This window comes from Erinaceus europaeus, chromosome 15 (assembly GCF_950295315.1).
Source record: "Erinaceus europaeus chromosome 15, mEriEur2.1, whole genome shotgun sequence".
In the NCBI taxonomy this organism is placed as follows: domain Eukaryota; kingdom Metazoa; phylum Chordata; class Mammalia; order Eulipotyphla; family Erinaceidae; genus Erinaceus; species Erinaceus europaeus.
In genome coordinates, this window is record NC_080176.1 from 72589211 (window position 1) to 72661299 (window position 72089).

General features: G+C 44.5%; 1 protein-coding gene across 1 annotated transcript; it reads left to right on the plus strand.

Annotated features, from left to right (window-relative positions):
• Positions 1 to 716: 716 nt before the first annotated feature.
• ONECUT2 (one cut homeobox 2) lies at positions 717 to 44460 on the plus strand. The gene is made up of 2 exons (XM_007532239.3): positions 717 to 1963; positions 41463 to 44460. The coding sequence occupies exons 1-2, from the start codon at positions 736 to 738 to the stop codon at positions 41747 to 41749; spliced, it is 1515 nt and encodes a 504-aa protein (XP_007532301.3). The 5' UTR covers positions 717 to 735; the 3' UTR covers positions 41750 to 44460.
• The last annotated feature ends 27629 nt before the right edge of the window (positions 44461 to 72089 follow it).

The window sequence follows — 72089 nt, forward strand, 5'->3', positions numbered from 1 at the left end:
CCGGGATGCACCCAGCGCGGCATCCTTCACATAATTTCTCTCCCACGCTTGCATGCTCTCCTCTCTCTATCTCTATAATCTCTCTCTCTCTCTCTCTCCTCTTTCTTCCCCTCTCCCACTGCCCCCCTCCACACTCCTCCCCTCTCCTTGACGTTTGATTCCAGCGGCAGAGAAGGAAAAAAGGCACAGAGCCGTCAGCCAAACCTGAAACGCGAGGCCTCGCCCCCTACGTAGTTATTGGCTGCTGCACGCAGTGTACCCGGCCCCAGGGGCGGAGGCGGCCTCTGATTGGCTGTTGGAGACGCCCGTCGAGTTCTGCCCCGCCCCGGGCCCGGGAGGGTAGGTTGGCTGCCCCGGCGAGCGGCAGAGCCCTTCTGGACAGCTCCCGCTCACCCAAACAGAAGACGTCGGCGCCGGAGCGGGCTCGGACATGGCGAGGCAGCGCGCTGGCCCGAGCGGCGGGGCCCGGTGATCCCTCCCTCCCTCCCCGCCCCTCCCCTCTCCCGCACGCACGCCCGGTGCGCCCCCTCCCCGCCCCCACCCCGGGCGCGCCCGCCCGCCCGCCGGAGCCCCGGGCGCACACCCGCACGCACGCCGCCCGCTCCCCCGCCGCTCACTCCCGCACTCCCGCACTCCCGCGCCCGCGGCCCGGCTCCGCCACGCGCGCCTCGTCCGCCAGCCGGCCGCCTCCGCCGCCCCCACCGCCCCCGCCGCCCCCGGGCCCCGATGGACTGAATGAAGGCTGCCTACACCGCCTATCGATGCCTCACCAAAGACCTAGAAGGCTGCGCCATGAACCCCGAGCTGACAATGGAAAGTCTGGGCACTTTGCACGGGCCGGCCGGCGGCGGCAGCGGCGGGGGCGGTGGCGGGGGCGGCGGGGGCGGCGGCGGGGGCCCAGGCCATGAGCAGGAGCTGCTGGCCAGCCCGAGCCCCCACCACGCGGGCCGCGGCGCCGCTGGTTCGCTGCGGGGCCCGCCGCCGCCCTCGGCGCACCAGGAGCTGGGCACGGCGGCGGCGGCGGCGGCGGCGGCCGCGTCGCGCTCGGCCATGGTCACCAGCATGGCCTCGATCCTGGACGGCGGCGACTACCGGCCCGAGCTCTCCATCCCGCTGCACCACGCCATGAGCATGTCCTGCGACTCGTCCCCGCCCGGCATGGGCATGAGCAACACCTACACCACGCTGACGCCGTTGCAGCCGCTGCCACCCATCTCCACAGTGTCCGACAAGTTCCACCACCCGCACCCGCACCACCACCCGCACCACCACCACCACCACCACCACCAGCGCCTGTCGGGCAACGTCAGCGGCAGCTTCACCCTCATGCGCGACGAGCGCGGGCTGCCGGCCATGAACAACCTCTACAGCCCCTACAAGGAGATGTCGGGCATGAGCCAGAGCCTGTCCCCGCTGGCCGCCACGCCGCTGGGCAATGGGCTGGGCGGCCTCCACAACGCGCAGCAGAGCCTGCCCAACTACGGGCCTCCGGGCCACGACAAGATGCTCAGCCCCAACTTCGAGGCGCACCACACTGCCATGCTGGGCCGCGGCGAGCAGCACCTGTCCCGGGGCCTGGGCACTCCGCCCGCGGCTATGATGTCCCACCTCAACGGCCTGCACCACCCGAGCCACGCTCAGTCCCATGGGCCCGTGCTGGCGCCCAGCCGCGAACGGCCGCCCTCGTCCTCGTCGGGCTCGCAGGTGGCCACGTCGGGCCAACTGGAGGAGATCAACACCAAGGAGGTGGCCCAGCGCATCACGGCCGAGCTCAAGCGCTACAGCATCCCGCAGGCCATCTTCGCGCAGAGGGTGCTGTGCCGCTCTCAGGGGACGCTCTCCGACCTGCTCCGGAACCCCAAACCGTGGAGTAAACTCAAATCTGGCAGGGAGACCTTCCGCAGAATGTGGAAGTGGCTGCAGGAGCCCGAGTTCCAGCGCATGTCCGCCTTACGCCTGGCAGGTAAGCCCGAAGGTCGACGGGAGTCAGGCTGCTGGGGAGTCGGGGGGGTGGGGGGGAGGCTCAGCTCGGGGCGCAGCCCCCTCCATCCCGCCTCTCTCTTGCGCTCCTCTTATAAGCTTCCTATTTCTTCTCGATTTTGCTGCTTCTTCCATTTCCTCATTCTCTTGCCTGCTCCTTTCTGTTTCTCTAATCCTTTCTCCTTAAACTTCTTTCTCCCTCCTTGTCTCCGAGTTCTCGCGATTGACACACACCCGCATTTCATTCTCTCTTCTCTCAGTGTGCTAACTTTGCCCTCTCTCTCCGACCTTCCCCAGCTGTAGAGAGCTGGGTAGGGGTGTTCTGGGAGTCCCTCTTTTACAGGGGCGCCCTTGTGTAAAAACTCCGGTGCATTTCATCTCTTGTTTAGACAATACATGTCAATTTCCCAGGCTGGGAAACACCTCTGGATAGAAACACTTGGGTGGAGAAGGACTTTGCTTTTGAAGAGGGGAACAAACATATCCCTTGGCTCCCTTTCCCTCCCACCCACCATGGGCAAACTTCTTCGGGTCTCTCTGGCCGGAGCCAGAGCCTCACCGGCCCGGGCAACTGATGGCACCGAACCCATCTTTGGCCTTGACGTTGGCGCCTGGGACCAAAGAGCGAGTCTGGGTCAGCCCGAGTCACCGCCCACAGAGAGGGGAGGGCAAGGCGCCAAGACGAAGGTGGGGAGCATCACCTTCACTTTCGGGGGAGGACGGAGACATAGAGTGGAGAGCGTCTAGCCTTGATCGCCGCTGCCCCGGCCGGGCTCGCAGCTTCTGCCGAGGTCCTGCGGGACACTGGGAGCAGCTCGGCGCTCGCGGCAGGAGGCGCCGGGAAATTAAAGATGCGGGCTCGTTAATACACGTCCCAGCCCCGGGCTGCAGGCTCCGCCTTTGCAATAAGCGGACGCGGCCGCGGGAGGGGACGGGGCGACGCGGGTTACATTGTTCTGGAGCCGGCCTGCCTCTTTGTGCCTCCTCTAGCGGTCGAGCCGCGAGGTACAGCCCTCTATTGTTCTAGGAGCGCAGAAGCCTCCAGTGTGGGCGGCGGGAGCACCAGAGAAAGGCACAGCAGTGGCTGCGAGGGGCGCGCAGTGGCGCGGTTCTGTGCTCTCGGCCCCGGCGTCCCGCTGCCCACTGCCCGCTGCCCGCCGCCCGCCGCCCCCCAGGACCGCGCCACGCGCCCAGGGCTCCGGAGTGACCGGGCGCCTGGCTGGAAGGACACACAGCCACCCCCCAGCTGCACGCCGGGGGTGGGCAGCTCGGTCCGCCTGCTGGGGGAACAATTGGCGCAGCAGTGATTGGCACAGGTGCCAACTACAGAGGGACGCGCTTGGGGCTGGGGCAGCAGCACGCAGCGCGCTTCCGGAGCCACCAAGGAGCGCAGGCTTCCGCGCCCGGAATCCCCGGGGCTTTCCCTGTGCGCCCAGCCGGGCTTGGGGTACACTGTGTCCAGGACTTGCAACAGGCTACAGGTTCACCCAGGCTTGGGAAGGGGGTGTTTCCTTCCTACCCGCCAGCACCAAAGCAGGCAGTGGAGGACTCTGATCTTAGTCAGGGTCAGTCAAGCTGTGTTGGTCTGAAAAGGTTAAAATAAGTAGCTCCCTTCCCCGCCACCCCCAGTTCAAAGTGCTCCCCGAGTTGGGTGAATTCCAAATACTTTTACCCGGATTTAGAAATCTGCCCCCGCTTCTCCTGTCACTAACTGACTTTCTCTCCTACAATTGTCTCTAGTTTGTTCTTGGTCCCTACCAAAGGCTAAATAGTCAGTAAAAAGTGAGGGAGGAAACATAAAAGCTTATTGGCCAGTCTGAACATTGTTGGTGCTCCCTTTGTGATATGCCTCCCCAGACATCCCCCGTTCCCTTTGGGCTGAGCCCTGGCACTGGGCAGGGGTGACCCTAAAGAATCTGACAACCAATCTTGGAGGATGGGGGGCGGTTAGTTGGAATTAAAGGCAGAATGACAGCAGTTGTGTTCCATCCCATCTCAGAGCGCTGCCGCCCCCTCAGGCTTGTGGGGCAAAAGACAGAGCTTCAGTCTCTGAGCCCTGAGAGTGATGTGGCCAGTGGTGTTGCCTGTTCAGTGTGGGACAGCTTTTGACAGCCCGGAGCAAGAGAGTAAGGTAGCCCCCTGGGTCCAGGACATCCTTCCCCAACCCCAGTCTCATCACCCACAAGAGGAGAGTCCCAGGCTATACATACCCCTCTGGTGCTGGTCTTGGGTGTGGGGTCAAAGGAGAACCACCTTAGGCACTTGGGGGGCGGGGTGTGAACCTCTTCATCCAGTGGGGAATTCCTTCCCAGGACCCAGCTCTGCTCAAGCATTCAAATGTGTGTCTGTTTTATTACCCTAGGTTGAAAAGGGACAAGAGCTTTAGCCTTTTTATCTGGCCATTTTATCAGCAACTACAAGTGTGTTGAGTGGTTATTATTACATAGGAGGCTTTTCAGTTTGGGGTCAGTAGATCAGTCTCTTCAGACACGGGCACAGAAGCCGAGGCTGGTAAGTAGGTATTATGTGCTCGGGAGCATGAGGAGATGGGAGCAAATGGAGAAGAAAAGCGGAGGCCTTCTCCGACAGGGGTATCGATCGGAACCCAGCCACTGAGGACCCACAGGGCTTGGCTCCAGGGGTTAAACAAGTCCAGCAGGCTGCACAGCAGTGGTCCAGTGAGACTCACAGCCCAGCACCAGAAAGAGATGGCATTGCTATTATTATTGTTATTATTATTATTATTACTATTATTAGCCATCCAGGCCCAAGCAGATGGAGTCCCTAAACCTCACCCACTGATGAAGTACTCCCCCTTCCTGTGGCCACAGTCCCGGTTGACATTTCAAAGGAGACAGGAGAAGGCATGTGGGAAGTTCAGGTTGCCAAGGGAATTAGGACTTCAAGCTCAGGGCTTCCTAAGGGGAAAGGGTAGCAAGTATTTGTAGAGTCCATGACAGGCCTCTGATGGACTCCAGCCCTCCTCCATCCTCTTCCCTCTCCCCCACCCCCAACATACACACACAGAGTTTATATTAAGTGGGCTAAGAGATCTAAGAACACTCGAAGGTTCTAGAACATTCTCTGACTTTGCCAAGAGTAGACATTAACAAGAAGCCGCAAGAACCCAGGCAACAGCCTGGACCAGAGCCCTGAAGAGGAAAACTGAGGGTTCCAGGGCGGCAGTGGTGTCTGCCAGCAGGGCCCCCACAGGACAGCCTGCCCAGGGTGCTGACTCCCTCACCCAGGCTCCTGGGACACCCGCCTGGCCCAGAGCCTTACCCCAGGCAGGACTGGCGCAGAGCTTCTTGAAGCAGCTAGTCCCCAAGCTGTCAATCCACAGCCAACTCTGTTCAGGCAGAGCTGAGTGCCCTTAGCCCAGGTGTCCCCTGGGTCACTGATGCCTGCAGCTCAGCAAGGGAATGTGGCCAGGCCTGTGCTCTGGGCACCTAGCGTCTCCAGTGCAGTTCTTAGAGGAAGCTGGCCTCTTGGGAACCACGGTGGGATGCGGGCAAGGGTCACCCCCCCCAACACACACACACACACACACACACACACACACACACACACACACACACACACACATATCTCCACCCCAGCCTCTTCTTGACTGCTATAGTCTCTCCCTGCAGTCTAGCTCAGGGAGCAGAGCCAGAGTGGCCAAACCCCTACCCACTTCAGCACAGAAAGCAGGATGTTTCACCTGCTGCCTGCCTGGTGGCATTAATAATTGAAAAGCTTGCTCCTGTCCTTGCTGGGTCGAGTCCCCTGGTGTCCATGCCTTCGTAGCACGCATTATGGTGGGAGGCTCTGGCGAAGCTGAGTGAGCCGGCATGTGGACATGCGCCAGGAGGGGCCCAGCTGCTGCGGCAGGCACCCAGGATGCGAGGCTGCACATTTATTTTTATTCCGGCCTTTCCAACTGTGTGGTTATGTCACTTGCTCAAACAAATGTGTATATGGAGGGAGATCGATGCTGATAATGTTTAGAAGATTAAAAGAGCATTAATGCTGGCAACAATAATGTAAACGTGTGGACCCAGATTTCATTGATCTGGAACCTGATCCGCGCGTTTCCAGTAAGCCCGATGGCGCGGTGCGCTCTTCCCAGCAGAGCGCTCGCCAGCGCCCAGACTCCCAGTGCCCCTGACTCCCAGCTTCCGCCCGCTCCCAGCGCCCGCTGCCCGGCTCCCTGCCGCTGCCCCAGCTCCGCTGCTCCTGGTCCTCGGACCCGCAGCCACTCCTCCCCTTTTGCTTTTTCCTCCGGAGCGACCACAGGCCGCTTTCTGTGGCCACCGCAGGGGGCGGGGTGTCCTGTGCCACCAGTTTTGATTCAGAGGAGCAACTTCTTCCCTCCAAAACTGACTAAAGAATTCAAACTCCAGTAGAACTTTGGGGGTATGGAGGGAGCCTGACTTTTTTGGAAAGTTTGAAAAGCTCATTGGGCTGCTAGTGTGGCTCACCCCCATTTTTCATTATTTATTGGATAGAAACAACCAGGAATCAAGAGAGTAGGAGGGGACAGAGAGACACCTGCAACCCTGCTTCACCACTTGTGAAGCTTTCCCCCCTGCAGATGGGGACCAGGGGCTTGAACCTGTGTCCTTGTGCACTGTAATGTGCACACTTCATCAGGAGCAACACCAGCTGGCCCTTCCTTTTTTAAAGTTGTTTTTTTTATTCAAACCCCCATTCTTACTTGTTCTTTCTGAAAGAGAAACTCACATTCAGTGTTTCCATCGTGCAGCCTATCAGCAAAGTGGCATTAATTTGAGACACTCAAGTCCACCCTGTGACAAAGGCCTGGGCTTTAGCCTGGAGCAGCCTGGAAAGACTGTTGATCCCACCCCTAACTGGGATAGGGTCACAAGAGAACCCCAACAGAGGAGCCCCTCCACTTCCTCTTCCCACTAACATCTGGAGAGAATTCTGCCCCAGAGCCCAGGTAGATAGGTGTTCTCTCTGAAAACCTGCTTTGACTGAAAGGATTTCTGAGCTCTTCCCACTCACCAGGAGAGCAAACACTGTCCCCAGCTGACTGCCCCTTCCCTGAGCTGGTGGTTTGTTTCAGAAGGGCCACTAGGGTGAATGAAGGAGATGGGATCATGGGGGGGGGCAGCTTTGAAAATTTATTACTACTGCTACAGCTGCTTCTGCTGCTACTACTATTATTAATCTTACAGTGGAAGAAATCAAAGCTGTTCTTTCAATAGAATGACTAAATCTGGAAGGAAAGGAGTTTCGTCTTTTCTTCTCCACAAGTTAAAGGAGTAAAAGGAAGAAGGAAAGGGAAGGGAGAGAAGGGAGAAAATTTGTTGTTTTGCTCTGATGTGTGGCAGAGCAGTATTTCTTTTCCCAGTGGCATTCCTTGAAGAAGGGGGCTTGGGTAAGGGTCCTTGTGTCCTAGTCCCTTCCTAACTATAGGGAGGGAATAGGTCAGGTGAACAGATCCCTAGGGAGGATCTAGAAGTTCACTGGGACCCTCTCCCCAGGATCCAGATGAGGGTGATTCTAGGACAAGTGAAACGGATCCTCCCTAGTCTTATCCTGCATCCCAGGACTGGTAAATGGTGAGGGTGGAGTGATGGGGAAACTGAGTCTCCCTGGAGCCAGGTTTGCCCAGACAGAATAGGTGGGGGGGGGACCCCATTACCTTCCCAAGCACTTAGCTAAAATCCCAAGGGAAGATAAGCCCTCTTTTCCTCCCATCTTCAGGACTTCATTTTCTGGTACCCTCTTGGAATCTTGGCCTTCAGAAGCAGCTGGTAGCTGGGCTTGGCAGAAGCTGCCTTTAGGAAAAGTGGTATCCTGTAGGGGGATCCTTAGAGACATGAAAGCCTTAAAGCAGAAGCGGAGAGATTTCATTTCTGGGTTCTTGCCAAAAGAGGGGAAATGAGGAATGAATAAAAAGAAATAACTGTGTGGATAAAAGTGCAGGGGGAGTGACTACTGAGGCACCTTGGGCCTGTCTGGGCTGTGCTTACCCCTGATCCTCTGGGAACCCTTTGTTTTCCTTGGCCTGGAGGGACCTTGCTACTTGCTGGAAGCTGGTATTCACCATGGAGAGAGGCCACAATGCAGAAGCCCAGTGGGTCTTGCATGCTGTCCTGTGCAGAGCTTGTTAGCAAGCTGCCCCCATAAATGACTTCAGTACCCCTTGGAAGGACCTTTGAGTTTCCAGGTCACCACACGAAGACCACACCAGGTCTCACACCAGAAAAATGCACTTAGAGTTTGTAGGGCCAGGTGAGGAGTAAGAAAGGAAATGGGTTGGGTCGAGCAGCCCTTCTGATGCCTGACAAGGTGCAGATAGGCAAAGCAGGGAGGTGGGCTGTGGGCAGGATAGGCTCAGATATTCTCATTTTGGAAGCAGGATTCCTAGATGCTGTGGACATCTGTTATGAAAAACTGCCACACAAATTGTCCCAGAGGGAAGGGAGGTTCTGCATTCCACTTCGGCGCCTCGCTCGCCATTTGAAGATCCATTACTCTTCTGCAGAAAGCAGACTTTGTTTGGGTTGGAAGCACACCTCCAATGTAATTTAATCAGCATTGGACTTTGGCTCATGTAATCAAATATACATATACTTTCTCCTGCTGGAAGAAAAATAATTTCTCTGTAACTGGTATTGACTTGAAGTCATGTAATCTCTGGAAAGCATCAAATTTTTAAAGGGAAAGGTAGAATGGAGAGGAAAAGAACCTGCAGTTTGAGTGGTTTGTCTTGTCATTGCTAAGAGAGCCAGTTACCACCTAAGGGGGCATTCTGGAGCTCAGATACTGCTTCAGCTCTAAGTGTAGGTCACTTTACTTCAGCTTGCTCTGTGTGATCAGCCTCCCAAGACTATATTGATACAGACAGGCTTGACTAGTTCACCAGACCTCTGGAATTTGGACTTTATATTTACACTGAATTGAGACATCCTTGAGGGGGTCCTGTTTGGTATTCTGTTTCCTGTCCTCTTTGATGAGGTCACAGGTTGCAGCCAACAGTGGGCCTCTAGTACAGAGCAAACCCCTTTTTTAAGGGTGGTTGGTGGCCAGTGCGGACATATATCCCATTGCACTCCCAGGGCCTCAAACCCAAACCTATTAGAGGATGCCCTAGCCCCTCTACCCCCCTACCCCCAGAGCAAGCTTGGACTCCCCACCCCCAGCCTGAGTCTCTGGGCTTTACCCAAGTCTGTTAGGGAATCTGTTGTAAACACAGATCCATTGATTTGCATTTGTCAGAGAGTAAAGTTAAACCAGTGAGAAGAGAAGCCCTTACCCTTTTATGCAGGGCCAGGGAAACCTTTCATATTGATCCTATTGATCCAACCTTTCCCTTTAAGGAAACCACATAGTTAAAGACCCTCGTTCAATAGATTTACCCTTCACGTTTGTGATATTCCTTTAAGTGTTCTCATCTAGGATAGCTGGGCATTAAGCCCACACTCTAAACCAAACAAAAATGAGAAGGGGTGTGTGTGTAGAGGAGGAATTGTGGGAGACAGAATTGTGGGAAGTAAAATTGAATCAAACTGAAAGGTGTAATGAGTTGGTTGGGGGTGGTTTTGGTTTGTTTGTTTCATCTGAGATGACATGCAAGGGCAGGACAAAACAAATGCATTTAGCTGCTCTTTCTCCCACAAAAGAGCATCTGTTCATATGCACAGGATAGTAAGACCTCAGGAACATCATTTCCTACTGTAAAATGATTTCAATCGGTCCACTAACTTGGCTCCTTTAATCGGGTTCACTTAAAAAGCAGTGAGTAGAATTATTAACAGAAATGCAGTGTTCTGAATGCTATGTATGAACACAGATAGTGGAGTCACTTCAGCGGAGGGAGAGAGAGAGAGCACTTGGAGCTGTGTGATCTGGTAGAAGGGGATCAAAACTAAACCAAGAGCATAATACAGTCAAATGCTTCTCTGTGTTCCTCATGTTTGCAGATAGGAAAATGAAAGTTCCTTTTGTTCCCAGAACGGCTGCCATGAATCCTTTCATTTCTTCCTTGACCCACTTTTTTTGTCCTATAAATAACATTTGTGTGTTTTGTTTTTTTTACGTAGTACACAGGTTATTTCTCATTGGCTCTCTCTTGAGTTGTGCTCATTCATGTTTGTTCTATGCGATTGAAAAATATTAATGATTCTGTAGGTGAACTAATGTGTTTATCTGCTAAGTGAGTTCAAAGGGCAGAGTTCAGCTATGGTTCAGGTTAATTGAACAGGAAGCTGGGAGCTCTCCAGGCTGTGTTGAACCGAGGGGCCAGTTCCTTGAAGGATCACACTCAGCAAACACACAATTTTACTGTCCTCATCCTGGATTCTGATGTAAGAGGCTTAGATCAAGTTGGATTGCCTGTTTAAAACCTCCAAGCAAAGCATAGCTACAGCAGCAAAACCCGTAAGGTCACCTCCCCCCACCCCCTACCCCTCACCCCCAGGGAAGAAGAGTTTTCTCATTGGCTAATTGCTTTATTAGTAGCACTGACCTGCAGAGCAGCTGCACAGGCCAGGATGGAGGCTTAGGCCTCAGAATAATGTGCTCCATTAGAACAGAGCAAGGCAATTTTTGTTTACTCAATTGGAGCTCCCTGCAAAATGCCATTAACCCTGGCCCAACCGCACATGTGCTGCAGATGCCAAAGGTCACACCAGTCAGGCTGTGGATGCAGCTAACTTTGCCCTGGCAGGAGGGAGGGAGCATCCTACTGGCATCACCCTTCCCCAGCTTGGCCCAGCCCTGTAGACCCCTCTAGGGGGTTGACCAAAGCCAGCAGTTGCACAACTTGTTTACATTTTCCAATTGCTGAATCATGTTATTGATGATTAAACAGTTTTGTTCTGAGCACCATCAATCACACTATTTAAAAAAAAAAATCCTCCCACTGACCCTCTCTTTTCTATTTATGTTCTCCTCATCACTGTGTATTACAGGAAATTGAATTGTGCAAACGGTGCTTTTTAGCAGGAATATAGTCTGGATAAGTGCTTGGATCAAGAGAAAGACAGACCTTCAAACATGACTGGGAGTTGTTCTGCAGGAGAAAGGATTGAGTCGGAGCCAGCCGCACCTTGAGCCAGAGTGCCACCTGCCGGGAGTCTTCTAACTGCAATAAACCTTGAAGCTCCTGAGAGGTCCAAAGCCCCTTCCTTGCTTCCTTCACATTGTTCCTAACAACTGTCTCCCCACAGCCCACCCCCTAAACCATTACCCATATTTTCCTAGACATTTTTCAGAGGCATTTCCCTCAGTCCTCTTGGACTCTCACCTCCCCCTCTAATTATTAAGGAGAAACCAGTGATTGTGCTGTGATGAGTGAGATGCCTTGCCCACTCTGTCCACTGAGGTAATAGTCTCCTGTTCTGGTGGCAAAGCTCTTGGAAAATAAGAGATTGAGAAAGAAGAAATAACTCTAGGAGCAAGAGGAGTGGGCAATGTGTGCAAAAAAAAAAAAAGCCTCTGTTGGTGACACCAGGAGGGTTACCCCCAACTTTAGGGTGCTCTGCAAAGAAGATAGGAAAGCAGGGCAATTTCCTGTTTTTTCAGAAAGGGCATCGGAAAGAGATACACCAAATTAGTGAGTCAGGCCGGCTCGAGGAAATCTCCTGGGAAGAGAAAAAGGGATCCGTTGGTTGGTTTCCGCAGTTGCGAAGATGTGAATCAAGAAGCTCCAGGCTGATGCTGAGCCAAACTGTGGGGCTGACTGCAGCTCTGTGGGTGGCAGCTGTTTGCAGGCTCACCTCACATCCATCCATTCAAGCTCGGAGTCCCTGGCAGCAGAGCGCCTGAGGTGCTGTGCCCGCCCCGGAGCTAGGCAGGGTTTCAGCACCATGAACAGCGCCCCGGGCGCCAGTGCCTCCGCCAGTGCCCTCCGCCCGCCCGCCGCCAGTGCAGTTCCCCTCAGTCCCAGAGAAGGGAGGTGAGTGCTGAATCCTCAGTCCACATAAGTACCTCGCTGGCCTCTATCTTCTGCTCCAGAGATCTCAGCGACTCACAGCAGAGCAGGGACTCAGATTGTCCTCTCCTACCTCTGGCTGCTGCCTAAGATCAGCAGTAATAAAGGGAGAGAGGTCTACAGTGCTTGAGGACAAATGGTGTTGAGCAATCCCTCCTAAAAGGAAAGAAACCCTTTAGCACTGGGCTGGGTGGACAGAAGAGTTTCTAGACTGTTTCCACCCAATGCTCCCACCTTCTGTGGGCTTTGATCACCTTTCTCAATATGATATTCCAGATTTAGGTTTTCTTTTTAAGACTTTACACTCCAATTCCCCCCCACACACACACAAAGGTATACACAAAGGGATGTCACCACCACCATATTTCTGATTTTCATGATATTTGACCAATATAGCAACTGTAATAAATATCAAAACCATGTTTGATATCTTGAGAGTCAGGCCTGATGGACCCTCTTTAAGAGGAAACTGTCTGGCACTTCATCAGGACAAGGGTCACACAATGGAGTCATATGGCCCTGGCCTGGGGGAGAGCTGACACTGGGCGCTGACCCCTGACTCTGGCCATTTTCAATCAGTTGCTCTGCTTTAGTTGTGTTTTTAATCCCAAGAAAAGAGGCAGGTGGGTCCTTTTGGCCCATATTGGGTGCAGCTCACATCGCTAGGCTTCTAGTAAAACGGCCCTTGACTTCCCTAAGCTAATTAAAATGTAAACCTTTTGCTTTATTTCAAGGAACTTTAATCCAAGTCTAATTTATTGCTAAAGTGGTTCTCAGGGAGGTGGAGCATAGAAACAGGCAAGTGCACTCCATTTAAAAGGAAGTCAGGGGTATTGATAAATGAGATTTCCTTCCCTGTGACAATTCATCTTTAAATTCCAAATGACTCTTGGGTGAAAGGAAGGAGAAAACCAACCCCAGATAAAACAGGTCTGACAGAGCATTCACTTTCTGTGTTGAAAAATAATTTTCTGTGTTGAAATACCTAAAATTCTGTTAAGGAGCATATTTGAATCAAATCTAAGAAATGGTTTTAAAACTATCTGATAAGCAATAACCAATCACTTTCTTTTTTAGTTTTTTCAACTATATTTGTTGGTTAGAGATAGCTAGAAATCGGAAGGGTGGAGGGAGATAGGGAGAGAGACACAGAGACGTCTACCTATCTACCTGCAGACCTGCTTCACTGTTTGTGAGGCTTTCCCCTTGCTGGTGGGGACTTGGGGCTCAAACCCAGGGCCTTCAGCATTGTAACATGTTAAGCACTTTCTTCAAATTTTTTAGAATTTACAGGCATGCAGTTCTTGGTAGTTGTGGGGTTGCACTATCAAAACCTTTTCCAGTAAAGCATGGATTTGACAGTGAGCAAAGCCTTTTGTAAGTTACCTTAAATTATTATTATTATTAACTATCATTCTCATAACTGCACTGCTCAGTTCTAGTTTATGATGTTGTGAGAATTAAACCTAGGACTTCTGGTGCCTCAAGCATGAAAGTCTTTTGAAGAACCATTATGCTCTCTCCCCCACCCTTTAAGTTATTTTATATGCGTCAGAGCATCTTATTAAAATAATACAGTACCTTTTTCAGGGGCTTGTACTAAATGTATTTCCAATCTGGTGAACTTAGTGTGCTTTTGAAAAGACATCTTGCTAACATTTGTATAGATAGGACTTCTCTAGTTGTCTTTCACTCCAAATATTGAAAAACAAGTGGGGTAAACGGACTTTTTACTTTTCTACTATAGTATAAAATTTCCTCAACTTTGATTTTTTTTTTTTAATCTTGGATTCAGTTGCCTTCTAATAATATACCAGAATTCACTGCAGTTTATGTTCAAGGCACAAATGTGAATCTTTTATTCACTCTTAATGGTCCTACCCCCCCCATTCTCCTGGAAAGGAAAATGCCATCTTACTGTGGTAGGCTAACCGCTTAACACTTTCCAGGTGACCATCTCCCCTGCCTCCTCAGGACGCCATCTTTCCCAATACTTAGACCCTCATCCCATCCATTAGTGCTTCCCATTAACATCTCTGTGCTCCAGCCCCCACCACTCTTTCTCCTCTCTCCCTCAACACCCATTCTAGCTTTACTTCTTCCCTCCCTTTGCTTCTAGAAAGAGTTACTATAACTTGTTATCTATTTATTTCCTCTCTGTTCATTTCTAGCCCTTGCAGTCTGGTTCTATCCTCTTATGACCATCACTATCGAGATCTAACTAGCCATATTCCATGTATACTTCTTAATTTGTCTTTTTTTTATTGATAGAGACAGAGCGAGGGGAAGGGAGGAAGGCATCTGTAGACAGAGGCACTGAAAGCGCTGCTCAGCTCTGGCTTATGTTAATGCTGGGAATTGAACCTGAAACTTTAGAGCCTCCCACGTGAAAATATTTTACATAACACTACACTATCTCCTCAACCCTCAGTTCTTAACTCCTTATTTATTTGTTTGTTTATTTTGCAGGCCAGGCTCTTGCATATGCATGATTTCACTACTCTCAGGTTAACTTTTTAATTCTTTTTATTTCAAACAGAGTAGAAAAAGAGAAGGGGAAAAAGAGAGAGAGAGAGAGAGAGAGGAGGTGAGACCCACAGCTCCATTCTTCTGCCTATGGAGTTAACCTTAGTTCTGACCATAGTGTGCCCGTGTGGTTTGGGACTCAAAGTCAAGACCTCAGGCATGGTTAGGCATTTACTCTACTGGGTGAGCTATCTTTCAGACATTCTTATCTCTTTATTCTTACCACTTCATTGAGAAAATGTTGATTTATGGTATAGTTGTCATCACATGGGCTACAGTTCCACCTCTCCCCAAAACAGGTGGCAGTGTACCTCACCCTCCACTAAGTTCTTCTGCCATAGGGCACTGAGTCCCTGCGACACCCACCCCCGAAGCCCTCTCCCCCAAATCCCCATCTCTGAGTCCCTGGACCTGCTGTGATAGACTACAGTCCATTAAGTTTCCACCTATATTTCCCTTGCTTTTATCTTAATTTTACTTTTGCCTTCTCTTATCTCCACAGCACCTGACACACTGATGAACCCTCCTCACCTCTGTACTCTTTTTTTTTTCTCTTGACTTCAGAAATGCTATCTACTTTTTTTTTAAGCACCCTGGCAACTTCTCGTCAGTTTCTTTGCTGGGCTTCTCTTGTACTATCCTTCTAGGTCAGCTTAATGAGCTGGGTTGCTTTATTTTTTTCATTCAGGAAGAGTTCATCCATTTGAATACCCCTTCTCTGTGCTGAGGACTTTCAGGTCACTCCAACCGTTAGAAGTCTTTGACCTCCCATATGTAGATGTCTTTGCCAGCAAGTCCTTAAACTCAGTTTGCTCTCAAAGAAAATTCACCTCCTGGGGCCAGGTGATGGCACACCTGGTTGAGAGCACATGTTACAGTGTGCAAGGACCAGGCTTCAAGCCCCTGGTCCCCACCTGCAGGGGGAGGAAGCTTCTGGAATGGTAAAGCAAGGCCATAGGTATCTCTCTGTCTCTCTCCTTCTCTGTCACCCCACTTCCTCTCAATTTCTGACTGTCCTTATCTAATAAATAAAGAATTAAAAGAGGGAGTCGGGCTGTAGCGCAGCGGGTTAAGCGCAGGTGGCGCAAAGCACAAGGACCGGCATAAGGATCCCGGTTCGAACCCCGGGTCCCCACCTGCAGGGGAGTCGCTTCACAGGCGGTGAAGCAGGTCTGCAGGTGTCTGTCTTTCTCTCCTCCTCTCTGTCTTCCCCTCCTCTCTCCATTTCTCTCTGTCCTACCCAACAACAACAACAACAACAATAATAACTACAACAATAAAACAACAAGGGCAACAAAAGGGAATACATACATTAAATTAAATTAAAAAAAGCAAAAAAAAAGAATTAAAAGAAAGAAAGAAAGAAAGTTCACCCCTCCCTCATCCCTCACCATTACCATCAAATCTTAGTTTCTTTTTAAAACCACAGATCAAGAAATCAACTCAGACTTACTCCCTTCCCCTCCCCCACCCCCACCATGAGTCGGCCACACTAGCCGACTCATTTGGGTCCAGCTCTCCAGCACCCCTCTGTGTCTCTCCATCCTCTCTGCTGTCATTCTCCTTGGAGCCATTACCAACTTCATAGCCTCCTGGCTGGTTTCCTGATCTTTGGTATTGCCTTTCTTTTCCCATTCAAATTCTGCCCTTAAGCCACCTTTAAGCCTGATAGATTTTTTCTGAGAATAAATCTGACCACATCACCATCTTGTTTTAAAGCACTTGACTAATTCCCTGTAACTGCCAGGTGGGGGTCTAGATTCCTAGCTGAGCATTCCAGCCTCTGTACGAACTGGCTTCTGCCCATCCTCAGCCTCACCTCATGTCCCTCATCCATGTCCTCTATCCCCAGAACTCCTGTACTTCTCCTCAAATACCTCACACCATCCCTAAAACACTTTTCCCCTTACTCAGCCACTCTGAGCTTGATTTCTGGTCTTGGAGTGGATGCCTTGGCCTCTCAGAAGTCTTCTGTGGTCTCCTAAACTGGGATCCTCTTGGACTGCCCCTTCCACTACGCAGAGAGGCATTGCCTGCCAGCCTGTCAGTGCCCCTAGGTTAGACTGTAAACTCCACATGAGGAGAGGTTGGAAACAACATACAGTAGACAGCCGGCAAATACCTGTGGATAAATTAATACTTTTACATGGCAGTATCTCTGCCTATTTTACTCCCCCAAGATAACATGGAAAAAGAACCATTGGCATCAATGCAGTATTATCTTTTCCATAGAATCAAGTTCCCATAAATGTCATTTTCCTCTAATACCAAGATACTACAGGAGAGAGAGAGAGAGAGAGAGAGAGAGAGAGATAAAGGGGGTCATTAAGCAAGGCTGAGTTATAATCCTATTCTGCAGAGACTAGAGCTGTGAAATGACAATCACTAGGTACTAGTATGGGGGTCCATTTGACTGGGTGACTGGGCCCCCCAAGGTCACCTACTCCCTTTGCTAGTCTGTTCATCTGCTGTCCTCTTTCCCATGTCTGCTCTTCCTACCTGGAATGCCCAATCTCATCTGTTTTTCTCCACTCTTCTCCATTCTTTGTGGTCACCTCAGATTGTCCTCTGAAATCTTCTTACCAGACTTTAGCCCATTCTTCTCTCTCCTGCTGCAATTTTCTGTGGCAGATGACATAACAACTTCTTAGCTGTGGCCTTCCACAGTTCTCCATGACTCATCTTTGTCTCGTGTAGCTGTGGAAGGGAATTATCATGCCCTGTGCCCCCATAGCCGCTGGCTAATGGCTGTCAACCCACAGTGACTCACTTGATAGAATCCTGTCTATCTTTATGGACTCTTCTTTCAGTTACTCTCAGGATGGAATAGGTTGCACATGTTGATTTATATCTGACATTATTTTCTCTATTTTCTTAGTTATTCTAACAATTTTATTTATTTATTCATGAAGAGTGATAAGCAGAGAGAGAAAGAACCAGATATCACTCTACATGTGCTGCCAGTGATTGAACTTAGGACCTTGTGCTTGAGAGTCCAGTGCCTTATCCACTGTGCCACCTCCCAGACCACGAGTTCTCTCTCTTTTTAAAATATTTACTTGGTGAAAGCAAGAGAGGGACCAGACCTCTGTTCCTTCATATGTTGTGCCAGGGATCAAACCCCAGAGTTTCATGGACAAAGCATGTACTCTATCAGCTGAGACACCACCACTGGCTGTTGGCACCCCCCCAGTCTTATCTTTTTTAAAGGGGGACATTGCTTCCTAGAAATATTGTAAGCACTGACAGAAATTCTGGTTTCCAGAACCAAAAATGAGCTTCTATATTAATTTCTAATGAGACATAAATTCAACTTGGAGGAGAAAATAGTGCTTGATTCATAACGACTTGATTCATAATGAAGGTCAGTCTCCTTCAACAAAAAAATTAAATATACCACACACTTGGAGTAATTGAGCCTGAAATAGACCTAACACATCACTGAGACTGGCTCCCTCCTCTTAGTCATTTTAATTTTTGGCTAGCTAACTTTGCATTTAAGTGGCCAGGACTTGATGATAGACTGCACATTCTTTTTTTTTTTAATTAATTTTTTTAGACTCCACATTCTTAGATTCCTCCTGATTTAAATTCTCTTTAAAAATGACTGAAGTGGGAGTCAGGCAGTAGTGCAGCGGGTTAAGCGCATGTGGCGCAAAGCATAAGGATCCAGGTTCAAGCCCCCGGCTCCCCACCTGCAGGGGAGTTGCTTCACAGGCAGTGAAGCAGGTCTGCAGGTGTATCTCTTTCTCTCCCCCTCTCTGTCTTCCCCTCCTCTCTCCATTTCTCTCTGTCCTATCCGACAATGACATCAGTAATAATAACAATAATAACTACAACAGTAAAACAAGGGCAACAAAAGGGAATAAATACATATTTAAAAAATTAAAAATGACTGAAGTAAACATTTTAAATGTGTAAGTTTAGCCTCTTCCTTTTTCATTTCCTGATCTTTTGGTAAATGAATACATGAAGTTACTGGAGATCTTTGAGGCCTAATAGTTTAGAAGGTTTCAGGTATTTGTACAATTCTGCAAATAACCAATAGCAAAAAGAAAAATAAAAACCGTCTTTACTTTTGATTTTATTGAATTTTTTTATTATTTTACTAAATTTTTAAGATCTGAGTGAATAAATCCTCATTTTCCTCCATAAGATCTTGATAGGATTAAGTGAAAACAGACTGCTCTATTACTTCAACTTAACTTAAAATTTAAGCTAAGATAATTACTGTGCCTCTTAAATGGAAATTGCACACTGCCTTTCAGAGTTTTACATTTTTTGTTGCATTTTGTCATTCATGTTCCATAAACAACAAACTGTAGTAACCAAGCATATATGAAGAGAACTCAGTGTTAAAATTAAAATGTTCCAGGCTTTGTCCCCCTGGTCCTTTAATTGAGTGTGTGGCTCTGCTGCATGATAATTAGATCTGCTCTGGTAAGCAATTGACTTAAGTGACTGTCATTTGTGTGCTTTGCATAGCCAAGCCAAGTTCTCTTTGACACAGAGGAGGAGACTGGCAGCGTCTGGATGGAGAACCTCAGCCCTTCAGTCAGAAGCCACTCTCTCCTTGGCTGTGGCATCCAGGCCTGAGCATGCCTGGCACCTCAGCAGCCTCCTCTGCCATCCTCCCAAAAGAATCAGATGGGCCCAGTTTGGCTGAGTTCACTTCCCCTTCTGCACCTGCTATGTTCTTGGCCTTAGAACCTCAGACTTGTCTTCCATAAGCAGATTCAAGCAAGTCAAATGAAAGACCAGAGGAAGGAGTAGATCTGTTTTAGATTTGGAATAAAAGGAAGTCTATGCCCACATAAGTCAAGTGATTCAATTTAGATATCCATAATTCTGTGCTTACAAAATCCAAACAGTACAAACACTGCGCCTGGGATTTACCAATGACTATGAAAAAAATGGGAGACAGTATCAAGGTCAAAAGACTTTGTGACTCTAGCAAATTATTCTAAAGGTTGTCTAAGACTTCTTGTTTGTTTTATAACCATAAATTTTACATCTAGGGCATGATTTTTTAAAGTAAAATTTTAAATTTTGTTTGTCTTATCTGTTCATTTATTTATTGGATAGAGACAGAAATTGAGAGGGAAGGGGGAGATAGAGAGGGAGAGAGACAGAGAGACACCTGCAGCCTTGCTTCACCACTTGTGAAGCTTTTCCCCTGCAAGTGGTGAACAGGGGGCTTGAACCTGGATCCTTGTGCACTGCAATGTGTGTTGGGTCACTGCCTGGCCCCTGCTTTATATATATAGTGTTAAAAGACATTTACTTTTTTTTCCTTCTTGTTTTATTTGATAGGGCAGAGAATAATTAAAAGGGAAGGGGGGAATAGGAAGAGAGAGAGACACTTGCAGACCTGCTTCACTGCTTGTGAAGTGTGTCCTCTGCAGGTTAGAATGAGGGCATGAACCCAGGTCCTTGCACATGGTAACCTGTGCACTGGACCAGGTGTGCCACTACCTGGCCCCTTTAAAAGGCACTTTTAGGGCAGAGGAGATGGCTCAGCAGGTTGAGAACAGGCCTTACCATGCATGAGTCTTGGGTTTGCTTGCTAGCACTGCCTCAGGCGTCATGAACAATGCCAAGGGACCTCCGTGGATGCTAGAGCTGTGATTTGGTCTCCTCCTTTCTCCACTTCCTCTGTCTCTTCCTGAAAATATATCATAAAAATTGGGTCAGGAAGATCTTTCCGTGGTATCATGCATGTACGAGGCCCTGGGTTCATTCCCTAGCACCGCATTAAAAAAAGATATTGACAGTTTTGTCTTGATTCTTAATGTGAGTGTTAAGAGATGCCTTCCATTAGTGAGTGTGCCCTAGATAATGTGTTTATTCGTATCTTTCTTCTTTGCCTGTCCCCTAATGGTCTGGAACACAGAAGGCTACTTGAGCTGATTTATATGGATCCTGGTCGCTCTCATTTGTGCATACTTAATTCAGGGAGGTGATCGCATTGATTTCTGGGCCCCACTTTTCAAAGCATTATACTAACAGAGATATCTCAGCTGCTCTAACGACATTGTCTGAAAAGGAAAACATTTTAAACCTTTGGAAGCAATTTTGATGGACATTTCATTGTGCTCTATATTACTTGCCTAATTGAATTTCCTTCACATTGAGGTCTGTTTAAAATTAAATTGTGAAATATTTTTGAGTTCCATTGGGCAGATAACTTTGTTTAGCAGGATTCATTCTGCATACATATGAAATGGCATCCTATGAATCAATAACCAGTGCTCATGCCTTAAATGGATGTGAAGAAAGGACACCCAGAGCAGACAGATGGAGTCTCCTGTTAGTCTCCCCCAGCTTTCCCTGGTCACCAAACTCATTGACCCTCTAATTCTAAAGAGTTCTTGCTTTTTCTGTACCTGCAGAGGCCAATGTATGCAAATCCTGAGTGCCGTGACCAAAATCCATCATTTCTTTTCCCCCCATGGATTGTCTGGAGTCTTGGAACACTCGTTTCCATGCTCACATCCCAGCTCAAAGCAGCCAGGTTGCTTTGAGGCAAGCACAAGGAGTGGGGGAATAGACTCAGACTAGGTTAGAAAGCAAACAGAGTGAGTTAACTGAAGGTTCATCCCTAGTGATTTGTATCTTTGGAAACAAGAGGGAAGCACAAGCCCTTATCTCTCAATCCTACCCACTTTGCTGCTGAAGACCAGAAAACAGCTCCTCCTCATCTGTTGCCCCAGTTCTCTGCCAGAGGAAATCCGCTGGCAGGGGGACCTGTGGTGGCAGAGCTGGAGCTGGAGCGTTGGCATCCTGCAAGCTGTGCTTTGATGTGTATACATGTATGTTTTTAAATAGTTCCTGCATTGTTGATTAGCCTGTAAGCATTCCAGAATTCATTAGACTCTTCAAGGTTTTTCAAGGTTTATCTTGTTCATCTCTGTCTTCATCCATTCAGGTTGCTGTAACAAAACACCAAAGGCCAAGTAGCTCAGAGGTAACAGAAATGTGTTACTCACAGTCCTAGAGGTTGCAAGTCCCAGGTCTGAGTGTCAGGATGGCCCAGGAAGGGTCTCCTCCAGGTCACTGAATTCTCATCATAACCCATGTGGTGGAAAGGACTGTCTGGAGCCTCTTTTTAATTTTATTTATCTTTGTTTTATTTTTCTTGTATTTAATAGGATAGGGAGAAATTGAGAAGGGAGGGGGAATATATATCGTGCGTGTTAGAGAGTGGTAGGGAGAGAGGAAGAAACAGAAAGACACAGCCTTGCTTTACCATTTGTGAAGCTTGCCCCCTGCTGGTGGAGACCAGGGGCTTGAACCCCGTTCTTTGTGCATGGTGATACGTGCACTCAATCAGATGCCTCTTTTATAATACACTAAACCTATTCCAGAGGCCCTACCTGCGTTACTTTTGCACTTCCTAGAGGCTCCCCTGATAATTCTAGTCACCTTTGGGGGCTGGAATTGCAAGATCTGAATTTCAGAGTCACAGACATTTAGACCATAATGTTCTCTGTGCCTCAGACAATAATAGCGATGAGCCTATTGTGAACCTGCAGTGAGCTGGCCCGTGGAGATGCTTAGAGCAACTGGCACATAATGAACACATGCTCATTTAGCTGCTATTATTGTTGTCAGTGTTGCTGGGTGATTCATACCACCTTTAGTAGCTTCCCTCAGTAGATACAGGCAGTTTGGCCTGACTGAGATTCTCTAGTAGTGTATATACAGTTGAGTATTGCTTGTCATCATTCATTGATGGTGTGAGCTTTGAGCTTAGATATCCAATTTGCGTCCAAAACACACTTACCAGCTCTGAGATCTCAGGCAAGTGACAAGCCCCCTCTGAGGTGCCCCCTCTCTAGCTGGGGACAAGGTTGTGCTCACTTCTGTTTGCTGTGCACTTCAGATGACATGCCACCATGTGCCTGGCACTGCACTGGCTTACTCAACCTTTATTCCCCACCTACTAGAGCTGATATTTGTCTCACATACACCCATCTGTTTAATCATCAGCATAATTTTTTAAATGACTGATTGGATTAGTGGTTTACAGTAAACACTAAATAAACTTCTTGGTACATGTGTAAAGTTTCTCAGTTTCCTGCAAAACATTCTAACCAACCCCTACCTAGATCCTCCTCCACCATTGCACACTAGGACCCGAATCCTCCCCCTGCACTTCCCCCACCAGAGTCCTTCACTTTGATGCAATACACCAAACCCAGCCCAAGTTCTTCATCGTGTTTCCCTTCTGTTCTTATTTCTCAGCTTCTGTCCACGAGTGAGCTCATCCCATACTCATCCTTCTCTTTCTGGCTTATCTCGCTTTACATGATTTCTTCAAGCTCCATCCAGGATGAGGAGCAGAAGGTGAACTCCTCATGCTTTATAGCTGAGTAGTATTCTGTTTTGTATACAACTTTCTCAGCAACTCATCTGTTGTTGGACACCTAGGCTGCTTCCAGTTTTGGGCCATTACAAATTGTGCTTCTGTGATCATAGATATACACAAATCTCTTTGGATGGGTGTGTTTGGTTCCTTAGGATATATCCCCAGGAGAGGAACTACAGGGTCTTTGGGTAAGTCGATTTTGAGCCTTCTGAGAGTTCTACAGACTACTCTCCACAGGGCCTGGATCAGCATCGTTTCTGTGTCATTCTTACTAGGGGAACTGGTCTTGAAAAAGACTGTCAGATCCCACCATCATCCCTGGACATACTTCCCCTAAGACATGTGGCAGTACTGTCTAACCCCCATCCTTTCAATGTTTTCTTGATGATTACAGAGTTTGCTAAGCACGCAGGAGTCTTCTGCATCATGAGTAGATCCTGACTGAGCCCCGTCTGGCTTCTGATAGGAGATAGTCCATTTTGCAAAGATGGTACATGCTGAGCACAAACCCTGTTACTGGTGGAATTTTATAGTCCTACATGTAAACATTGCGGTGCTTTCACAAGGCTCAACTCACTCGAGGTTTGCCTGCGAGATAGCCCAGTGATAGTTCACCAGACTTTCATGCCCAAGATCCCATAGTTCTCAGGTCCAGTCCCTGGCACTTCCATATGCTAGAGCTGAGTAGTTCTCTGGTGTCTATCTGTTAACCTCTCAAAAATAAATAAATAAATAAATAAATAAATAAATACATCTTTTTTAAAAGGACTTAGTATAATCCCAGGCTTGGGGAACGTAGCAGAAAGTTACTTTCTCAGTCATCTAGGTGGCTATAAGTTAAAAGTGCTGAGAAGATTGGTTTTTCTTTAGTGTCTTTTCTAATTTCAGTACAGCTGGGTCCTGCCTCTTGAGCATAGTCCCTAAATCCATTCACTGTTATACTCATTTGGTTCTTCTCCCCCACTTGTTCTCTTCCTTGTCTTCCTTTTTCTCCCTCTCCCTGTCCCTGCTCATCTCCACCTCCTCCTCCTTCTTGTCCTCCTGCTCCTTTTTTTTTTTTTTTATCGTCACCAAGGTTGTCTGTCAGTGGGGCTTAATCTCTGAACTACAGACCCACTGCTCTGTAGTGGCAGCCACTTTTTCCTTTCTATTTTAGTTGATAGAACAGAGAGAAATAAAGAGGAAAGGTGGAGATAGAGAGAAAGAGTAATAGACACCTGCAGACATGCTTCATGGCTCACAAAGTACCCCCTTGTAGCTGGGCAACAGGGCTTCAAACCTGAGTCCTTGCACATGGTCCAATGAGTGTGCTCGCAACTGGTCGCACCACCACCCAGCTTCCACGTTTGGGTTCTTATCTGACTCCCTGAAAAGCTCCTGTGTTGCCCCCACCATTATCGTTATCCCCAAAGCCAGGAGCCTTAACAACAACAAAAAAAGGAATTCCACAGACACCTCTTCCTCCTCCCCCCCAGTCATTTGTTGTTGTTGTTGTTGTTGTTTCTGCAGTAGCAACTTCTTTGCTAATAGAAGATATTGGAGCCACAGGTCTCTGAATTCGCAACACTGTGATTCTATTTAAACAGTCTCTAGAAGCCCTGCCTGCCCCCAAATTACTCCCAAGCATTAATTGTCCTAGTGGTTTCATGGCCACATTATTTCATATTCATTAGTGTTTTCATGAAAAATTATAACACTAATTAGAGAAGCTTCCAGTTAATTCACTCGGTGATTCATGACTCTCTCTCTGCTCTGGGCGTTCTGCATGTGGTCATCCTGGAGAAAGCATCCAAGGGGTAATTGCAGCTGTATTCCCTGAGTGATCGCCTAATGCCATTAGTCCTGATCCACAGGCACATCTCGGGCAGCCCTGATGGGGTCTGGTTACAGCTGCACCCTGTCCCTGCCCTGCAGATGAGGGGAGAGAGGGAAACCTGCAGTCCACTAGACAGCATCCAGGGTGGAGGGGAGGGAGGGGCTTTGTGAGAAAGGAGTGAAGACAGAGTTTCTCCACAGGAGGTGACCCGCCCTTTCACCTCTTCTGGATCCTCCATTAAGGTTAAGGACTAGGCCACAGGAAATCTGCTCTGAGGACTTGCATCTGGAGAAGAACAAGGAAAGCAAATCCTCTTCAGTGTTAGCAGAGGTATCACTAGGCATTGGCTGGACTCTGGCAACCTGGTTATGTCTCAGAAGTTGGATGTCCAGCTCTTTTCACAAGAGTCTGTTTGACCTTATACATGTTGACATGGCTATTGCAGAAAACACACACACGTACACACGCATGCATGCACACACATGCACATGTGAACAAAGCCAAAGAACAACAAGTGCTGGATATGGGGAAATTGGAGCTACTGTAAAAACAATATGTCAATTTGAGGGCCAGGCAGTGGCACACTGGGTTAAGTGCACATAGTACAAAGTGCAGGGACCGGCACAAGTATCCCAGTTGGAGTCCCCAACTCCCCACCTGCGAGAGGGGCGCTTCACAAGTGATGAAGCTGGCCTGCAAGTATCTGTCTTTCGATTCCTGTCTCTGTCTTTCCCTCCTCTCTCAGTTTCTCTCTGTTCTATCCAATAAAATAGAAAACAAATGGCCACCAGGAACAATGGATTCTTAGTGCCAGCAACAAGTCCCAGCTATAATCCTGGAGGCAAAAAAAAAAAATCAATTATTTAAAAAGTTAAAAATGGAATTGCCATCCGGTTCGGCAATATTACTCATGAAGATACATATACACATGTATATGTCCTTTTATATGTACATACATATATGTCATGAAAATCATTGGCAGCTGGGTCTCAAAGAGCTATTTGTGTACCATAACAACAACTGTCTCATAAGAGTTAGAAGTAGAAGCAGCATTGCCAAGTCTCCATCATTGGATATGTAGACAATATATATATATATATGTATGTATGTATGTATGTATATATATATATGTATGTATATATATATATGCTGGAATATTATTCATCCTTAAAAAGATATTCTTTTTTTTAATTATCATTTTTGCCTCCAGGGTTATTGCTGAGGCTGGGTGCCTGCATGATGAATCAATCCACTGCTCCTAGTAGCCATCTTTTTTTTTTTCCATTGTTGTTTTTGCTGTTATTGTTGTCATTGCTGCTGGTGGTGTTGTTGTTGGATAGGACAGAGAGAAACTGAGAGAGGAGAAAAACACAGAGAAGGGGAGAGAAAGATAGATGCCTGCAGGCCTGCTTCACTGCCTGCAAAGGGACCCCCCTGCAGGTGGGGAGCCGGGAGCTCGAACCAGGATCTTTGAGCAGGTCCTTGAGCTTTGCACTAGTGCATTTAACCTGGTGTACTACAGCCCGGCCCCCTAAAAAGAGATTCTTACACATGCCACAGCTTGATAAACCTTGAGGCTATCCTGCTAAGTGAAATAATCAAGTCAGTGTCTCTCACACGCACATGCACACGCACACGCACACGCACACACACACACACACACACACACAGTGATTTCACTTATGCAAAGTATCTACAGCCATCAAACTCATAGAATTGGGAAGTATAGTGGTGGTTGCCAGATATTGTGGAGAGAGGAACAAGGAATCATTGTTTAGTGGGTATGTTGTTTCCTGTCTTATAGTATAAAAGGCCCTGTAGGTTGTTTGTCCTGCATCATGTATATGCTCAGTACTCTTAACCCATGCACTAAAAATGGCTCAGATGGGAAATGATAGACATATGAGGGCCAGGGAGGTAGCTCCCTGGATAGTGTGCCTGCTTGTCATCCATGTACCCCAGGTTTGAGTCCAGTCCCCACAGCACTGGAGAAAGCTTTGGTCCTGGACTTCTTTCCCTCTCTCCCTCTGTCTCTCTCCTTCTCTATGAGAAAGTTGGCTTGGAATGCTGAGGCTCTGGCAATGAAAAAGAAATTACATACCTTTACCATAAGTTTGTTTTTTATAATTACCACTTCTGTTGCCTGTAATGCTTATTTAATTTGAATAATTGGAAAAGAGATAAAAAAAACAATTATACCAGCCCAAAGACAACCACATTAATAGCTTGCTTGTCTTAAGATTCATTTATGCACTGAAATATCCTCCTTGTAAAAAATCAGACCGCTAGTGATCAGGCTAAAATGCACTTCTGTCTCCCATGATCCCAGTCTCCATCTTCATTTCCCTGTGGGGGTACCCTCCTGGCCACAATGGTATCTGCCTTTCTGCAGCCATTCCGATACCGACAGACCATCAAATGCTTTATCCCACTTAGGCATCTCCCTGAACCGCTGGGGAGTGTTGAACAAACACCTTGTGTACAGGTGTGGGGCCATCTGGGCTGTCCACTGAGACAAGGTTGGTAAATTGTGCATTGGGATAGACTTTCACCAAATTGTCCAACAGACTGGATTCCCATCAACACCATACGCACGGAAAATATATTAACCATTGGCAACTGTGGTGGGAATGGGGACTTGCGCATATTGTTGGTGGCTCAGAAAACAGTACTTTGTGGTGGTTTCACACTTTCATGATTTCTTGTAAGCTCAAGTACATTCACATGCCAACTGGTCATCCTTTTTCTTTTTTTTTTTTTTTTCCTCCAGGGTCATTGCTGGGCTCGGTGCCAGCACCATGAATCCACCGCTCCTGGAGGCCATTTTTCCCCCTTTTGTTGCCCTTGTTGTTGTAGCCTCGTTGTGGTTATTATTATTGCCATTGTTGATGTTGTTCATTGTTGGATAGGACAGAGAGAAATGGAGAGAGGAGGGGAAGACAGAGAGAGGGAGAGAAAGATAGACACCTGCAGACCTGCTTCACCGCCTGTGAAGTGACTCCCCTGCAGGTGGTGAGCTGGGGGCTGGAACCGGGATCCTTATGCCAGTCCCTGCGCTTTGCACCACATGCGCTTAACCCACTGCACCACCGCCTGACCCCCGGTCATCCTTTTTCTAAGAATGTTATATTTGGGGAGGGGAGGCTTGTTTTTCTTTTCTTTCTTCCCCTCTGCCCTCCCCTTGGTAGTTTTTTTTAATATATTATTATTACTTTAATATTTATTTATTCCCTTTTGTTGCCCTTGTTGTTTTATTGTTGTTGTCGTTGTTGGATAGGACAGAGAAAAATGGAGAGAGGAGGGAAAGACAGAGAGAGAGAGAGAGAAAGACAAGCCCCTGCAGACCTGTTTCACCACTTGTGAAGCGACTCCACTGCAGGTGGGGAGCCGGGGCTCGAACCGGGATCCTTCCGCCGGTCCTTGCACTTTGTGCCACCTGTGCTTAACCTGCTGCGCTACCACCCGACTCCCATATTATTATTATTATTATTATTATTATTATTATTTTTAAATAGTGGTATTTTAATAATGAAACTCTTTGCTAGACAAGTTCTCTTATATTCTGAATGCTAATTCTTTGTTTCATATATTGTAACTATTTTCCTATGCTATTTTAAAATTTTGTATTTATAAAATGTAAATACTTACAAGGCCATAGGATAAGAGGGGTACATTTCCACACAGTTCCCACCACCAGAACTCCATATCCAGTCTCCTTCCTTGATGACTTTCCTATTTTTTATCGCTCTGGGAGTATGGGCCCTGGATCATTGTGGGATGCAGAAGGTAGAAAACTGGATTAATAAAGTTTTCTTTGACTTTGATGTTACTCAAATATCAACCAGTGCTGTTGTGTGTGCCTGTCTGCCTGCCCATCTGTGTCTGTCTTTCTGTCTCCCTTCCTCTCTCCTTCCCTCCGTCCCTTCTTCCCTCCCTCTCTGAATGAAAAAGTGACCTGGAGCAGTGAGATTATGCACATGCAAAACCCCAGATCCACAAAAAACAAACAACCTACAAAATAACTTGCTAGCATTTTGATTGAGATCACATTGAGTCTGTAGATCCAGTTGGGAAGACTGACATCTCAATATTGAATAATATTGAATCTTTCTGTCCATGAGCATGGAATGTCTCCATGTCTCTTGTTGTTTTCATCAGAATTTTGTAGTTTTCCTCAGGGAGATCATATATATGTATATATACACATATGTATGTATATATGCATAGACAAATTTATATATAAGTATTTCTTTTAAACTCTGATGCAAGTGCTATTATATTTTCAGTTCCAAATTATGGAACTTGCTTATTGTTGGTATATAAAAAATCAGTTGACTTGTGTATATTACTCTGCATCTCTGTTTTCTCTAGAAAAACACAGGTTTTATTTCCTGTTTTAAGTTTACCCACAATTCAAAGCCACTTGGTATCATCACTTATGAGTGCCAGGAGATCCTGCCAGTTTTTACTTTATTTCCTTACATGAACAATCATGCCATATGCAAATAAAGTTTTATATGTGTTCCTTCTCCCTCAGCATACCTTGTTTAAAAAATTGTTATTATCTTTATTTATTTATTTATTGAATAGAGACAGCCAGAAATGGAGAGGAAAATGGGGTGATAGAGAGGAAGAGAGACAGAGAGACACCTGCAAACCCAGCAGGTGGGGACTAGGACCTCAAACCCAGATCCTGTTGTAACATATGTTCTCAACCAGGGATGCCACCACCCAGCCCCCCTCTGCATACCTTTTATTTCCTTTTCTTGCCTTATTTAACTATCAGGGACTTCCAGTGTGATTTTAAAACGTGAGAAGAGGGGCCAGGTGGTGGCGCACCGGGTTAAGCACACACACCACTAAAAATAGGAGGAGAGGGATCATCTTTGCTTTGTGCCTGATCTTAGTGGAAAAGCTTCAGATTTCTCACCATTAAGAATAGCATGAGTTTTAATGTATTCTCTCAATTGTCAAGAATTTCTCTTTCTCAACGATGTGAGGTCAGGATCTATTGTTTGTTTTTTCCCTCAAATAACCACTTACTCTAGCACTGAATTCTAAAGTATTTATCCCTTATGATTTTAAATATGGTACTTTATTACATATATGCTTTGCTTATGTATTTGATCTATTTTTGGACTCCATTCTGTCCTGTTCTATTGATCTGCTAATCCCCATATCAACATCACACTGTTTAAATTACTTTTGTTTTATAATATATCTTGACATCTGGTAGGGTATGTTTTCTTTTGTTTGCACGTTTCCTTAGTCTTTTTTTTTTTTTGCATTTGAATCTGCCATAGGAATTATAAAATCAGTTTGATGTTCTCTGTTATTTTAACCTTTTCAGATACACACAGGACATAGAGTTGCACCTATTCAAATAGAGCCTCCGTAAAGAAAGCACGGTCTTGTTCTTTACAGTTATTTTCATTGGTGGTAGGATTTTGCTTAGGTTGTAATTTCTATGAATATTTTCCCCTGCTATACTTTCCAATAAGCTATATCCAGTGTATAGAGAAGCTACAGCTATCGGGGGCCGGGCAGTGGTGCGTTGGGTTAAGCACACAAAGTACAAAGTGCAAGGACCTGCGCAAGAATCCTGGTGCGAGCCCCTGGCTCCCCACCTGTGTGGGGGGGTCACTTCACAAGCAATGAAGCTGGTCTGTAGGTGTCTATCTTCCCTTCCCATCTCAATTTCTCTGTCTCCTATCGAACAAAAAAAGAAAAGGAAAAAATAGCCACCAGGGGCAGTGGATTCATAGTGCAGGCACTGAGTCCCACCACTAACCCTTGGGGGGGGGGGGGGGAGAAAAGCTACAGCTTTTAAAAATGCACTGGTATAAAATGAGGCATGCATGAAGGAAGAATGAATAAAACATAAATATGTAGTTTAATAAGTTATTGCAAGGCAAGTTGGATATTTCTAGCACTCTGAAAGTTCTTTTATTTATTTATTTATTCCCATTTGTTGCCCTTGTTGTTTTATTGTTGTTGTAGTTATTATTGTTGTCGTTGTTAGAAAGGACAGAGAGAAATGGAGAGAGGAGAGGAAGACAGAGAGGAGGAGAGAAAGATAGACACCTGCAGACCTGCTTCACTACCTGTGAAGCGACTCTCCTGCAGGTGGAGCGCCAGGGCTCGAACCTGGATCCCTTATACCGGTCCTTGCACTTTGCACCACATGCACTTAACCTGCTGAGCTACCGCCCGACCCCCAAAAGTCCTTTTATATTCTTTTATCCACAATCACTGCATAAACCACAGAAGTAAGTAATATCTTTCTTGCCTTTTTTTTAAATCTCCTCTAGGCCCTGTTTCATCATTCTGAACATTCAAGTATATTTCCCTAACCACTTGTTTTGCCAGTGTTGGTTTTCTGTGTCAGGTATTAAATCTAGGCTCTGATACTATCGGTGAGCTGCAGTGATAGTATAAAAACCATCCTTGGGTTGCATTTGTTTGTTTTAATGTCACATAAATAGACCGACTCACTATATATTTCTTTGTGTCTGACTAAAAATTCCTAGTGTTGTCTATTTCTTATTTTCCTGCAAGTGGTTTGTTTGTTTGTCGGTTTGTTTGTTGTTTTGTATTTTTTTCTGTCTCTTAACTTACTCCCTTTTTGTTGCAGACTATTATTGTAAAGCTCTGTCTGCTTTCTTTTTTTTAATTTATTTTTTATTTAAGAAAGGAAAAATTAACAAAACCATAGGTTAGGAGGGGTACAACTCCACACAATTCCCACCACCCAATCTCCATATCCCACCCCCTCCCCTGATAGCTTTCCCATTCTCTATCCCTCTGGGATCATGGACTCAGGCTCGTTGTGGGTTGCAGAAGGTGGAAGGTCTGGCTTCTGTAATTGCTTCCCCACTGAACATAGGCGTTGACTGGTCGGTCCATACTCCCAGTCTGCCTCTCTTTCCCTAGTAGGTTGGGTCTCTGGGGAAGCTGAGCTCCAGGACACATTGGTGGGGTCTTCAGTCCAGGGAAGCCTGGCCAGCATCCTGATGGCATCTGGAACCTGGTGGCTGAAAAGAGAGTTAACATATGAAGCCAAACAAATTGTTGAGCACTCTTGTCTACTTTCTTCTTTATTATTTACTTCTCTTGTTTCATGGAGACCAACTCCTTATGCATCCTACTGAACTGCTAAATGATACCTTAAAAAGTCTTTTAAGTTTCTATGATGTATTTTCTGGTGAATTTTCTCTGCCTTTGAGATGATGGTCTCCTTTTCTGTTTTCCAGTGTTTTTCATCAGTCTCCTTTTGTTCCATCTATTCATTCTCAAGTGAGAATGACCCAGGCAGACCTGATGTGGTCAATAGAAAGGGTATGTGTTTGCTCCATGACCTCCTTTCTGGCTCTGAGTGCACTCATCCTCCCCCTACTGCACTAAATCACCAGTTGAAACACCTAACCCAGCTCCTCACATCTGACTGGTGTTCCTGTAATGGGTGTGTTCCCGCCTCAAGCACCCAGGCCTGGTTGCTGACAAGCCGATCAAATGGAGCACGTGCTATAACCCCCAGAATCCTGCATGCCAGAAACTCTTGTCCTTGCACTCAACTCAAGCTCTCTACAACACCTTCCAGGTATGATTGACCATCTCTGGGATTCCTCCTTCATGCATCCCTTCCTTCTCTTCCTTACCCTCCTCTTCTGAGAGTTGCAGTTCTCCACTGATGAGTGAAGGGAAGTGAATTCTCAGACTGTGTCTAAAGACATCACCTGTCAAATGGACCAATGCCTGTTTTGTTGACCTAGCAGAATAGCAAGTTGACTGAAGTCCTTAGTTTTCAGTTTGGTAAGGTATATCTTTGCTTCTAGATATTGGAGATTATTTTAGTGGGAAACTGAGAGTGTCTACATCATGCTCTCTTAGACACTTTGAGCCAGCTTTTTCTATCTAGAATGAACTTAAGTTTAGTGACTCCCAACTTCCTGGATTCTCTGCAGGTAATCTACAGCAGAACCAAATTCCTCTCTTTACCAGGCTCCTTCATGAGCAGAATCAATGAACAGGAATTCTGTTTTCAAAGGCTGAGTGCCCTCCCTCCCCCAGTTAAAAAAAAAAAAAAGAGATTTATTCTAAAAGCCATGTGGGAAATAAAAAATAAAACAAAGCAACAAACAAAATCATGTAGGAATCTGCGTTATTAGGATTCGTCATCAACTGACAATGGCCAGTATTAGGCTAATCTTGTCTCTGATCTAAAATAAAGGTTTGGACAGTCAGGTAGTAGAAGATGGAAGCTGGGCTTTTGGTTGGTGAAGATAATGATGGGTATCCAGAGTTCAAATTCTAACACTGTAGCCTGACCTCTTGGATCTTATAAACCAATGTTATCCAATGAAAAAAATAAAGGAAAGAATAAGTTAACTGTTAGACTGTAAAATTCTACCTATCTAGGATCTGGTGGCCTGAATCACCTGCCATTAGAGGCGTACTCCCTTAGGATTCCCCTTTTCCTATGAGTATCTGGTAAAGAAGAGCAAAAACAGAGGACATGCATGCAACTGGTGACAAGTAGAACTTTCTGGTAGGAACAACTGGAGGAGCCCTGTGGAGCAGAGGCCTGACCCTTACTTACTCTGAGAGATGGACCTTCGGAACCCTTTCCTGGCTTTGCTTCTCCCAAAGCAAGTCATCATTCTTCCAAGGTCCTCCATTTTCTGTGTCCCCTTCAGTGACTTTGGGAGGAAGATAAAAATAGGGACAGGAAATCAAACCCGTTTTCTTCCGAGCGTGAATTTGTGGCATGGAGACAGAGAGTGGTGTTTGGCCGCAGTGCACCTGACAGTAATCGGGTATAGAGGAGTTGCTGTGACAATTCTTCATTTTTTAATTAATTTTTTTAAATTTTTAAATTAAAAGAGAGAGAGAGACCAGAGTTGCTCAGCTTCAGCTGGTGGTGCAGGGGATTGAACCTGGGACTTTGTAGCCTCAGATATGAGAGTCTCTTTGCATAAACCGTTATGCTATCTACCCCCACCCATCACTTCATTTTTTAAATGTTATCATTTATTTCCTTAAAGTCCCATTAGGTTCAGTAAATACTTTAAAGTATCTTTTGTAAATTTATTTCCCTACACAAATTTTCACAGAAGTGTTTTTTTCACCCCGTTTCCATAGAGCAGGCTGCATTTTTCATGGATACATGCTGTTCAGATACATTTTTAAAGCCACTTTGGGATTCACAGTGCTCAGATTAATTATTTTGGTTCCCTAATGGTCACTTTATAAAGTGACACCACTTATAATCTTCTCAGCACCTCAGTAAAAGCAGGGGCTTGGGTGGAGAGAACAGAGCTTCCATTTATCATCCCCAGTCTCCTAGAGAAGAGATATACCCAGATGGGCAGAAACTTGCCCCACGTTGGAAGGGAAACCCAAGGCAGAGCTCCTGTATTGGGGGGTCAACACCAAATCTTCTTGGGCTCCCAGCACTCCTTTGCCAGGGACAGTGTTCCTGGTTTCCACTCTTGAGAATGGCTGCTGGCTCCCTGCGCCTCCTCCCTCCTCTCTTCCACTCTGGGATATCAGCACTGATGAACAGGGCAGCAGCTCTCTCCCTGGTATGTAGGTTGTCCATCTCAGAGTACCTTGGGTGCCCAGCACAATTTGCCAAATGGCTTTAGAGGGTTTTCTTGCCAGGCTTTGCCTGCACTCACAGTGTGAGGGCTGTGAAAGGCGGGGTGCGATATCCCATGGCCAAGAATGGCTCCAAGTCCATTTACACACTGTGTCCTCCCTGTCTTCTCTTGGCCTCCCAAGTGGATGCGTGTCTGGACATCGCTAGCTCTGCTGCCTGAGTGGGTTGGCATCTGGACCATTAGGAAAGCCAGCGCCCAATGTGGAGACAAAGCCATTAAAGTTCCTGTCTGACTCAGGCCAGGGGAGCTTGGAAAAGAGTGAAGTTAAGAGGTCAGCTCTCAGGTCCAAGTGCACTGTACTGGCTCCATGCTGGAACCTGCATTGAGGTGGCCTCTGATAATAAGGTCAGGAGACACAGAGAAATAGGGGAAGCTGCAAAGCATCTCACGACAAACTCTTTAGAGCCTCTACATTTTAGATAGTGTAAGAGAATCAGATTACTGTCCTATGCAGCCTCTCTTTCCTCTCAGGAGCATGACCCTTGCAGCTGACACCCTCTGACCCTTGATGGTCCATGCTTAAAGCCTGTACCCCAACTCCTGTGTGGAAGTCCCCTCCCTTGCCTCTGTAACTGTGTGCCACTTCTCCTTTGCTGGTCTTTATTGCTTAGATTTCTCAGCATTAATGGCTTCCTGAACATTAAATATGCATTTTCAGAGCATGTAACTCTGCTATTCTTGCTTCCCTATTTGAATGTAAAATATCCTGTTGTTATTTTTAAAACATTGGATTTTCAGGGTTTTTTCCAGGATGCTAAGCAAGGTAGCATCACCTCTCTCCCCTGGGCTTGTTCTGTCCTCCCAAAGGGTTTTCAGAGCAGAGAGGTTGGGGGTTGAGGGAGTATTTCCCTTCTTAGCATATTAAACTCCCCACAGACTGCGTTTCTCAGGGACCAGAATTGGAGGCAGAGATGTGGACTTCCTTTTGTCATTGATTTTTCCAGCACAACCCCAGTTGGTGGCCTCAGTGGATCTTTCCAGGCCTCTGAGTTCTCCTGAGAGTGTGCCTCTAAGCTTTGCTCAAGAAAGTCTCCCTCTCATACATCCCCCACAGCCCCCTACACCCCTGTTACTCAAGCTCTGCTACCTAAGAGGCAGTGCTAGTTTCCCTGGCTGAATGGTGGAAATGGTCCTCCTACCTGCATTTTCCAAACCCTTCTCCTGGGAGGTTAAATATGCGGACAAATGCTCACCCTGAAGCCTTCCTTCCCTGCCCCCCCCCCCCCCCCCCCGCGCCCTCTGCCCTGGGAAGATCACATTGAACTATTCAGGGAAAGTATTTACTGAATGCAAGGAGACTAGAGCACTTCTGCATTATTTATGACTGGCTAACAATACCCATCATATGTAGAAGGTATTTAGCCATAAATTAGTGATGTTAAGAAACACCAGTGGTCCAAAACCTATTAGGATCCCTGACACGTATGTGAAAATGCATCATAGTCTTACCTTTTTCCAAGAGGCAGGGAAATGGTTAGGAGACAGCTTCACAACAAAAAAGAAAATACTTAACCTTTTACTTGCCAGGAGCCCTCTCTGTTTAGCTCCCATTTTATATGTCTTGGGAAATCATTTCATCTGATGAATTATTTTTATGGGGGAGAGAGAGAGAGAGGAAACACACAAGTATCATTCTAACATGTGCAATACCAGTGATTAAACCCAGGACCTCATACTTATAAGTTCAGTGCTTGTCCTGCTGTACTACCTCTTTGGCTGCCAGATTATGAATTGGGGGGAGGTGAAGACATATTTTTCATTGTTTGAAGCACAGGGCAATTTCACATTAGCAGGTAGAATGGAAGAAGAGCGTTACAATTTAATTTAATTTCTGTTGTATTGGATATGACAGGGAGAAATTGAGAGGGGAGGGGAAGATAGGAGGAGAGAAAGACACCTGCAGACCTGCTTCACTGCTTGTGAAGTGACCCCATACAGGTGGTGAGCTGAGTGCACAAACTGGGGCCCTTGCACCTCATATTATGTGCGCTTAACCTGGTGTGCCACCACACCACCCTGTTTATTTTTAATAGTGACTTAATAATGACTGACAAAATTATAAGATAACAGGGGCTCAATGCCGTACAATTCCCACCACCAGAGTTCCATGTCCCATTTATTCCCTCCATTGGAAAGTGCCCTATTCTTGATCCCTCTGGGAGTGTGGACCAAAGTTCTTTATGGGGTGCAGAAGGTGGGAGATCTGTTTTCTATAATTGCTTCTCCACTGGATGTGGATATTGGCAGCTTGGTCCATACCCCCAGCCCGTTTGCTGCCAGGGTAATCATTGGGGCTCATTATCGGCTCTACTAAGAATCCACCACTCCAGGTGGCCATTTTTTCTTTCTTTCTTTTTTTTTTTTTTTACTTCTAATTTTTATTAGATAGGACAAAGAAAAGTTGAGAAAGGATGGGGGAGGATAAAGAGAAAGAGGAAGACACCTGCAGACCTGCTTCACCACAGACCCCCTGCAAGTGGGGAGTGAGGGCTGGAAGCCAGGTCCTTGCACTTGCTAATATGTGTGCTTAACTGGCTGAGCCACCACCTAGCCCCCAAGAGTTAAATTATTCTATCATATTTCTCTCTCTCTCTCTTTATCTCTCTTTCTCTCTCTCTCTCTCTCTCTCTCTCTATATATATATATATATATATATATATATATATATATATTAGTGACATAATATTGGTTTACAGATTATGAGTTCTTAACCTACCTCCTTCCATCTTTATGGAGGAAGAAAGGATATTTGCACTAAGTGAGTGCCTACTGAATAAGGTACGTTACAACTAGCCTAATGATGTCCTGGAGAGATGGGGATTGGTCCCCCCACCATTTGAGAGATGAGAAAACTGATTCTTGGGGTCATACAACTGCTAAACCAGGTCTCGACTTCAAGCTTGCATTTGATGCACTACTCTTCACTCCTGGAAAGAAAGGCAAAGATTACGTTTGGCTTCTCCACCAGTTATCTCTACAACACACAAGCACAGCCTCAAGGAAGATTGACTTCTTGTTGTTGTTGTTGTTGTTGTTGTTGTTGTTGTTGTTCTGAGGCCTCTGGACCAGCAGAATGATTCTGCTAATCCAAGCCAGGGTTAGAGACCTCCATGAGACCCAAACCTGGAATTCTAGGGCCACTGGACCGGCTTGTCCCAGACTGGCCTGGCCTGTGTCCACTCTGTGGTGATTGGGAGTAGTTCCAACAACATGAACAAAGCACATGGCCTCTCAATCTTTGGACTCCGGATGTCCACACCATCACTTCCGCTTCACTGGCTTGGCCAACACAAATGTCGAGGCCAACCCAGAACTAGGGGAAGGATGGACAGGTTCCACCCTGCAGAGGGTGTGGGTGTTAGAAGGGGAACAGTGAAGTCATTCTTGTCATGTGTTGACCCCTGCCACTCACATGGAGCTACTGTGTCCTTGATGGTACCAGCTTCCTTCATGCCTCAGTTCTTTCTGCTCTCTGTTGTCAATGCCTGTTCTGGAAACTTTGACTTACCTTGAGTGATGAGAAGTCAGGAGAAACTCAGCCCTCACACCCCTGCTGAACACCTCCTGTGCCGGATGTCCCACACATATTTCTGAGTCTGGGTAGCTACTGCTCATTTCTCTGGCAGTCCAGGAATGAATACTTGACTCTAGAGCATGACACTTTAATAGCAAAGTTATTCACACTCTGATTGTACCTCCAGGGATAGCTGGCTTCACACCTTCTCTCTGAGAAACTCTGAGGCTCACCCCCTCATCCCAGCTTCCAGATGTCATTCACTGTCTCAGGCTTCCAGAGCGGGTGCTCTTCCTCCTGTTTTTATTTCCCTTCCTCCCCCCCCCCATCAGCTGCTTTGTGCAAAAGAATTAACATAAAAGAATTAAAATAAACACAGCACACTGTCAGTGCTGTGTTTATTTCAACAACTGTCAGGGGCAGATTTGTAGCCAGTCTGTCTCACTGAAGCATGTGAAGAAGTAAATAGCACCAGACCACCCTACAAAATGCATGGGGTGGCAGTGGCCAGCTGAAGGATGCTGACAGGCCATATACGTGCTGCCTCACAATTTTGGACTTTGGGACTTGCCATCCATTTGCAAACTTCAGACCACAGCTTAATACTTGTTGGTATGGAATCTGGAAACTATGAAAAGCAGTTGAGAGCTGTTGATCTGTTCATTCTCTCCCTCTCTCTCTCTCTCTCTCTTTCCTTCTTCCTCTCTCTCTCTTTCTCTCCAATTTGATGAGCTCTGAGCCTATAACACTTTTCTCTCTCTCTCTCTCTCTCTCTCTCTCTCTGTGTGTGTGTGTGTGTGTGTGTGTGTGTGTGTGTGTGTAAAACAAAGCATAATCTGAAAGGTTGTGGACCTGTCTAAACACTCTATTTAAAGCACAAATAAAGCATTAGCTGAAGAATGATCAATATTGGTATGAAAATTGAGGGTCATCTGGTTAATCCAGAGGAGCATGAATTGACAGAGGGCTTCAGCCAATGTTTGTAGAATATATTTGTCCAGATTTTGCTGTCAGGAGCTCATCAGGCACCACTGTTGATTCAGAATCCTCCAAGTGTTCCCACCAGGTACCCTAGGAGGGTGAGGCACAGGCAATAGTCTGGAGACCCAAAGTGGCAGTGTGTTCCCCAATCTCAGAAGGGTTGCGGGAGACTTGGAAGTACTTGTATTTTGGAGCTCTGCCCCCCCTCCAGGGTGAAAATCAGAATCTCTGAAAGTGGGGGGGGGCAGCTCATGGCTGCCCCACAAGAAAAGATCCCCACTAAGGTGCTAGGGACCTGGTGGACAGCTCTACTGGGGAGAAGCACAGGCTAAAGGACAGGGTTCTTGCCCTGACTCTGCAGACTTGGGATGTGATCTCAAAGTTAGTTGTTTATACCTGTCGTTTTTGCAGGGCTGGCTTCGTGGGCGGGAGACAGAGACGACCAGAGACTCATGGCTGACTTGAGAAGCAGTATCTCTTTATTGACGAGTGGGGATGCAGTTCAGAAAACTAATCCCTTCTAATCACAACACAATTCTGTCCTGCATCTCTCTCCTCCCGGGGAAGCTTCAGGAACAAAGGAAATAGATAGGATGGGGGTGGGGAGAAAGGAAGAAGCGAGAACCAGCGAGGGCTAAACCAAATGTCCCAGAGGCAGGGGGAGGGAGACCAAACCAATATCCTGGAGGCAGGGGGGTGTCCAGCCAACAGTGGCCATGCAAACAGAACACATAGCAGGCAACACAAGCAAACACAGAACACATAGCAGGCAACACAAGCAAACCCAATGTGATGATAAAAACAGAAGGCTGGGGGTCGGGCGGTGGTGCAGTGGGTTAAGCGTACTTGGCGCAAAGCGCAGGGACCGGCATAAGGATCCCGTTTCGAGCCCCCGGCTCCCCACCTGCTGGGGAGTCGCTTCACGGGCGGTGAAGCAGGTCTGCAGGTGTCTATCTTTCTCTCCCCTTCTCTCTCTGTCTTCCCCTCCTTTCTCCATTTCTCTCTGTCCTATCCAACAACAAAGCAACATCAACAATGGCAATAATAACCGCAACGAGGCTGCAACATCTAGGGCAACAAAAAAGGGGGGGAAATGGCCTCCAGGAGCGGTGGATTCATGGTGCAGGCACCGAGCCCAGCAATAACCCTGGAGGGGGAAAAAAAAAAAAAAAAACAGAAGGCTTCACAAGCAGAATCCAGAAGCATACCAACATATACCCTCTAGGTCTCCATTATAATTTTAAGTTTGTTTTTACACAGGTTTTTATTCATTTATTTATTGGATAGAGACAGGAGGCAGAAATTGAGAGGAGAGGGGAGAGTGGGAGAAAAACAAGAGAGACACCTGCGGCACTGCTTCACTACTTGTGAAACTTTCCCCCTGCAGGTGGGGGCTGGGAGCTTGAACCCAGGTCCTTGCACATTGTAATATGTGCGCTCAACCAGGTGCGCCACCACCCAGCCCATTTGTTTTTATTCTGCATCAGGAATCAAACCCAGAGCCTCACTCGAAGTATGCACTCTAACCCCAGCCAACTCCCCAGTCCAAATTTTATTTTTCGGTTTTAGTTTTGAGAGAATGTGGGGAACAGAGAGACAAGATTAGAGAGACCAACTCGTACAAACCCAGGGCCTCCCACCTGCAAGCCTTTCATTCTACTGCTGAGCCTTCCCTCAGTTGCTCCATGTATGTGTTTTTGTTTTTTTGGGGGTTACTTTTTGTTCAATTTCTTTATTGGGGAATTTATGTTTTACATGCCACAGTAAATACAATAGTTTGTACATGCATAATATTTCCCAGTTTTCCATATAACAATACAACCCCCACTAGGTCCTCTGAAGGACCTGTATTCCTTAAAACATGTATGTGTTTTAAGAAGAAAGTAACTATAGCCAGCAAGATGGTGCACCTGAGTACCTGCTTTGCCAAGTGCATGACCCAGGTCCTGTAGCAGTAGGGGACGTGTCAGTGTGGTGGCCTTTCCTTCTCTCCCTCTGTCTCTATCTCTCTGTAGTTGTGTGGTAGACTCACCTTCATATGTCACTTCCCATTTCATTCTGCTAACAATTTTTTTTAGAGTTATGTGGATAGAAGCTTTGGTTTTGAAAAATGATACACCTTCTTTTAAACAACAAATTCATGGCTTCTGGGGGCCATTTTTTAAAGTTGTTCTTTGTTTGCTTGCTTGCTTGCTTGCTTGCTTGTTTTATTGGAAGGGATGATGCACTTTTAAGTTAGAATCCATAAAGTACAGCTCTAGATAATTCTAGAAAGTAGATATTAAAAGAGGAATTGCTTCACCAGGCTTATCAGGAGACCTGGTTTCTGAGGTCCTGATTTCAGAGAAAGAGATGTTCCAGTGTGTGCTAAGAAGTAAGGGTGGGAGGAGGAAAAAGACAACTGCTTTTGCTGCAAAATGGTCCAGGGAAACCAGACCACTGCTTTCTTCTCCCCCTGCACCCACCAGCGACCACCTTCCATCACCTTAGATGAACTGGGAAGGCTGGTTATTGACAGTTGGGCAATTTGCACAATAAAGTTTAACGGTTTACATCCCCTTGTACGACTTTGTCAATGTTCTCAATGGATCGCTCTCTCATGCCTGCTTCTCACAACTCTGACTGACTCTCCTTCTCTCTCTTTCTCTCTCTTTCCCTTCAAGCGTGCAAACGCAAAGAGCAAGAACCAAACAAAGACAGGAACAACTCCCAAAAGAAGTCCCGCCTGGTGTTCACTGACCTCCAGCGCCGAACCCTCTTTGCCATCTTCAAGGAGAACAAACGCCCATCCAAAGAGATGCAGATCACCATTTCCCAGCAGCTGGGCCTCGAGCTGACCACCGTCAGCAACTTCTTCATGAACGCCCGGCGCCGCAGCCTGGAGAAGTGGCAGGATGACCTCAGCACAGGGGCCTCCTCGGCTACCTCCAGCACTTGTACCAAAGCCTGACAGAAGGACTCTCAGTGGGGCACAAGTCACCTCCAAACAAGGAGGACAACAGATACCAAAAAGAAAACACAGAAAAAAAAAAAAAAAAAACCAAACACTGGATTCTTAGCTGGGGCCCTTCACTGGTGATTTGAAAGCACAATTCTATTGAAAAGAAACTTCTATTCTAGCTGTAATCATAGGCCAGGTGTTTTCTTTTTGTTTGTTTATTTATTTGTTTGAATGGCTATGGAGTCCAAGTGCAAACTGAAAAATCCATCTCTTTGAACTGGACATCGTCCTCTGAGCATGCTAAGCACCCAAGAAACGCAAACGGAGTCTTCCTGGAGCAAGTTGATTTCTAGTGGTGTGTCAATCAAGTTCAGGATTGCTTCAAATATCAACCAAAACCAACAGTCCTCACTCAGTCCTGTCAGCCTCTTGTGGTCAAAGCTCCCACAAGTAATAGTGGGAACTTGGTCTGTATAAGGACTCTTGAGTTTGTCCTTTCAAGATGCTACAATAACAGAAGAATCTAGCAACAAGAATGACTTCATTTGCTTTCCAAGTGCTTAGTCTCATCATACCACAGAGCACCAAAGTTCACAGCCATAACATTAAAAAACAAAAATCAGAATGATAATTACTGAGCACAAGTTTTAAATATGGATGTTAAAAAAAAAAAAAAAGAATTCCAGAGACCTTTTTTTTTTTCCAACTCAGGCATACTTTTCATTAAATGATTCAGAAAGTTTTAAGTTAATCTAGTTTACAGGGCTTTTTTTTTTCTTACCTCCTAGAAATCTCACAGTCTTGGATCCATTTAAAAAAAAATTAAAAAAAAAAAAACCAAATTAGTTCCCTTGAGCTCAAAGTATCAAGCACAACAAAGATAAACAGAAGTAAGAAAGGTTCTGGATTCACCACATCTGATTTTTCAAGACGCTGTTTCTGAAGTCATTAGGGAATCATTGGGAATATGGCTTCAAGCACATTTTGCAGTTTGCTACAAATTCTGTTTGTACGTAATGCAGACGCACACTCAGGAGGCCAGCTTAACTGTTACAGTACATGGAGCAAATGCACCATCTTAAAAGATCTAGATTTTTTTAGATCATGAATGGATCCTTCTTGGTTATTAGTCACCTGGTTTCTTCTGCATTATGACCACCGTGTAATTCATTCTCTTTTAGACTTGGGTTCTGCCCATGTCCATCCCATTGTTTCTCTAGCAAGAAAAAATAAAGAATTCAAGCCACCACCCAGTTTGTTACTCATGACTGTCAGCTCCTCCAAAATCTCTCCCATTGTTGAATCATCCTAGCAAAAAAGCTGAATAAATCTGGAGAAAACACAGCACACCAAAGAAGCAGATGACTGCAAACCAAAGACATTTACTACTTGCCATTTTCTAGCCTAAAAAAAAAAAAAATACTGTGATTACTTTTAGAAATTGGAAAACCTCTGCAACTCCAAATGGCATTCAGCTCTTGCATTTGGCTGAGCAGGCTGGCCATGCCAAGGACGTTAGCCTAGCCACCCCAGGGAGTGACTCTGCCTCGCCAGCTCTGGTTCCTGGCTGCCACCTTGTCACAGCAAGCGGAAAAGTGCCCATGGAACTCTGGGAGATTGCGAAGGTCACAATGTGCATATTTACCAGTGAATGGCCCCACGTGGGCACCACGGGGGTGTTCCAAGCAAGCCAAACGCTGCAATGATTCTTTACAGACACTTGAGACTGACTTTTTTTTTATGAATTACTTAATCGAAACCAAAGAAACTTTTTCTGCACCTACTTCTGCAACAAAACCAAACTGTCCCATTAAAAATGAAGGAGTAAGTAAGTAACACTTATCAACAGAAACCACCAACAAGAAGGAAGCACGCCAGAAAAACAAAAATAATAATAGGGAGAAAAAATAGCGAGACACACTGTGTTCAAACAGACCTCTTGGGACATTTTTTGGAAGCAGATTTTTAAAGAAAGGGTTGAGACAAGAAAGAAGGAAACGCCTCAGTGGCTGCTGCTTCATTTGACAACTCACACGGTAATCTTAAAGTTGAAGATTGTCTTTAATTTGTGCCTATGCAGTTTTTCAAAAGAACACGGAACAGAGCAACAGAAACCTCAACAGCTACAATACCAAAGATGAGGCTTTCTCACACCTTTTGTTTCAGTTCATTATCTCCTCTTGCCTGGCTAAAATACTAATAGCTCCATTGATCTGTGTAAAGGTAATCAATTTTGTTTCTGAGCAACAAAAGGAAAAGGGTCATTTATTTGATTTTTATTGTTTCCCTCTAATTCTGTTTGATGGTTTTCTACCCCAGCATGGAATCATTCAAAACGTTCCATGGACTCCAAGTTTTCAGATGTTGGGATACTGAACGACTCACTTCTCTTTGCTCAGCATCAGGGGAGGGAAGGGGAATAAAGGTCATGGGTAGGGCTCTCGGTGACATGTCCTCTCCCGAGCCACAGAACCAAAGAGTTTATATAGGAATTGACAGCCTGACCTCATGTGATGGCTACATCCTAACAGGGCTTCATTTGGGGGTGGGGGGAGACATGTAAAAAAATGATTGCCAGTTTCTACTTTTCTATTAGCTTTTTAAAAATCAGCTGTAAAGTTGCATTTCTAAAGAAAGATATATATATATAATATATGAATACATATATAGATTCCACCTGACATTTGGTGATAACCCAAAACGATTGCTGTCCAAATCCATGTCTTGCTTTCATCAAGTGCTTCATTTATTACGTGTTTCGTTCAGAACTGTGCTCATTCCTCACGCCACCTCGCAGTTCATTTGCCACCGTGGAGGATCTGGAGGATTCAGGTCACTGTGGAAAGTCCTGGGAAAGGCTAAAAAGTTACGTTCAATCACTTCAACATTTAGCTTATTGGCAAATGAATCCACGTTGCAAATGAGCTGTTCATGCTCATTTGGTGTCATCTCTGTACTGTGCCTCGACCATGGTCAAGGGCATGAATGAGTTCCATCCATCAGACCCAGTTCACAGATAGACCTGGGTCAGTGGGGTGTTCATCTTCTGTATCTGGGGATATGGAGGTGGGGTGGGAAGGGACAAGACTCAGTGGCCCATTCCCCCAGTTACAGAGATGAGACCAGCCCAGAAACCTGTTCTCCAAGAGTTTCCCTGTCCCATCAGGGTGTTCTAGAATTCCATCCAGTGAGTAGACTCACCAAAGAGACTTCTCCCAGGGGAAGTCCAGCTCTTCTTGTACTGGGTTGATGAAGTTTCCTTGGGGTGGTAATTACCAGTTTGTGTAGACAGGCCTGTGTGCAACCACAGCTGGCCCTGGGAGGAGGTGGTGGTGTTGGGAAATGGGCAAGGGTGGGCCTCTGTCCTGGAGAGGGTTTGGGGAGAATCTCAGTGTCCTGGCTCCTGGAGAGTCCCACGGTTCATTCTGCCACCTCCCTGCCCACACCATGTGGGTCACCCCTGGTAGGGGCAGCAGTCTGGGAGCTGGAGAAGAATGTGGCTCTCCACGACTTTTATAATGCATCCATCCTGGGGAAGCCTTCCTGCACTTCTCCCTGTGTCTCTTTGTCCCTTGCTCAAGCTCCATGTCTGCTTTGTCAGACCATCAAGAAAAGAGAATATGTCAGCAGGAGGAAAGGATTCCCATGGAGTCTGGGGGAAAAATGAATTTTCATCTTGGGGATATGCACACAAATCTCAGTGACCTGCAGCCAGTGGAAATGGTTGTTCTTCTCCAGATGGAATGGAGGCCAGAACCGGTTAGGTTTGGTTAGATTGGGTCTCTGGTATCCTCTGAAGATGTCTAAACCAAAAGAATTTAGACCTTTGTGACTTGTCATTTCAACACTGGTCAATCATTGTCACATGTCCCTTCATTGATCCTGGTGACCAAAGGAAGACAAAGGCAAGAACTTCCCTCCGAGGATTTTTAACAGATGTCTCATACCAAATAATATCATATGGGAGAGAAGAACTTGCTTTTAAAAACTCATTATATATATATATATATATATATATATATATATATATATATATGCATCAGAACTACAGAATTTCAATTTGTTACAAATCTGAAAGAAAAGAGGAATCCCTGGAAATTAAAAGGCAATGGGATTTGACCCAGTAAGTTTCCTCAAACATTTTTTAAAAACCTGTTTTAATTTAAAAATTTCAGAAAAAATAACCATTTACACTTGGTTATAGTTAAAATCCATTTCCTCAACCCAAGAAAAATGTGCAGGGCTTCTCAGCCAGCAGCAACAAAAAGGACAGTTTGAACAGACAGTTCTGGACCCAACTCGCTGAAAGCAACAAAATCAGAAGGCTATAGAAAGGAAATGTTCTTTCCTTTATTAAGTAAACAGGCTTGCTTTATTTATGTTTCTTCACTGTGATTTTGGTGCATGGGATTTCCTTCTGATAAGTTTTCTAGAAGGAACAAAAAAACAATGTAAACTCAGCTGAAATAAAGAAAGACTTTTTTTTAAATATGAGATAATGTCTAGGTTGCACAACTCAAGACTCTTGAGAGTGAGCCTGAGGACCAGAGTAGATAAAGAGAGAGAAAGGCATGCATTTTTTAAATAATTCAAACAGTACACTGCAAACTGCATATACCACGACAGGCGTATCTTGACTGGCAATTTTACCAGGTCTCTGCTGACTGCCCACCTGTTGGTGCCAATAAATTCAAACATATATTTTTTCTAGTGTCATTACCACCTGAGTATGGGGGAGGAGGCCTTCCCACTTTAAAAAAAGCTGGTAGAATTATCTCTTTGTTTACTCCCACCAAAATATCATGACGGGAATCTTGTAATGAGTGCTGATTCTTAGGGAGCTGTAGAATTAATTGTACTTTTTGAAAAATGTTAAAAGAAACAAGCTAGGTTGCAATGTTGTTGCAGAAATTTGAACTGCATTAAAAACTACAGGAAAAGAAAAGGTGACTGGCCAAGGTTGTCTTCAAAAAGTACAAGTCCTTTGAAGAGGCCTGTCAGGAGATCCAGCTGATCAGAGCTGACTTTTTGTTGTTGCTGCTGATACTAAGTCAGCCTTTTGAGCCTAACTGAGAAGAAAGAGAGAGAGACATAATAGGAGAGGGGATGGGACAAGTGTGCCTACTGCTTCCTGAAACTTGCCTGCACTTAATAATTTTCTACCTTTAGCTAAGACCAAGTGAGCTGGGGAATTAGCATAATGGTGATGCTAAGGCCAAGTCACCTCTTATACCAGGAGAGTCTAGTTGTCAAAGGCCACAGAACATTTCGTAAGGGGTGAGGGGGCAATCTGAGATAGTTGTGTAAGTCTCCTAAATTGAAGCTTGTTTAAAATCTGGATACTATTAATAAATTTTTTCATTCCAAAGGAGAGGAAGAGCTTTACCTCTGTTGTGAAATGTCTCAGAATACAATATGAAATTTAAATATATATATATATATGTATTATGAAAGTAACACAAGGCCTCAAACAGATATTGGGTTGTTGGAAAAGTTATGAACCATTTTTGCATAGAAAAACATAAAAAAAAAATTAAGTCACGACTTTTCCGAAAGCCCAATAGATGTAAGCTTATCACTGAGACTACAGGACTTGGTTGCCTGAGATCCACATGGGATAGAAGTGCTTTCATCTCAGATACATAAAAGAGTCTTAAGCAAGTCTGCAGGTGTCTTTTTTCCCCCCTCTCTCTCTCACCCCCTCCTCTCAATTTCTCTCTGTCCTATCCAATAAAATGGGGGGGGGATGAAAAGGAAAAAAAACCTCTTAATTAAGTTGGAGGCAAATTAGAGCTTAGATCCCAAATTTCCTTCTAGATTTTTGAGTTGGATTGACTGGAACTAACCAGATGACACCATTTTTTGTGGAGAAGAGGTGTATAGGGAGAAATGTGTTGTACCAGGCTTGTCCCTTCCATGGACGTCTTCCACCCCGCTCCACCCTTAGCAGCAGGCATTTCACAGAGCATCCACTTCTGTAAGTTTGCCTAAAGCAGACTCAGATGATGCATCTTTCCACGTGAATGTCCTCACAGCCACCCACATTCCCTGTGCTTGTCTAGAGTTCTAGACACAAGGGAGTGGCCATTCATCTGGATACATATATACTGTCATCTGTTACAACAGATAAACTTTCAGCCTCATTTCACATGCATGTGATACTTCTACCATGTATATTGTTTTCATTACTTAGTGTAACTTTGAAAGCTTGAGTGCAAGGGGGAAAGAAGTATCCCAGTATCTTCATTGTGTACACCTGGAGTTAACTTTCTATCTGGGCACACCCAAGATGAACTCAACTTTCAAGAGACCTTAGACATTATTTAATCATCTCTGTGTATGAATGATACATACAATTCCTGATGACTTCGGTTGAATAGCTTTATTCTGGTTTTCTCATCACTAAAGCTAAATCCAAAGACCTGGGGTGGGGGTGGGGGAGCAAAGGAAAAAGGCAAAAATAGCAAAGCAAAGTGCAAAGTGATAGCGTGGAAAGTAGGCCCCGGTGTCTAGGGCTGAGGCAGTATTGACATGATATTGTGGGGGCTGAGCTAGCTGGGGAGGGGGGGAGGGGGATTTCATGCTTGTTACATCTACATGGTCTTTATGAACAGGAGAAGGTTTTCTAGGTTATGATATCCTGCTTTGTTTTCATTGAGACTCATGACAGAAATTATTCATTTTGTCCATCGGAAAAATGAAGACAGTCTTAAAGAAACTTTTTTCCTTGTTTCTGGGTTATGACACACCAGTCTAAGTACCATTAATGTCGTTAATTTATGTAAATTAGTTTCTAAAATACAAATGTATAGAATTGAGGGTAATTATTTAATCATCCTTCCTTAGTTTGATTTTACTCTTTGTGCTTATTTATCAAAATCCAGACCAATGGTGCATCAGAGATGCAAAGTCCCTTTTAGAATTCTCTTGAAGATTAGTTTGCTTTATAAAGCAGTGAAATTCTGTTACAGACAGAGAAGAATTACAGGTTATGGGGGGGGGGGGGGAACTAGGTGTTTTTTTTTTTCCTTTAATGAACTTTTTAAATAGTTTAAATGACACTTATTAAATTATTTAATTTAAGTTCGCTGTCCCACTTGGTACCAGGCGAACTTCACCTCCTTTTAATTATTTGGGCCCTCAGAGCCTCATAGTGTAACTTATTTATTTAACTTATTCAGCACCTGCGAAAGGTGCACTGTATAGTTCATATCTTTTATTTAAAACAACAGAGAGCACTGCAGTTTGTTTGCTGTCGGAATGACAGAGCAAAATTTTGTGGACAAGCAATGACGATTCAGCCTGAACCTGTGCACTCAGAAAACACAAGAAAACCCTGCTTCACCAGCCTGGACTGCGGGGCTTCTATCCAGGAACTGGAAATATACACTTAGAAAAAAATCAGAACAGCAAAAAGAGAGAAACCCTTATACTAGCTGCTTCCAAGAATGAACTCTGTGTGTGTGTAAAACAACGAAACAAAAAGCAAACAGAAAAAAAAAACAGAAAAAAAAAAGAAAAAAGGAAAAAAAAACTTTCTATTTCTAGTGAGAACCAAAGAAGGCTACCTCACTGACTTTTTCCATTTGTAATTTTAATCGTGTTGATGACACCAAAGATACCAAAGATTTCTTTCTCTGTGCGGTCTGCATTTTGCTTGTGCTCTTTTATAGTTTAAACTCTTCTCTCTGACGTATGGTATGTACAGCCACAGCTCAGATACCCCAAAGAAATAATTTTCTATGTGACGGCGGCTGCTTATTCAGAAAGGGATATTTTCTGTGTTTCTCTCGTGTGTTTGCTGTCCCCACCACGTGTTCAGGATGCAAGAGCAGATGCAACTGAAATTGGGTTCCTTAAATTGCAATTCCATATTGGTGAAGAAGACTGGTTGGAAGTGACCTTCACTCCTAGTTACAACCCTTGTTCCCCACTTTGGAGCTATCAGTAGAATAAAGCTCTCCAGTAACTGGACCATAAATACTAACCATTACATAGTAGAGCTGAAAGTACCCTGGGGATCATTTAGCCCAACCCTCAGAGTTCTGGAAGGGTAACCTAGCTATCCATGTCAAATCTATCTAAAGGCTAAGCTCAGAGATGCCCCTGTCCCTGCTCCAGTGTCATGGCCATTGCTCTGACCCATCTCTGTGGGAGCTAGACCTCATGCCAGCAAATAGCTATGAGCAAGGTCTTGGGTTCCTCAGTCACTTACCCAGTTAGAATCTCCACCCCAAATCACATGTTCAGTTACTTGGGAAGGTAGCCAGCCTTGAAATAGTAGGTCCACATGGGAATTATGCATTGATCCAGTCTGATTATTGTTGAATCTCCCCATGACCAAGTGTTTTTTAGAAAAACTTTTGATGCCATAAGAGGAGAAAGTTTGTTACCGATCTGCAATCGCCATGAGTATTTTTAGATTAGTATTGGAGAAAGGAATTTTGACCAGTGTACCTGGGCCATCTAAGTTGTTGAGTTTTTCCCATGTTGACTTGTAGGTGCTTACAGTTTACTTCTGGGCCAACTCTTTAAGTGAGAGAAATCTAAGCCTCGCACCATTAGCTTCTAGAAGATCATTCATTGTGTGTGAAAAATGAGACTAAAATATCAGAGAAATAAACACAACCAGTTTAAGAAAGAGTTGTTTAAAGATGCTTCTCTCTTCCCTTCTTATTCATGGAATTAATTGATCTTTAAAGAAGATTAAAAGATTTATAGAAGATAATGTTTCTTTTGATTCTGTTAAATTATTAAATCACACTTAAGATCTATTCATCAAAATGGTGTGTACATTGGCCAATGAACCATTCCTCTTTAGACCAAATGGGTTGTAGACAAGTGCAGAGATCCACCTCTAGTTTTCTGTTTGTTTGTTTGCCTCCAGGGTTATTGCTAAGGCTCAGTGCAGGCACTATGAATCCACTGCTCCTGGAGGCCATTTTTTTTTCCATTTTATTGAATAGGAGAGAGAAATTTAGAGGAGAGAGACAAAGAGACACTTACTGCTTGTGAAGCGTTCCCCGCCCCCAGTGTGTCAGAGCCCGCCCCCCACACCTCTAGTCTTTATAGCCTTTTTTTGAGCCCTAGGAGTCTGCACATCACATAATGTAAATATCACTGAACTTGTAAGGAAATCCTTTCGACAGTGAAACTTAAAAGACAAAATATCAGCTCATCCATTCCATGTGTCAATAGAGTATAATTAATAAAAGAATTTAGTAGACTGGAAATGCTCAGTAGTTCCCTGTCTAAAGCACCACCTTGACATATGTGAAAGTTGTCCCAAGAAATTCTGAGCTCCTTCTCCCCCCCCTTAGGTGATATGATATAGGTGTAAGGCCTTCCTTCCAAACAGCACATTGCTTTTTCTTCCTGAAAAATCCTATTGAAAATCAAACTCTCAGAATACCTGGGAGATATCACCAAGAAGACCTGATGATTGAGTGACAGAGTGCTCCCCTGTCAGCAAACATCACCTGCCCCCAGCCTTCCCATCATTGAGCCCTGCAAGAGGGAACCGAGAGTGATGGCAGCCTGAACACAGAAAACATCCCCGATTGGCAGACCCCTCCTCAGCAACCCCCCCCCCCACCTCAGCCTCATGCTTCACTTGCAAAGGGTGATATAACCACGGGACGAGTGCCTTGCTTGAACCAAAGCATCGATTTAGCCAGTCTGGACCTCTCTGTGCTTTTTTTAATCCTTCCTGTGAATACCTCAGCTTCAACTGGGCCTCCATACAGTAAATTGGTGGGCTTATTGTACTGTGGTGCTTTGCAATGCAACCCTGCAAAGAACAAGATTTGTACTAATACCAAAGGTTCTTTCTTTGTGTCTCTTCCTCCTGCCTCCCTCCCTCCCCTCCTCCAGCCACCACCCCCCACCTCCCATTCTCTTCCCTTTTCTAGTTCTTCACGGTTCCAAAGCTTTAATATGAACCTGGGCATGTTGGCAATGCAGACCGCGCAATTCCTTACCGAATTTTCTCAGATATACCTCATAGATAATAGTGTTTAGAGTAATGTTATTATAGCGTATGTAATAAATTATTCACTGTTTCTTTTGGTAACTGTGATTTAAAAAAAGAAAAAAGAAAAAAAAGCTTTATATGGTTTAGGTTGTGCTTTTGTAATAGACGAAAAGGTGCGCTTAAGGAAAAAAATATGTCTGTTCTTTTATTTCCCCCTCCCCCCTTTGGATTTTATTTATTCTGGATTGGGGAAAGTTGCAGAATGAACCCAAAGTTTACAGTTTCATATTTTGCTGAAGAAACAATCTGTGTTCATTTGCTCTGTTGAAAAGAATAATAATTATTTTCTACATTTGTGCTACTTGGTCTGAACAGTTAATTGTTCTGTGTTTAACAGTGTAGTATTATAATTAGCAACTGCCAATCAGTGCTATAATTTTATGCATGAGGCTAAAACATTAGCAGTGTGATGCATTGTGGTCCTAATAGCAACATTTTTCGTTTTAACTAGACCTTCCCCTTTGGTTCAACGGACTTTATTTATGCATGGACGCCTCTCGTTTGTTAGCCGTTGTGGAACAGTTGTATATACATTAAACTGTGAAAATGGACACAGTTCAGCCTCAGACAGTGGTACTATTGGTTTTACTGGGAGATGTCTCACCTCAAAAGTATCTTTCCATCTGCTGGGATTTCAAAATGAGTCAGATTGATTAGAGTACAAATTTTACCAGAAAGATCATTCCACGTTTGAGTTAACCAGCTTGCATTCCACAAATTGGGATTCTCCTAATTGAGCTGGCTCACTGTTTTTGCAAGAAAGGTTTGAAAATACATGTTGGAAAATGACTCAACTCCTCCATTTGTCATTCCCACTGACTGGAGTCATTTTGGCTTTGTGTTCACGCCCTCAGACCTTGCTGGCCATACATGTGGAGAGGCAGATTCTGACAGCTCTAGTCATCTCCTCACTTCTGCATGGGGATGGCCACGTTGTGCTTGTTTCTTCTAGTCTTTTTCAATTTAATCAGGTCAATTCCCAGTTGAAACTCAAAATGGCATCAATATCAATAATTATTCTCTGCCCCCCCCCCCCGCATTCTCCTGGATAGTTCCACCAGTGGTTCAAGTCACATGGGGAAAAAAAGGAAAATAAATAAACAACACCCCAGATGACTATTCCCCCCCATTATCACCCTACATCAGATGTGACTCACTATTTTCTTTTCTTCCCCACCCCCACCATATCAGAGCACTACTTAGCTCTGGCTTATGGTAGTGCAGGGACTCAAACCCGAGACCTCAGAGCCTTAGACATGAAAGTTTTTGACATCATCACCATGCTTGTCTCCCCTGCCCATTCCCACTTTCTTGCCCAACAAAATTGCATCTGTTCTCATGGCTTTGACAGTGGATACAAAGTTATAAAATCCAGTTTAGGAAAGCAATTTGCTGAAACTCTTCAATTATCTGAGGTCTCTGTATCCTTAAAAAAAAAAAAAAAAGAGTATTTTTTTTTTCAACTGCAGTCCACCAGGAAGACTTGCTCTTCCTTACATTTTCATTTTGAGACCCAATCTCAAATTTCATGTTGGTTTCCCAAACACTATGCTTGACGTAAAGCCAAAGCAGTAGGCAAACACATTTTATTTTGCATTATAGAATGCAGCTTGGGAGACAGTGATGAAAAAACAGCAGTCTGCCGTACACAATATTGGAAATCACTGACAGGAGAGCATTAATATTACCTGTCAATGGGAATATACTGGGAATTCGATTTCATTAATAATACAGACAAGCATATTTTTATTTTTTCATTTTGGTTTTATAAAGTAGATAGTGATCATGAGAGCTTTGTAATATATAGTCCTTTTCATTTTCCCCTTATTAACCTGCCAAAGATGGGAATGGATAGAATAATTTTAAGTTGGCTTTTGTAAGACAGTTAATGATTGTAATAGTGTTTAATCTTCCAGAAGGCTTTTTGTGTTCTTACATACTAAGCCAGGTCGATAATTGTTTTCCGTAAAGTTCTCCTCACACTCACAAAGCCACACTTCTCTTGATGCAGAGATTTTAGTATCTGCAAGTCCAAATGCATTTTCCATCCAGAGTAAACACAAGGGTGTCTGAGACATGAGCATGCCCAACCTGGTTTTATTATTATTATTATGAGCAAAACGCATGGGTCCAGCTCCCTAAAATTTGCCAAGGAGACTTGTTTTATGAAACTCAACGTAGATTTTGTTATGCCACTCTTTGTCTTTTTTTCTCTTTAACTTTGTGGAAAGTGATATGTTGATTCAAGTGTAAGCTGAGTTTTCCAGGCAACTGAAGTAGCTACATCGTGAATGTTATTTTGTTATTAAAGGGTTTTTACTCAACTTTGTGCCAGTGGGTGTCCTTTTCCTTGGAGACACAGAACTATGAAATTAACATCAGTGGGACCTGGATTTTTCACCTACTCTCCTGGGGAATATGGGAAATGAACATTCATGGGCTCAAAGGTAGGTCTTGATGCTAGTTAACTATCAGCTTTAAAAAGAGCTGGGCCAAACTCTCTAACCTTGCTCTCTTTAGTTCCGTTGCTCCTCAGATGCTTTTGATGGCAGACCCCAATTCTTACAGGAGAGGTAGGGAAAAGAGCAACCCTAAAGTCTAAGACCCAGCAGACCAGTTTCTGCAAGCTTGGTTCCACCTGTCAGTGGTATGAGTAAACCATTTGACTTTATTTGTGTCATCACTGAAGGTATCTCTCTCAGCCTGGGCTTCTGCAGGCAGCCTAGGTCCCTATAATCTGGCAGGGAATCATTTAGAGTAGAGGGCCAGTTCCTACTCCTCTGATCCCAAATTAGATAGACTCTCTATAAGTTTTGGAGACCATTATTTGGGAAGTTAAGGTACTAGATGAGGATTTTGTTTCTGAGTTATGCTTTTTTTTTTTTTTTAAGCCATTCCCAGTTCTCTTATCTGGAAAAATATAGAAGGGACAAAGGAAACCCTACTATCAACTCTCTGTTCCTTGTTCCTGTCTTAGGGAGCCAACCACATAGACCTCGATACCGACCTTTCTTAAGAAACGACCTAAACCACAGTGGTCCAGCCAAAAGGCATGGTCCGTCGATGCCTAATTTATCTCTGCTGTATATCCTATTCACAAAACTATAGAACATGGGGACTTTCCACATCTCCTTTGCTTTGATATGATTTGTTATTGAGCTTAAGATTCAGTTATATTTAAAGAAAAGAAAGGTCACTTTAGTATCTAGTAGTCCCCCCCGCCCCATTTATGATGGGAACCTGACACCTTATTAGAAAAGTTAAGTACTCCTTAACTAGCTAGCTAGCTAAGACTAGCTCTTGGATAGGTAGTTATACCATTAACAGATCCTTGATGATATAATAGTGTGTCCATTCTCTGCTGTGTCATTTTGTCTTAAACAGTCTAAATTGTGTCAGAAACTTCTTAGTTTGGTTGTAAGAAGCCTAGCAAATGGGAATTCCTAGAACAAGAAGCCAACCTTCACAGTGACATATTGGTAAAGGACGTTTAAGATTGGCAGGCAGAGATTAAGGTGATACAGGTAGGGCCTGGGCAGTGGTCTTTTAAGTCCATGTCTCCAAATGCCAAGTCTTTGTTCCCTTTCAATCCTCAGTGAGCAATTCAGTTTTTTCCCTGGATTCAGGATGCTAAGAATTTTGTAAGCAAAGATAATTTGTAAGTGACAGACATTTCAGTTATTTTTTAGCCTTTGTTTTTCTCAAGGTATTTCCCTGAACTGCAGAAACTGAGAAAGAGCCTGACCACTTATTTTTCATACTTTCTAGTCTAATATTCCTACCCACTTCAACACAATGAGCACAAGTAATGTGAATTATTTCTTGCTCAGTGAATTCTTACTAGAGAGACTAGCATCCCAGCAAATGTGAATAAGAGCAAGTTCAAAGATCTTTTACTGGTTTTTCTTCCCAGAATCCAGTTGTCCCTGACTATTTTCTCCCTGAAAGTTGACCAATAATTTAAGATGTTTTTAATTTTATTATTAAAAATACCTTTTCATTTCATATGTTGGTCCTTGGGATGTGAGCCACTCCTAGGCTGTTGGTTGCTTTAAAACATTTAAGGATGATTCCAATGAACTAAAAGACGAAGAGGGAAAGAGAGAAGACTTTGTCCCAGTTCTGTTTAAAGATTTAAAATGGGAAAAGAAGCAACTTACTAAGCCACAAGGGTAAGGTCAGAGAGTGGTTATCCATCTCTCTCAGATCCAGTGCTCAGTCAAGGCTTCCAGAAACCCAGCCCTTCTGTAGAAACCAAACTACCTCTCCTAGGTCTACCCAGATCCCAAGAGGACAAGAGATCAAATTGTCCCATGCATGCCTCTTGTCCTAGTTCATTGCTTTTACAGATATTATCTCCAAGAAAAATCATAGGGGAAACTTTAAACTTTTTTTTTCAGTCAGTCTCTTTAACATCACCTATCTTTTTCAGATGAGGAAAACACGCCCCTACATTTTGCACTCCATTCTTCTTTGAAAAAGAAAACTCACACACTGGTTAATCCACATTCTTATTTGAGTTTCACCCTGAGGTGAATTTCCAAAGCATATCATAACCCAGCTTTTGCCCTGTCTCTGACACCTGAAGTCAAACTATGCTGAAAGTTTTTCCAGAGATAATCAACAGGGTATATGTTCAGGGGGCTACCCTAAGTTGCTGGTAGGGACACATTCCCAGTCCTTTGGAAGATTCCTTTGAGTGTTGACTGCATTTTCACTTTTGCTTACTGCCCACCTTGATGTTTTGTCTGCAATGTTGCTTACACTGGAATCTTTCCATTTTTATTCCTATCATTAAATGGTAGTGCTGTAAATTCTGCAATTAATGTCAAATAAACTGCTTTCATTCATTAACTGGGGCTCAGTTGGTTTCTTTCTCATTTTCCAAAAAGGATGAAAGCCCTTCCTCCTGCCTGCATCTTATTGTGGTTTCGTAGAAAGAAAAAAAAGTGAAGTGGCTCTGCTTAGGTAGAGTGCAACCCCTTGCTTTGACAAGATACAAGGCACAGTTAGTAGTCAATAAATCTATTGTCCAAACTACCAATAGATAGATTAGGGATACCCCATCTAAAGACTGCATTCTCCTAGCCCATTATATATATTTAGATGTAAAGTTTTGTAGCTTTTTTTAGCATTTATATTTTCTGGACTTTATCCAACAAAATTAAGTTTGGGCTGATAGGTTAGATCTAAAGTCCCTTTTACCATTTGTCAAAACGTTTAGTGTAAATCTTACATTGGCCTACTATTTTTATAACTCAATGGGCTAGAGTTCTTTTATTCACTTATGAAATTAGATTATCCCCAAGCTTCAAATGGCTTTTAGTAGGCCAACCTTTGATCTCAAAGAGGCACCTAGAACGCAGAGCATAAAACACTAAATATCCCTATCTGAACTTGTTCTTTCTAATTACTGATATAAATTGGAATCATCCAGAGTTTTTAAAATAAACTGATATTTGGTACATCCCAAATTCATCACACTTGACAAGGAGAAGTCCTCACACATTGATCTACCCACTAACTTTGAAACCCAGCAAACCACCTAGAGACACATTGACTTACAAGAAACAACCATGTTCTTCTTACTGCTCTGTTGTTAGCCACTTTGGGCTGCTCTCAACTGCAGAGTTCTTCAGGATTGGACTGGGCTCATTCACACATGTGTGGGCAGAAAATGAGTTGTCTCAAGACTGATAGGTCTTGAAAGGCCAAAGTCTGGTGTTGATTGAGATCTTCATGAATGAAAGACTGATCGTGGCTGCCCTGAAATGAATCTCTCAGTATGCTCACTGGCCTCCCAGGGCTGTGGGTCCTTGAGTAGGACAATCTAAGTTTACCAGATAAAAAGTTGGACAATCTGACACCCACTTTACATTTATACTAAGATCTATTTAGATAATTTACTACAACAGAAGCTCACATTTTACCCACACTTGATGCTAGAAAAAGACTGAAAGTCATTTTTATTAATTTCAAACAAAATACTTTCTACATGCATTTTTAAATGCTTGTCTATTCACTCATCTCATTTTACATGAATATGTGGATAATATTATTGTTTCTATTGATTCCATGCCAGAAGGTCAAATCCTCTTGCAGCTCTTTATCTAATAACAGGTACATGAATGTATATTTACTTTGTGCTAGACATTGTGCTAAGCACTTTCCATAATCTATAACATATTATTGTCCCAACTGCCCAATAAGACACGGACTAGAGTTATCTATATGCTGCAGATGAAGCAGCTGAGGTTTAGAGATATCAAGTAGCTTTCTGCAAGTTACACAAGGCACAGTTGGGCTCTGGGCCTAAACTCTCCCTTGTGTCAAGTTTCTTCCTCCTAATGGCAGAGCTTAAACTAGTGCTAACAGCTTGGGAATCCTATTCCTGTGTTCATTCAGTAGGAAGTCCATCTTTCTTTCTTTCTTTCTTTCTTTTTTAGTGACTTAATATTGATTTACAAAATTATAAAATAAAACAGGCACAATTCCACATCATTCCCACCAGAGTTCTGTGTTCCTTCCCATTTTCTCCATTGGAAAATGCATTCATTCTCCCAAGGTTACAGATATGGGTTGACCATTATCTCTATAACTACTTATCAATCTACCTATCTATCTGTGTATCTATCTATCTATCTATCTATCTATCTATCTATCTATCTACCTATTTCCCCCACTTTTTCTATGGTCCTGCCTTCTTTTCCTTTCTAAGTCACATCTACACCTATTACTACTTCTGACTATTCTTTCTTTATTCCTCTTCTCTCTCTGGGTCGTGATGGATTTGGGTTCAGATCCCTCTACTCATTTTTCCCTAACATTTCTCCCCCTCTGGGAGTATGGACCAAAATTCTCCCAAAGATAGGAGTTCTGGTATCTTGTAATAGTTTCTCTGATGGATGTGGGCATTGACAGGTGGATTCATATCCCCAGCCTGTTTCTATCTTCCCGTAGTGGGGTAGGGCTCTGGAGAGGTGAGGTTCCAGGACACATTGGTGAGGTTGTCTGCCCAAGGAGTTCAGGGTGGAATCATAGTAGCATTCGCAACTTGGGGTTTGAAAGGCATTATGACATAAAGCAGGACAGAATGTTTAATAAACAGAAACCAGAAATTAGGAATAGAGCAGGTGAGAATAGGGATTTTAGAGTAATAAGAAGTGAGAAAGTTTATTTTAGGGGCTCATGACTTTAGTAATTTTTGTTTGAGCTTGATAGTTAACATGAAGGTGGACTAAAAATATTGTCAAAGAAGATGTAGCCAGAGTTGAGAATAGAACTAGAAAGATGGGTGAGGGCAGAGAGTAGCTCCCAAACTTGAAGAAAATATGTAAATACAACTAACTATTCACCACATCAATCAGACCCACAGCCTGTGTCTATTCATATTTAGCACAGGAGCCTATATAACCTCCAAGCCCCTGTCAGTCTGAGCTCACAGTCCAAGGTCACAGCTGGGAACATTCTAGGCTGCACTCATTTCAGGACCAGTCTTGCTCGAGAGGCCAGAGTAGGATGATCCAGCCTTTCTTCAGAAAGTGGGGCAGTCTTTACCACTGCTAGTTCATCGTGAGGGCAAGGTACTGGAGAGGCCCTTGGAAGGGTTTATAATAACGTTCCTGATGGAGAAAGTCCAGATTTCTTTTTATTATTATTAATTTCCTTTTTGTTGCCCTTGTTTTATTGTTGTTGTAGTTATTGTTGTTGTTATTCATGTCGTCATTGTTGGATAGGATGGAGAGAGGAGGGGAAGACAGAGAGGGGAAGAGAAAGATAGACACCTACAGCCCTGCTTCACTGCCTGTGAAGCGACTCCCTTGCAGGTGGGGAGCCGGGGCCTCCAACCAAAATCGGGATCCTCACGCCAGTCCTTGCGCTTTGCACCACGTGTGCTTAACCCACTGCACTACTCCCAAGATTTCTAAGCTGCAAAGAGATGGGTAGAAGTGAAGGTAAATAGTTCACAGGCTCTTCCAGCCACTCCACTAAATGCGTTCACAGCCGTGGTACTGTGGTTTGTGATTGCTCAGAGGTGACTCATATTCCCAAGTCTTCCTTTCATTCATGGGAAACTCTGTAGAGGACATGGAACTCCACAGACCACAACCAAGGATTTGGGGCTTCCCTAGCCATGTGGAAGCAGAAAGAGGTGCAGGGGAGATTTCACTGTTGGCTCTCTGTGCTCCAAGTGCCCACAGGATGAAATTTTAAAGGATACTAAAAGCTATAAAACTGAAATCACAAAGAAGGCACCTAGTGTTGGTATGAACCAATGGCTATGAATACATCTTCTATTATTTTGTTAGTAGTCTGTTTTGAGACTACAGTGGTCCTCAACATTATTGCTACTGTCTTTATCTTCACCTTCCCTACCATGGCTGGGTATGAAGGAGATCAGTTAAATAACACTTTCATGCTTCCCTCTGGAGTTCAAAACTAGTTTAGGTCAGCGTCTATGGCCGTACCACCCTGAACACGCCTGATCTCAGAACTAGTTTAGAAGTCAGCTTGCCTGAGTGTTATGTGTTCAACTTTTGTATTATTAATTTTTTATATATTTTATTTATTTATTTAAATTATCGTTATCTATTGGATAGAGACAGCCAGAAATCATGAAGGAAGGGGGGACATAGAGAGGAAGAGAGACACTTGGCAGCACTGCTTCACCACTTGTGAGGCTTTCCCCCTGTAGGTGGGAACTGGGGACTCAAATCTGGGTCCTTGTGCATTGTAATATGTGCGCTCAACCAGGTGTGCTACCACCTGGCCCCTCTATATTATTTACACTTGAATGAAATAATTTTTCTGGGACAAACTATTGACTGGGGGTGGGAGAGTCAGAGGACAGGTGACAGCTAACCCAGTACATCACTGGCTTTTCTGTTGTGTGAAGGCCTGAATTTGAACCCTGGCACTACAAGAGAACACCACAGAGGGTACCAGAAAAATTCCATGGATGGTGGAGCTGAGTTATGGTGTCTCTACTACCCCTTTCCTCTCTCTATTTCCCTCTCTTTTACTGTTTCTTTTTTTGTTTGTTTGTTTGTTTTTTTTTTTGTGTGTGTGTGTGTGTGTGTGTGTGTGTGGCTTTTGGACTTTGTGACTCTATCCTTTCTGGGGCTACTCTTTTCACCCTTTTTTATTTCAAATATGGAGAGTCAGAGAGGGAGAGACCATACACCAGAGCATCCCCAGACTGTGGTGCTCCTAGGTGGTTCTGGGACTCAAACTCATACATGACACATGGCAAGGTACATAAACTCTCAGGTGAACTGTCTCCTAGTCCAAAGATTTAGTTATTTATCTGAGGGGAAAAAAATGAGAGTGGAGAGAGAAAAAGACCATAGCACTACTGATCTGTGGCATAAGCGGGTGCCAGAGATAGAACTTACAATCTCTGGTGCTTGGCCTTACAAGTCCAATGTTCTGACATGAGACTCAAGATATCTCTCTGGTACTATCTTTTCTTATTACACTTTATTTTCCCCTTAACTTGTAAGATCAAGTCAGTCTGGGTGTTTCTTGTGTTTACAAATGGCCTCAGACACGAATCAAGAGCAACCTAGAGAAACAGAAGATGGCACCCAGGCTCTTGGGAGGGTTTGCTCCTCTTCTGTAATGTTTGCTACTCATACTTTCTGCAGCCACTTGTCTTGCCTGAGAGATTGAGGTATCAGTAGTAAAACCGTATACACACCAATTACAGATCCCAGTCAGTTATATATTCACAGAGTATTTAAAAACAAACTTTTAAAGAAGATTCAATAACACTCTATACTGAAGTGGGTCCTCTCTGTTGTCCTTTAGCAAAAGTTAGTTAGAGTTAGTAAGTGGTGGACCATGAGCCCCATCTATCAGGCAAGTGAAACTGAGCAGCCAGGAAAGCCATCTAAGGATGACAGAAGGTTCAACCATACAGAGAGATCCCCTTCCCCACCAGGAAAGGGTGCTGCTCCCAAAAGCAGTGTTTAGAGAGCTCAGTGTTCTCAAAGGGGAACAGGATTCTTGAGCTTACTCTCTTAAAAAAAAAAAAAAAAAAAGTCAAGCTTTTTATTCACTGCTATGTGTCTTTGGGGCAACTGAGCTAAGCCCTTAGGGTCCCTCCCAGTGAATACCCAAGAGGACTGAGACAGAGCACTTACACTTTCCAAGCCCTGGACTCCACTTGAATAAGCAAAATCTAACATACATAAATCACTATGACCAGACATAAAACATGAGATGAACACTATGAAAAGCTTTATATTCATATGAAAGTTGTGAAGATAGTTCTGAAAGGGACCAGGTGGTGGTGCACCTGGTTAAGCACACATATTACCATTCACAAGGATCTGGGTTTGAGCCCCTGTCCCTCACCTGTGTGTGGGGGGGGGCTTCATAAGCAGCGAAGCAGATCTGCAGGTGTCTTATCTTTCTCTCTCCCTCTCTCTCCCCCCATCCCCATCAATTTCTCTCTGTCCTATCAAGTATAGTAGAAAGGGGGGGATGGCTTCCAGGAGTAGTGGACTTGTAGTGCCAGCCCAGAGCCCCAACAACAACCCTGGTGAAAAAATAAAATTAAATAATAAATAAACAAATAAATAAATAAGAAGAGGTAGATATCATAATGGTTATGCAAAGAGACTTTCATGACTAGGGCTCCAAAGTCCCAGGTTCAATCCTCAAATCATCATAAGCCAGAGATGAGCAGTTGTCTGGTTTAAAAATAAAAAAATAAAAGAGAAAGTTCTGAGAGTAAGATAATAGCTTACTTTAGCAAGGGCACACTTATCATAATTAATAGCTTAATAATAGGTCATTCTTCTTAACTAAGAATATTTTCTAAGTCATTTACTGTCAGAGAAATGCAAATAAAGACAACAGTGATATATCACTTCACTCCTGTAAGAATGTCATATATCAGAAAAGGGAGCAGCAGCAAATGCTGGAGAGGTTGTGGGTTCAAAGGAACTCTCCTGCACTGCTGGTGGGAATGTAAACTGGTCCAACCTCTGTGGAGAGCAGTCTGGAGAATTCTCAGAAGGCTAGAGGTGGACCTACCCTATGACCCTGCAACTCCTCTCCTGGGGATATATCCTAAGGAACCAAACTTACTCATCCAAAAAGATTTATGTATAGTTATATTCATAAGCAGCACAAATTGTAATAGCAAAAACCTAGAAACAACCCAGGTGTCCAACAACAAATGAGTGGCTGAGCAAGTTGTGGTATATATACACAATGGAATACTACTCAGCTATTAAAAATGTTGATTTCACCTTCACCCCATCTTGGATGGAACATGAAGGAATCATGTTAAGTGAGATAAGTCAGAAACAAAAGGGTGAATATGGGATGATTTCACTCACAGGCAGAAGTTGAAAAACAAGATCAGAAGAGCAAACACTAAGCAGAAGTTGGACTGGAGTCGGTATATTGCACCAAAGTAAAAGACTCTGGGGTGGGTGGGTGGGGAGAGTACAGGTCCTGGAACATGATGGCACAGGACCTAGTGGGGTTGTATTGTTATATGGAAAACTGGAAAATGTTATGCATGTATAAACTATTGTATTTACTGTTAACCATCAAACATTAATCTCCCAATAAAGAAATTAAAAAAAAAGAAAACAAAGTGAAAGAACAAAGAAGATGAAAAAAAATTATTATTTACCTGAACTTCCATCCCAGCTCCAGGAGCCCGTATTACATTTTAGCATTATATTTAAATCTTGTTAGACTGTTTCTCAGACTCTCCTTACTTTTGATCATCCTACAGAGTTGAGGAGTCCTACTCAAGTATTTTGTAGAATGTCCCAGGATTATTCAAGTGTTTGCATTTCATCAGATCAAGGTTTATTCCAACAGCATGCTGATTTTCACTTCGGTCTCCTGGCTGAGGTATTTCTCCATTTTCTATAAAATTGCAGAACTGCTCTCCATACGCTCCCCCTACTGTATAGTTAGGAAGAAAGTCACTACTGCAGTCTATTTAAATAAAGAGCTTTCTTTGAGGGGCTGGGCAGTGGTACACTCAGGCGCACATATTGCCAAGCACAAGGACCTGGGTTTGAGCCCCTGCTTCCCACCTGCAGGGGTCCACTTCACAAGCAGTGAAGCATCTATCTTTCTCTCCCTCTCTTTATCTACCCGTTCACTCTAAATTTATCTCTGTCCTATCTAATAAATATTAGAAGAGAAAAAATAAAGGAAAAAATAGCTGCTGAGCCAGCACCAAGCCCCAGAAATAACCCTAGTGGCATTAAAATTATATATATATATATATATATATATATATATATATATATATACATACATATAGAGAGAGACACTTTATTTTTAAAATACATATATTTAAAATTTTTTTATATTTATTTATTTACCCTTTGTTGCCCTTGTTTTCCATTGCTGTTGTAGTTATTATTGTTGTTACTGATGTCGTCACTGTTAGATAGGACAGAAAGAAATAGAGAGAGGAGGGGAAGACAGAGAAGGGGAGAGAAAGATAGACACTTGCAGACCTTCTTCACCGCCTGTGAAGCAACTCCCCTGTAGGTGGGGAGCCGGGGGCTCGAACTGGGATCCTTACGCTGGTCCTTGTGCTTTGTGCCATGTGCGCTTGACCTGCTGAGCTACCTCCCGACTCCCTTAAAATACATACTTATTATTATAATTTTATTGATTGATAATGATCCACAAGACTGTAGGATAAGAGAGATACAATTCCCACACAATTCCCACCACCAGAGTTCCATATCCCACCCCCTTGTTTCAAAGCTCTCCTATTCTTTATCCCTCTAGGAACATGGACCCAGGATCATTATGAGGTGCAGAAGGTGGAAGGTCTGACTTCTGTAATTGCTTCTCTGCTGACGTGGACACTGACAGGTTGATCCACACTCCCAGCCTGGAGAGAGACTTTTCATTGTATCTCTTCCCAGTGTCTACTTTCCCATTGTTTTTGGAATCTTCAGTTTAGTGAGATTCCTGTCTTCCTCAGCTTAAACCCTAGAGCAGCACCCTTGTCTTTGTGAAAATATACCTGCCACTGTTCCCAGAGGTCCTAGGAAAGTCAGGGAGAGAGACAGAGAGATACCTACAACCCTATTTCACCACTCCTGAAGCTTTCTCCATGCAAGTGGTGACCAGGGTCTCGAACCTGTGTCCTTGAGCACCATGTGTGTACTTAACCAGATGCGCCACCACCTGGCCCTTCCTTGATTCCATTTCTCCTGCCTTTGCAGGCTTTCTTCAGAGTTCCCTATGCCCTCTTTCTGAGACCCCCATCTTAGTCTGGTGTCCACTAGCCTTCAGTCTTCCTTCCTAACCTAGAATACCATCAATGCCATCAAACAGACATTTAGGAGAGGAAAGCCGGGCTGCCGGGCTGGAGACACCAAACCCTTTCCTGGGGAAGAGAAAGGCTGAGGAGGAGAGAGGCCAAGAGGGTGGACTGACAAAGCAATGATTTTGAATCCATTCACCTGTTATCTCCTGAGAATTTTGAAAGTCATTTACCTCTGTGCTTTCAACATATAGTTTCTACCTCTGTGCAGTCATCCTTGTAGAGTGAAAAATGGATTCTGCCTCTGGGTGTTTCTGTTTAGCCTGGGGATCCAGAGACAGCTACAGATTTGAATTTCCATCACTCCCTCTCCAGGACTGATTAAGGGAACCCTCACTCCCCATTGGCCCCATGATTCTCTGCAGCCAACTTTGGCTTCTCTATTTCTAATCAAACTCTATTTTGGAAGTACTAGCCACTGTTCAGAAACTCGGGGAACTTTTTGCATTCCCCCTGTGTGAAGTTTCAGGGGAAACAAAAAGTTTATTTCCCCTCTAGGCTTCTTTGGACTGAGCTGAAGTCAATGGAGGTAGCAGAGACTTTGCATTTTTATCGAATATGTGCTGGCACTGTGGTGGAATTCCAATGTCCTGTTCAGGGATTTGTAATCGCTTGTCAAAAATGCCCACTCCCAGGGCTTTGCTGTTGGTCAAAGCCCAAACAGCACAGCAACAACCGCCTGCTTATTCTCAAGACAAGTACATCCTCATTCCTTTTACAAACAATTTTGAGCTCTCTCATTTGAGGCCAGCATCTGTTAGCAAATAGACGCACACATACAAAAAGCATACAATCTTTCACTTCTCTTCAGAAACTCAGGATCCAGGGAGTCAAGGTACACACAAAGTAAGAATTTTTTTTTAATATTTTTAAATATTTATTTATTTATTCCCTTTTTTGTTGCCCTTGTTTTATTGTTGTAGTTATTATTGTTGTTGTTACTGATGTCATCATTGTTGGATAGAACAGAGAGAAATGGAGAGAGGAGGGGAAGACAGAGAGAGGGAGAGAAAGACACCTGCAGACCTGCTCCAGCGCTTGTGAAGTGACTCCTCTGCAGGTGGGGAGCCGGGGGCTCAAACTGGGATCCTTATGCCAGTCTTTGCACTTGGTGCCACCTGCGTTTAACCCACTGTGCTAACGCCTGACTCCCTAGTAGACTAAGAATTAAGCAAGTTCTTGCTGGATGAGGTTTTGGGTTGGCTTTGCTGTGAGAGATGATAGAGAACGTGGGTATAAGTTCTTTTTTTATATTTTATATTAGTGATTTCATAATGACTAGCAAGATCATAAGGTAACAGGGGTACAATTATACACAGTCCCCACTACCAGAGTTGTGCCCCCCACTGGAAACTTCCCTGTTCTTTATCCCTCTGGGAGTACGGATCAGAATTCTTTATAGGGTGCAAAAAGTAGAACACCTGACTTCTATAATTGTTTCTCCACTAGACATGGATGTTGGCCGGTCAATCTGAGGGTGCAGGTACTTGACAGCAACAAGCGTAACAGATCAGATCAGAAATATTATGAAATACACACTCAAGAGAAAATGCCTGTGAATTCCAGGGTGAAGTTTTCTGTTTGGGCAGAGAGGTTGGCTTCACAGGTTCTGCCTGGTACAGGTGTCTCTCTGCCTTTCTCGCTCATCTTTCCCTCTTGATTTTTTTCTCTCTATCAAATAAATAAAATATTTTTTTAAAAAAACAGTTCTATTTCTAAAAAAAAAAAAAACACAGATTATTAGATATAAGTCCACACTGCACCCACCACCAAAGTTCAAAAGTAAGTTTTAAACTTACTGGCTCAGACAAGCTCCTTTTACAGTTCGAGTAAAAGGACAGGAGCTTCACTTCCCACAGAAAGGGCTTCAAGTAATGCCCAGGCAGCATGACCTCTGAGCAACCAGGCTACTGAGAACCTTCCAAGTCTACAAATGGAGCGGAAGAGACAGGTTAAAGCAGTTCTTCATGGAAGCAGGGGTACAGGCCCTGGGCCATCTATAAGGCTGCTGCACATTACTTCCTCACGGTTTCCAAGGTCTTGGTGACAATTTGCTCCCTCTCTGTGTTCATCTCTGTAACAACTATATTCACAAGGACGCTGACAAGAAAAATCCCTCTCTCACAGACTTCCTTCTCTCTCCACACCATCCCTGACAAACAGTGATACAATATTTATTAAGGCTTCAATGGCACTGTTAAGTGCACCCGTTGATTTAGAATGATGGAGTGTGTCAACGCAGAGAGCAGGAACTCAGCCGCAGAGTAGGGACCCCCAGAGGACAAGTAGATACATCATTAGCTAAAGACCCAAGCTAGCAAATGTCACCTGCCAGGAAGAGCAGTTCTTTAATTAGGGCTGTCTTTACACCTAATGTTAACACCAGCTTTTCCTAAACATATGCTTTCCAAAACTTGATAAAAGAAGATGCACGAGAAGTCTCTAAGGTGGCTTACCTGGTAGAGTGCACACTTCGCCCTGTATGGGGATCTAGGTTTATATCTATAACTACAACAACAATAAAAATGCAACAAGGGCAACAAAAGGGAAAATAAGAGAGTCGGGCGGTAGTGCAGTGGGTTAAGCACACGCTTCGCGAAGTGCAAGGACCAGCGTAAGGATCCCAGTTCAAGCCCCTGGCTCCCTACCTGCAGGGGAGTCACTTCACAGGTGGTGAAGCAGATATGCAGGTGTCTATCTTTCTCTCCTCCTCTCTGTCTCCCCTCCTCTCTCGATTTCTGTCTGTCCTATCCAATGATAGCAACAACAATAATAATAAAACAATGATTAAAAAATCAAGGGCAACAAAAGGGGAAAAAATGGTCTCCTGGAGCAATGGTTTCACGATGCAGGCACCGAGCTCTGGAAATAACCTCGGAGGCAAAAAAAAAAAAAAAAGGGAAAATAAATAAATTTTTTAAAAAAGAAATCATACATGAAACACTAAATTTTTTAATGAGAATTTCAAAAGAGCCCAGTCTCCATCCACACGAAGCTCAGCTCAAGAAGATGAACTTCATTTAGGGAATTCCAGATACTAAACTAGTAAAAGGATGAAACAGTTTGGCAAGAAGATCATGAGCTCCTCAAAGTTCAGACCTTCCCAGTAGGCTGTTTCTAAGCTTTTGTACAATGTGCCTGCAGTCTGAGGCACAGCTGGAAAAGCAGTGCTGACACAGGAGTAAATTACAACCATAACTCAGGATGTACAAGGGAAAGAAAAATGGTTCTGCTCAGAAACAGATCACGTGGACACGCTGTTGGGGACAGGGTATGAAACGCGTCTTTTTTGTTTTGTTTTGTTTTATTGGGGGATTAATGTTTTGCATTTGACAGTAAATACAGTAGTTTGTACATGCATAACATTTCTCAGTTTTCCACATAACAATACAACCCCCACTAGGGGGGAACCTAGGTTTGAGCCCTAGTCACTACATGGGAGCACCTGCATGGGAAGCTTCATGAATGGTGGAGCAGTGCTGTGGTATCTCTACTTCTGTGTGTGTGTGTGTGTGAGAGAGAGAGAGAGAGAGAGAGAGAGAGAGAGGAGAGAGAGAGAGAGAGAGAGAGAGAAACCCCCTACCTAAAAAGAAAAAGAATCAACTGGGAGTAGAGTAGAAGAATCATGCAACTGTGGAGGGTGGGGTAGGGGGCATGAAAGAAATGGGGAAATGCTAGTTACAGGGTACCAATTTCTAGTTAGAAGATGAATTAGTCCGGGGGTCTGGTGTATAGTGTGAATGACGACACGAGAGTAAACATGCGGGGCTGGGAGGCAGTGCGCCAGGTTACATGCACCATATTACAAAGCGTAAGGATCCCTGTTTGAGCCCCTGGCTCCCCATCTGCAGAGGGGTCACTTCATAAGCAATGAAGCAGGTCTGCAGGGGTCTATCATTCTCTCCCCCCTCTCTGTCTTCCTCTCCTCTCTCAATTTTTCTTTGTCTGATCCAACAACAACAATAATAGCAACAACAACAATGGAAGAAAGATGGCCTCCAGGAGCAGTGGATTCATAGTAGAGGCACTGAGCTCCAGTGATAACCCTAGAGGGGAAAAAAAAAAAGTAAACCTAGTAACTGTGAAAAGATATTTATACATCACACATCTGACAAGGTACTGATATCACATATCTGTAAAGAACTCTAGGGGCTGGGAAGTAGCATAGTAGCTATGCAAGAAGGCTTTCATGCCTGAGATGTCAAAGTTCTGAGGTTCAATCCCCAGCACTACTATAATCCAGGAAGAAAGAAAGAAAAAAAGAAAGAAAGAAAGAGAGGGGGAGGGGGAAAAAGAACTAAACCACTCAAAAAATATAACCTAATAAAAAAGTATGGAAAAGGAGGACAGGTTAAGCACACATAGTATGAAGCACAAGGACCCATGCAAGGAGCCAGGTTCAAGCCCCAAGCTCCCCACCTGCAGGGGGTATGCTTCACAAGCAGTAAAGCAGGTCTGCAGGTATCTACCCCTGTCTGTGTCTCCCCCTCTTCTCTCAATTTCCCTCTGTCCTATCCAATTAAAAAAGGGGAGGGGAATGGCCACAGGAGCAGTGGATTCATAATGCAGGCACCAAGCCCCAGTGATAACCCTGGAGGCAAAAAATGAAAAAGAGCTAGTTTTCTAAATAAAATATATTTATCCCAAAGATATAGGAAGAAATGCTTCACTTCACTTATCATTAGAGAAGTTTAAATTAAAACTACACTGAAGTTCTACCTCACACCTGAGAGACTGCTCTACATGGCAAAACTGAAAATGATAGTTGAAGTTGTGGAGAAGAAAGGACCCTGCTGCACTACTGGTAGGAATGCGAACTGGTGTGGCCCTGTGAAAGACTGCATGGGAAATCCTCAAACAAATGAAAATGGAGTTACCTTATGACCCAACAATACCACCTTTGGATATTTATCCAAAAGACACACTGCTGGGAAATTGTGCAGATGCAGTCACATCTGCCATGTTGTCCCCTCAGGCTATTACTAGTTCCCGCGAGAGTTGGGACATTCTTGGGGCGCCTGTTCCACCATGTTGTGCCCTCAGGGCATTGTCTATTCCCCGCAATAGTTGCAGTGCTGGGAGTCGGGCTGTAGCACAGCGGGTTAAGTGCAGGTGGAGCAAAGCACAAGGACCGGCATAAAGATCTCAGTTTGAACCCCGGCTCCTCTTTCTCTCCTCCTCTCTGTCTTCCCCTCCTCTCTCCATTTCTCTCTGTCCTATCCAACAACGACGACAACAACAATAATAACTACAACAATAAAACAACAAGGGCAACAAAAGGGAATAAATAAATAAAATAAATATTAAAAAAAAATTGGGAGTCGGGCCGTGGCACAGAGGGTTAAGCACAGGTGGCGCAAAACACAAGGACCATCATAAGAATACCGGTTCAAACCCCCGGCTCCCCACCTGGAGGGGAGTCGCTTCACAGGTGGTGCAGCAGGTCTGCAGATGTCTGTCTTTCTCTCCCCCCTCTGTCTTCCCCTCCTCTCTCCATTTCTCTCTGTCCTATCCAACAACGAATGACATCAACAACAACAATAACCACAACAAGGCTACAACAACAAGGGCAACAAAAGGGAATAAATAAATAAATAAATATTTAAAAAAATAGTTGCAGTGCTTTGGTTACTCCTCCCCCTTCCCATTCTCATGAGAGTTATTATCCTACCCTGGAGTGCTATGGTTACTCCTCCCCCTTCCCATTCTCGTGAGAGCTACTCCCATAAAAGCCCTTCTTCTTCAGCACCTCTCTCTCTTGCCAGCGCTTCACTTTGGCGTTTAGAGGCAGGAAAGGTTACTGCATGAGGCGGCCATTTTTGCTACCTCCACGTGGCCCAACCTGCTTCTCTCTCACCCAACTCTGAGGTGCCAGCACAAATAAAGATTTGTGTTCCCTCTTTGCTCCGGATCTCTTCTCTCCTCCACGGCGCAGCTCAACAACACACAAACACTAATTCAAAGGAAATATGTTGCCCAATGTTCATAGCTATGTTATTCACAAAAAACCAGAGTGGAAGCAGCCTAAATATCCATCAATATGTGACTGGATAAAGGAGTTATGAGATCTACACTCTAAGGAATACTATTCTGCACTCAAAAAGATGATATTGTGTTCTTTGGGACAAAATGGATAGAACTGGAGGTGATTATGCTTAGTGAGGTAAGTAAAGAGATGAAAGACAACTACTAGATGGTTTCACTCATCTGTGGTATCTAGAGAACTGAAACAGGAGTCGGGCAGTAGTGCAGCAGGTGCGCAAAGTGCAAGAACCAGCACAAGGACAGGCTCAAGGACCGGGTAAGGATCCCGGTTTGAGCCCCCGGCTCCCCACCTGCAGGAGAAGTCGGTTCACAAGCAGTGAAGCAGGTCTACAGGTGTCTTTTTCTCCCCCTCTCTGTCTTCCCCTCCTCTCTCCATTTCTCTCTGTCCTATCCAACAATGATGATATCAATAACAACAACAATAATAACTACAACAATAAAAATGACAAGGACAACAAGAGGGAATAAATAAATAGAAAAAAAAGAACTGAAACACAAGAAAGGGGGGAAAGATGTAAACAAACTATGTCTAAAACTTCTTGAGAACAGTGGTGTCATTGGGATGGTGGGGACACTGAACTTTGGTGGTGGGTGCAGTATGGAACCCATGTAATCTTACAATCTCGTAAACCACTATTAATCACAAGTTTAAAAAGGATTTAAAAATAAATAAATAAATAAAATATTTTTAGAAATAAAAAAATGATAATGTATAAGCTGATGACTATAGTTAGTACTGTATCATATATTCGAAAGTTACTGAAAGAGTACATCTTCCATGGTCTCATCCTCACCCCCTTTAAGAAATGGGAATTATGTGAGGTGGTGGACATGCTAGACTAGTGTAGTAAAAGTTCCCAGAAGATAAGGCATCAAATCTGCCAGGCTAGCATGGGGGTGCCTCTTCTCGGGCACATACTCTCTGGGCTGGAGAGATCACGACCAGA

Bases quoted from the DNA above. Each gene is read 5' to 3' on its own strand.
- ONECUT2 (XM_007532239.3), top strand. From the start codon at position 736: ATGAAGGCTGCCTACACCGCCTATCGATGCCTCACCAAAGACCTAGAA. The intron at 1,964-41,462 runs GTAAGCCCGAAG...TTTCCCTTCAAG, and splicing joins GTCCGCCTTACGCCTGGCAG to CGTGCAAACGCAAAGAGCAA.